The following is a 52,087-nucleotide window of genomic DNA, read 5'->3' on the forward strand; positions in this document are numbered from 1 at the left end:
CCCCACAAAAATTGGTAGCAAGTGCAGGGAATAAATTTTCTACTTGTATCAACTCCTTTTTACACATTCTCATAACTACCCATAACTACCCACCTTTCTCACAGGAATCCTATTTTTACTTTCTAATATGAAAATTACCGTTCCCCTGGGCGTGTTTTTTTCCTAGCTCTTTCAGTTAACTGCCCAATTTCTGGATCTGTCCTTTCTTATATTTTTAAGAATGTTTGGAGATATAAAATTTCCTCGGAGGACTACTGTGGCTACGTCTCAAAATTTTTGGTATGTTGTTTCATTGCTGTCATCATCTTTAATAAAAGTATCTATTGTTTCTCCAGTTTGTGATTTGCCTCAGCCCTTCTTAGGGATGAAATTATTTCTCCAGTCATCTCTGAAGCAGGTGTATGACGGCAAGTAATCACTACTACTACCACCACCACTACCACTACTCCTTCTACTAATGGTTAACATTTACACAGCGCTCACTGTGTGCCAGGCATCGTGGTAAGCTTTAGAATTACTATCTCTTCTGATCCCCTCACCACCCTGGGAGACCGATGCTGTCATTAACCCCAGTTTACAGAGGAAGAAACGGATGTAAACAAAGGTGAAGTGATCTGCCCAGGGTCACTCGGCTGGATTTGAACCCGGGTCTTCCTGACTCCAAGCTCGGCGCTCCATCGGAGCTCGGCTGCACCCGTCGGCTCAGCACCGTCACTCAGGGGCAGCCCCCCAGGTCGCGCCTCGGGGCCCCGGGGAGGGGAGAGGCAGCGAAGAGCAGAGCTTTAGGTGACCCCCGAGGAGGGGGGCTCCTTCCCTCTCCTCCACCCCACCCCCCTTTACAAATGGGGAAACTGAGGCTCGCAGGGATGAGTGTCCTAGGCCGCACAGCTGATCGGCGTCAGAGTTGGGATTTCAACCCAGATCTTCCAGACTCCCAGACCAGCCTCCGTCCCCTCCGCCCAGCAGGGCCACCCCGAGAGCCCGCAGTAGCTACCTAACGGCTGCTTTCTCTTCCAGCTTGAGAGGCAAATGGAGCCCAGCATGGTCCAAGTCCCGACGAGATAGACTAAGGACATCCGCCGGTACCAAATGGAGGGCGACAGCTCCAACATGACGCCACCCCAGCAGGGAAGCCTCCCCGCTGCCGGCTTCGGACGACAACCGAGCGCCCTAGGCCCTAGCCGGCGCGGCAGCCACGACGCAGGCGCGTCAGCGTCACGCCTTCCTAATTGGCGGAACTCCCGGCCAATGAACACCTTCGGAACGCTTGAAATTCCGTTGCATCTTGGGAAATGTAATCAGCTAACAGAAATCTCTAAGACCAAAAGACATTTCCCAACAGGTGAGTGGTCAAATATTATGAATAAACAGTTCTCAAAAGAATTGCAACCTATTAACAGTTTTATGAAAGAATAATCCAAATCACTAATAATATAAGAAGTGCGAGTAGAAGCTGGAGGCTTCACCTAGCAATTGGCCAAGATGACAAAAGAAGGCAATAGTCAATGTTGAAAGGGTGTGGGAATTAGGTAATTAATACATTTCTAAAGCTGTTTTTTTTTTCACCTTATACTGTCAGTGTTTAAATACCCAAAGAATATCTCCATCTTTACCTACTTCCAGGCTATATCTCCCTGATGCCACAACACCATTAAAATTAACAAAATACAATCAATATGGTAAATCTTCCACCAAAATATTTTGTAATGCCTCATGAAGTACAGTGTAATATATGCTTTAGGAGCTTAAGTGTCACTGCTCCCCTCCATTAGCACAGATAATAAATAGTTGACAGTACATGTGTGTCAAGATAAGCTGACAAGTCTAAAGAGAGTCTACATTTCTTTTTTTTTTCCCAAGGCTAATCATTGTGTGTATTCAAAGTCAGTATGACATCTTGCCTTCAATGGAGTCATTGATGTCCCAAAGTACTACTTTTTTTTGGTAAGAATTCTTTTTTTCCTTTTTTTATTAATTTATTTTGATTTATCAACAATCACTTCCATAAGCTTTTGAGTTTTAAATTTTTCTCTCCCTTTCTCCTTCCCTCCCCAAGATGGCTCGACATTTGATATAGGCTATACACATACATTCCTATTAAACATATTTTCACATTAGTGATGTTGTAAAGAAGAATTAGAACCAATAGAAGGAACCATCAGAAAGAGGAAACTAAACAAAACAGAAGAAAAAAATAGCAAATGAAGCTTTTTTTTTTAACATAATCATGTTAGAAAGCAATCTGGAATTATGCAAATAAAGTGGCTTAAACAGCAATATTCTTTGACATCAAGATTCAATTGATTGGCATGTATTCCAAGGAGGTCATTGATATAAAGAAAGGCCTCATATATACAAAATATAACAGCTTTTGTGATAATGGTAAACAATTGGGAACCCGGGGGATACCCATCAGGAGGGAATGGTTGAACATATGAATATGTTGGAATACTACTGTTGTAAGATATGATGGAGATGATTTCAGAAAAACCCAGGAAAGATTTATATGAACTGATGCAGAGTGAAGTAAGCAGAACCAAGAGAATAATTTACACAGTAACAGTAACAATATTGTAAAGATAATCAATTGTGAAAGATTTAATAACTGATTAGTAGTGATACACAATGCCAAAGGACTCATAATGAAAAATGCTATCCACTTCCAGATAGAGAACTGATGGATTTGGAGTGTAGATTGCAGCATTTTTTAATCTTTTTCTTGATTTTTTTTTTCCAGAACATGGTTAATGTGTTATTTTGCATGACTTCATATGTGTAATGGTATTTGTATTTCTTGCCTTCTCAGTAGGTGGAGGAGGAAGTAAAGTGAGTGAGAGAATTTGGAAATGAAAAAAAAATAGAATAAAATAAAAAATAAATAAATTTTTAAAAAATATATGATAGAATGTTCCAAATCACTAATAATGTTAGAAATGCAAATAAAAACAACTCTGAAGTTTTGCCTCATACCTAGCAAATTGGCTGAGATAATGAAAGAAGGCAATAGTCAATGTTGGAAGGGTTATGGAAAGATGGAAAAGCAATTTGGAATTATGCAAAAAAAGTGGCTAAATCATCAATCCTTTGACCTAGAGATTCCATTGATAGGCATGTATCCCAAGGTGGTCATTGATAAAAAGAAAGTCCAATATACACAAAATATTTATAGCAGCAATTTTGTGGTTGCAAAGAATTGAAAACAAAGTAAATATCCATCAATTGGGGAATCAAAATATGGCACATAAATACAGTATAATGGAATATTATTGTGCTGTAGGAAACAATATGATGAATACAGAGAATTATGGACTTACATGAACTATAAAAGTTCAAAGTGAGGTAAATAAGGCCAAGAAAGCAATATACAGAATGACTTTTGTTGTTGTTGTTCAGTCATGCTGACTCTTTGTGACCCCAGTTGGGGTTTTCTTGGCAAAGATACTGGAGTGGTTTGCCATTTCTCCAGCTCATTTTACATATGAAGAACTGAGGCAAAGAGAGTTAAGTGACTTGCCCAGGGTCACACAGCTAGTAAGTGTCTTGAGGACATATTTAAACTCAGGAAGACAAGTCTTCCTGACTCTTGTCCCTGCAGTCTAGCCAGACTTATGGAAAGAAAAGTAGAATGAAATCCAAGAACTGCAGCAAATGAGAGCGCAATGATTTACAAGGTAGGAGAGCAGATTGGGTTTGGGAGATGTTCTGCTCAGCTTCAGAGGAATGGTTTGGTGGTTAAGATAAAATAAACAAACTTAGAAGTGTTGTCCACAGTCAGCCATGGTGCCATCAGTGCCATTTTGACCTGTGGAGTCACCACCTTCCCACAGGAACCCAGGAAGGATTCCTTTAAGGCAGGATCTCTTGTATCCAAATCCTCTCCCTGCAGGGCTCCTTATCCATAGGATTAGCCATGGCTTTGGATAGTTGAGTTACAGTGGTAGGCAGCCACCAATGTCCAGTGGGCTCAGTGAAGCCAGGAGCACTCAGTTGCAGTGTCTGCAAAAGCTCAAGTGTATTTACCACCTTAACACTCCAAAGTTATACTTTATAATGAATACAAACAAGTTGTTCTGGAAAAAGCATTGGTTTGGGAGTAAGAACATCAGTCTTCTGATCCTGTCTTTGTCATTTACTGCCTGTGTCACCTTAGATAAGTCACTTCTGTTTCCTCATTTATAAAAGGTTTGCCTACATAATTCTTAGTATCCCAATTTCCAGCATCAAGGCTGGGGCAATTCAATTATCTCCCCACCTCTTCCCACAGAATATAAGGTCCTTAAGAGCAAAAACTGTTTCATTTAGGACTTTGTATTCCCATCACCTAGCACAGTGCCTGGCAAAGTGTTGATTTTTTTTTCAATCTTTTTTTAAACTAAAATTTTTTTTCAATCAAGAAAATCTATCTTCTCTTGTTCCTACCTCTCTCTCCCTACCATTAGAAGAGAGAACCTGGGGGTGCAGTGGATACAGCTCTGGCCTTGGAGTCAGGAAGCCCTGAATTCAAATATGACCTCAGACATTTACTAGCTGTGTGACCCTGGGCAAGTCATTTAACTCCGATTGCCTTAGCAGAGACAGAGAGAGAGAGAGACAGAGACAGAGAGAGAGAGACAGTGAGAGAGAGAGAACCTGTACAAATATGTATGGTCAAGCAAAACAAATTTCCACATTAACCACATTTAAAAAAAGTCTCAATCTGCACTTGAGTCAATCAACTATCAAGAAGCAGGCAGCATGTTTCATCACGAATCCTCTGGAATTAGGGTTGTTCATTACATTGATCAAAGATCAAGCTGTCTTTACAATATTGTTATTTTATGAATTGTTCTCTTTGAATCAGTTCATATAAATTTCCCCAGTTTTCTCATTGTGATTGGTTGAAACAAACAGATGACATTTATTATGTAATGTTTTCTAGCTTAAAACATACTTTACATCCATTCTCTCATTTGATACTCACAATGACTCTTTGAGATAGGTAGTGCAAATATCTTCAATTGAACAATGATAAAACTGAAGCATAGAGAGGCTGGCAAGTGGCAAAGCTGGAATTCAAACTCATCTTCTGTCTCTAAACCGAGTACAGTTATTCCTTCCAAATCTCAACTTTCCCCATTTCAATATATCTTGGGTTGGCATAAGAAATTAAAGGAGAAATTTTCGGGGAGTTTTGCGGAAGCCAAAGATGACACTATGAACAAATACTTAACCCAAATTTTACGAGGTACTATAAACACTCAACAAAAGAAAAAGAAAAAAATTTAGACTTCTCTGGTACAAAGGGAAGGCCAAAAAATTTTACACAGATTTTCCAGATCATGGGGGTACTGCGTCCCTAACCCCTGAGAAGTGGAAGGGATAACTGTATTCTCAAACAGTTGTGTGAGAGTCAAATAGAAATAGGATCATATGGTTTAAGGATAAGGATCATTGTGGATATTGACTTAGAAAACCACATACTAACATTATCTATGTTCTATGGCATTTTTGTTTCATTAAATATTTTCCAATTACATTTTAATCTAATTCCTGCCAAAATGAGGAGCAAGGTGGACTGCACATATAAAGACAGGAATGCTTAAGCAGGCAGGTTTGCTATTACCTTAACTTTGTCTCTATGCCTTCCCCCTACCCAGTCATCTATAAGGAAAAGTAAAAAGGGTTTTTGGCCCTGGAACTTCAGAACTCTTGGAAGTTATTAAGCAAGCAGGCCCTTCGTGGCTAAATATTTAAGGGTGGGACAAAGAATCTCCTCCTGCCTGGAGAAGACTGATCTTACTGACAACACCCAAAAGAGAACAAGACAGGTCTTCTTTAATGAGAAAAGCCAGGAAGCTGCCCCACCCCACCCCCCAGGCAATTAGGATCAAGTGACTTGCCCAGGGTCACACAACTAGTCTGAGGCCACATTTGAACTCAGGTCTTCCTGACTCCAGGCCTGACCCTCTATCCACTGTGCCACCTAGCTACACCTAGTTTTTTTTGTTTTGTTTTTTAGAGAAAGCTAGTAGTAGTAATGGCATTATTACTACTTAAAAATTGTCTGGTGGTCGATGTCAAAGAATGAAAAACACTTTTATCTGATGGCACATGACCATGACCACCATGCATCGCACTGACATTAGTCTTACCTCCAATAATCCAAAGACACTGTACCTCAGCCAAGATGCTCTATCTCCTGATTCTGGGCACCTTCCATGGCTGTCTCCCAGGCCTGGTCTTCTCTCCCTCCTCCTCTCTGCCTCCTGATTTCTTAAAGTCTCACTTTATGGCAGAAGCCCATCCAATGTCGTCCATTTTAGGGCCAAGGCAGCTACGGGGCACCACAGTGCATAGAGCTCTGGGCCTGGAGTCAGGAAGCCTTGATTAAATCCAGCCTCAGATACTCACTAGCTATGTGACCCTCAGCATGTCATTCAATCTCTGCCTAGATATTTCCTCATCTGTAAAATGGGAATAATAGCACTTCTCTCCCAGGGTTGTTGTTCGGATGAAATGAGACAAGAACTGTAAAGCACTTAGTAGTGCCTGGCACATGGGCCTTAATAAATGTTTCTTCCTTTCTTTCTTCCTTAGTGCCTATCCTCAGGTAAATAAATTAATTTATCCTGTATTTATCGCTGTCTCCTCCATTACACTATGACTCATTGAGAACAGGGACTATGGAGCTTTTTTTGGGGGGGGGGGATGGTTTGCCTTTCTTAGTGCTTAGTACACATAATAATGTGTGCAAATAATATGCCAATAATAGCTATTTTTAAATGCTTGAGGACTTAACTTAGAGATGTGTTCTGACTGCACTGGCCCCTCAAGTCACATTACTCTAATGTGACACAACTGGCATGCTTTCCCTCTGTTATCATTTAGAGCACAAATTAAGATGAAGCTCTGGAAGGATAAAGACAGAGACTGGAACTGTGATTTCACTACATAAGGCAGAGGTTGTCAAACTTGGGCCCTGTAGCATGCTGCCTGCAGGGATCCCGTTCTATCTTAGTGTGACGCCACTGGTGTAGGGAACTCCTCAGTGAAAAAACTGCCTCTCCCAATGCAGGCTGGCACCTTCTCTGCAATTTGTAATATGAGAGAGTTGCTGTCCAGGGCATTAAGTATCTTGGCCAGGGCCACACAAGCCAAAAAGTTTCCCAAGTGGTACTTGACCCCACTTCTTCTAGGTTCTGGGGCCAGCTCTCTATACACAACAATGCATTGTCTCTCCAAGAAGTGTAACATGGGTAAATTCTTTGAACAAAACAACAGGAACTAAGGTTTTCTATAACACCTTTTTAGCTAGTACTCTCCCCATCCAGTTTATTTTCTTCATGGCCATTATTCCTTCATCTGAGGGAGCTTCAAAAAGTTTCCCATAGTTTATACAGACTATTATAATGTTAGGATAAAGAAAGCTGATAAAGATCTATTAATTCCAAAACATCAATGAAGTACATTATAGTTCAAGAAAAAGATAGAACAAAATAAAAAGAGTACAAATAAATTAAAAATCAAAAGAACTATGTAAAAAAACTGCTTTTGAATGTATGGAGTACATGACAACATTTTAAAATCTTACAATGAAGTAAAAGGAAGGTAGTAAATGTTTCAAATAGCTATGAACATAGTCTAGTTATTGTCTTCTTTCTTGAACATTCCTGCTACTTTCTCAATTTAGGAGGCACTTGACACTGCCAACTTTTTCAAATGATCCATGAACACTTGTAGACTAACATCATCTGTTAATATTGGAGCTCCAGATTCCTGAAAACCAAAAAATAAAGATATTTTAGGTTGCTGTTTTGTTGGGGTTTTTTTAAATAAAAGATTATAAATTATGAGGAGATTACAGGGGAAAAAAAAGAAATTACCTTGTCAAACACACAACTCAGTATAAGGTCTAAATGGATTATTTTGCAAAGGCATGAGAATTCCATGTCCAAACCTTTCCCTTTCTCTTCTGGTACCCAACTTTCTACATAAACAGTAGATAAACAGCTTCCTGTTTCCCCAAGAAAATTCAGATTATCCAATTTAATCCAATTCAATTCAACAAGTATTTACTAAGTATCTGTTTGCAGAACACTACGCTAGGCATAACTCAAAGAAAGCTTACACAAGACATGGTTCCCTGCTCTCATAGATCTTACAGTCTGGCAGGGTGACAGAACAGATACATACAAAAGCTATAATATAAAGTATCACATAAGTGAAATACAGAAGCAAAAAACAAAATACTATTATGTGAGAGCCGTAGAAATAAGGTCATTACTATGGATAAATGATCTGAGAAATTAATGTTGAGATGGCATCTGAGCTGGGCTTTAAAAGACATAGGAATTCAGCTGGTAGAGAGGGGAAGGATGATGAGATTAAGCTTCAGAACAGCCTGAGCAAAGACAAAGGAAAGGGTAGGATGTACTTAAATACAGAGTATATAGAGGAGAGCAGTGTGACATAAGGCTATAAAGACACAAGTGGTGCCAGATTCTGAAGGCCTCTGAAGGCCAGGAAAGAGAATGTGAATTTAGACAATAGGGAGTGCCTGGAGATTCAAGATCAGAGACATGATTAATGATATGATAGTCAACACCAGCTACCCTCCCTCCTTCCTCAGAATCACCACCTGTTCTCTCCTTTCACCTTCTGGTTTCAGAAGAGGTCACCCTACTCCTCACAAATGCTAATCCTTCTCTTTACCCTTAATGCCAGTCCTTCCGGCTTTCCTTCTTATAGATTTTCCTCTAGCAATCATGTCACCACCCTACCCCACCTTGTTATAAGAATCTTCCATCCCTCCCTGTCAAATGGCTCCTTCTCATTTACCTACAGAAACACTCGGGTCATTCAAATCATAAAACTATCTTGCCTGGATCCTTGAATCCCATCTCACTCTTTCCTTTCCTGCTAAACTTCCTGAAAAAAGTTGTCTACATCCAATACCTCTGCTTCCTCACAAAGTAATTCTTTTCTCTTTGCAGATGTGGTCAGCGTCAACATTCTACTGACAATGCTCTCTCAAAGGCCAATGGCACCCTCATTTTTTCAGTCTCCATCCTCTTTGACTTATCTGCAACCTGTTACACTAATCACTATTCCCCTCCCCCTATTGTATAACCTCTCCGTTCTGGACTCTCCTCATTCTCTAGATTCTTCATCTTTCCCCACCTCTCACATAGGTGTTTCTTAAGGGTTTAGTCTTAGTTATCTTTATTCTTTCTTCCTGAGCAATTTTACTAATTCCTACAGCTTCAACTGTGCAGATTACTCCCAAATTACTATCTTTGGCACTGATATCTCTTCTAAGCTCCCAGACCTGCTGCCTATACCACCTCTCTAGTTGAATTCATCAGTTTAACAAATGCTCATCAAAAATCCATTGCGTGTAAAGCACTGTACCAGCTGCTAAGGATACAAAAGCAAAGGCCTCTACTCTAAAGGAGTTAACATTCTACTGGGGGAATGTAACATTTACATAAGTAAATACAAAGTCTGCACAAAGATGAATGCCCCATCAGAAGCTTAAACTCAACATATTTCCTAATTCAACTTATCTTTCCCTCTCAACCTGCTCTTTTGTGGGTGGCACCAATGTTCACCCTAACTCCTGTGCTTAAAACCTCAGCATTATCTTTTGATTCTTTCCTTTCCCTTAACTCTCACATTCAACCAGTTACCAAGGCTGCTTATTATTATTCTACCTCTACAATTTCTTATTTCTATCCCTTCTATATCCTCACTCCTGGCTTCTTATTATTGATATTATTATTATTCTACCTCTACAATTTCTCATTTATATTCCCTCTATATCCCCACTCTCTTCCACCTCTTTATAACCGGGTTCTCTTTTTTTTTTTTTTTTTTTTTTTTTAGGCAACTGGGGTTAAGTGACTTGCCCAGGGTCACACAGCTGGTAAGTGTCAAGTGTTTGGTCTGAGACAGATTTGAACTCAGGTTCAATCACTACCTAGTTGCCCTAACAGGGCTTTTATTACCACCTGCCTAGATTACCACCATAATTTCCTAACAGGTCTTCTTGTCTTCTACTCCTATTATCTTCAAATATATCCTTCAACACTGTTGCCCAGGGGGCAGCTAGGTGACACAGTGGATAAAGCACTGGCCCTGGAGTCAGGAAGACCCTGAGTTCAAATCTGGCCCCAGACACATAACTGGGCAAATCACTTAACCCCAACTGCCTCATCAAAAAAAAAAAATTAATTAAAAAAAAAGAAAAAACCACTGCTGCCCAACTATCACTAGGGTCCTCAAAAATCTCCACTGAAGAGCAAAGTTCCAATTCATTTGCTTGGTTATTCAAGGATCCCCTGACATCAGCCTCTCTTCCTATCATATTACTATCCTCCACCCATTTTGGTGCTCTAGCCAAACTGGACTGACTAAATATATCTCCTCACTCTATTCCCCATGCTTAGAATGTCCTTCTCTTTATTTATCTGCTGAATTCCTACTCATCCTTTAAAGTTCAACTCAAATGCTACCTCCTCCACAAAAGTCTTGTTTCACCTAGGATCTCACAAATCACTCTGTACTAAAACTTGAAAACTACAATACACACTATTCCAATGCTATTAACGCTCTCCTCCAGCTTCATAACTGGGGAGACCATATCTTAGCTAAACTTTGCATCTTCTCCAGCACTCTTGGCACACTGCCCTGCAAATAACAGACTCTAAATGTATGACGAATGAAAGAAAATTCATCAGATTAATGCCTACTGATTAGTCAACAGCATTTATTGAACACATTGTGTACAAAAAAAAAAAAACATACTAGATGCTGGAGCCACAAACATTAAGCAGAACATACAGTTCCCAATCTGAGTTCACATTCACTTCCACATTTTTAAGTCTCAAGAAGATAACAATTGCATCTTCATGTGATTCTCTCCCTTTTAGTACTTATCCCCCCAAATACAATTTTGATCATTATCAAAGAAATTTAAAATTAAAAGAGACATCTCTTCCACAGCTGCTTCATTTGCTTCTAACCTGTTTACAGGATAACCTAAATATGACTAAGAAACTTTTCAAAATAATTTACAAAAAATAATTCCAAACCAGATTTTCTTAGATAATTTCAGTGACTTCTGGGCAGATATGAATTTATAAATATCAGCTCTATTAATGTAAACTTATTTTAGAGAAAATAATTATTTTATGATTAAAGAAATTTTGTGCTGAGCCTACATATCTACAGTGAAGGCCCAGTACATCATAATAGAATTGAATTTAGCATAATACTATAGTGTGTGGGTATGTGGGTGTGTGGGTGGGTGTGGGTGTGGGTATGTGTGCGCGCGCGTGTGTTCAGGGAGAGAAGAGAGAGACAGATATTTTCACTTAAAGCAAAATCACTAATCACACTTAATCGTTTTAGTTAAAATAATGTTAAGTGCTATAGTGGAGATGATAACCTGATAATGATATTATTGTGAAAATGTTAGTTTAGCCAATGTTATAACTGGGGGCATGCCTAGACAGTCTCTTGATGAATCCTTAACAATTTAGTAAGGAAAATAGTACAAGTAGGTGATATTACTCCTATTGTACTAATGAGAAAATAGATCCACAGAGGTTAAATGACTTGACCAAAGTAATGCAATATGTTAATGTGCTTGAAATTAATGGGAGAAAATATTCATTGGTGGTGGTGCTGGAGAATGCAAGGAAGGGTGGAAGGAAGGGGTGGAAGGGGTGGTGGTGATGGAATGGGAGAGGGAGGCCTAGTCTTGCCATAATTTTGGAAATCTAGTTCCTTACCTGTCCCCAAGCATACAAATTATTGTGTGTCTGAGATGGATTCACTTTGGACAAGAGGAACCGAGCCTTAAAAATATAAAAGTACATTATTTAATGATTATAAATTCTATTTATATATTAATAACATCTGATATTAAAGTTTACAAAGTACTTTTCTCATTACAACTATGTGACATAACTACAATAAACATTATTACCTTCATTTGACATGAGGAAACTGAGGCCAAGAGTTACTTTTCTGAGGTTGCGAAATTAGTAAGTAGAACTGAAGGTTCTTTAACTCCATAAGCAGTGGTTCCTTAGATTAAGTTAATCATCAAATACCTCATTTTTTTAGCTGTAATTTTCCCTGCTAAAGAAGCTGTTTCCTTAATCAGTAACAGTAATAACCAAAACAAAAACAACAATAACTTACACTTGTATGGTACTTTCTAGTTTAAAAAGTCCTTTCCATACATTACTTCATTGAAGCCGTACAACATCCTTGGGATTTAGTTTATATAACAATTATTCCCAATTTACTTATGAAAAAAGTAAGGCCCATAAAAGGTGAAGTGACTTAACCATGACAACATATTCAGTGTCAAAACTAAGAGACTAAGGGTCTAAGAGATATTTTTACTAAATCCAATTTTCTTCCAAATATTTTATTTTGCAAAATATTTCTCTATTTTTAAATCAACTTTTTTCATTATAGCATTATAGCTATAATTTTTTTAAAGCTATTTGGCAAATTTACGTTAAAGGTCTTCGTTTCATCAGTGTGTATTTTCTCTACTGACATTTACTACAATACTTCTGTATCTTAAGAAATTGTCTTCAAGAGTTGCTGGGACCAAAAACAAATTTCTCAGACTTTTGCTAACCTAGTGATGAGTCTCTTTGAACTTACTTGACTACCTCCATGTTCAGTGTTGATGTATCTTGGCATCGGGAATCGAGTTTGCAGGATATCCTGGGCATCATCCAATGGAGCTTGTAGAAGATGCTTGAAATTTTCATACTCAGGCATGTCTTGATAGCCAGCTTTACGCCACTGGGCTATGGTCTACACCAAAAGAAAAACATTTTATGGTAAAACCTTAATGTCTTTTAAAACTTGATTTTCCATGAAATTTATCTGACATTCCAACAACAACAAAAATGAAATAAGGATTTATTCCAACCAGCAAAACTATAAGATAAGGAAATAAAGCTCTAAGGTGATGATAAAGCAGAAGAGATTAGATCCAAAGCATTCCACATCACGAAGGAGTTGATGATTACTATGTTTAAATCATAGAACAGTTTTTCCCTTGAAGATTCTGACATAATCACATATAACTTTAAAATTCACTAAGGTAAAATTCTAAGCTACAAGTCAGTACAGCACTTTTTAATCCCTGGAATTTCTAACTCCGTACCTTTGTTAACATGCTATAAACAAATATGAAACAAAACTCATTACATAATGTTCCTCCCCTCTCCATCATAATCAATTCCCTCTCCTGACCTTTTTTCCTGTCAAGCGTCTCCCACTTCGTAGAAATAAAGCCTAACATCATCTATGAGTACTCTACCTTCTTTTCCAATGCACTGAATCTGGTCACCAAACCTTGTTCAGAAAATCTATTGTGTCTATCCCTTATTTTCTTTTCCTACTACCACTCAAGCCACCTCGTTTAGTAACATAGTAGAAACATGCAAATAAATGAAGGCTACATGAAAGATACTGATTGGCTCAGTATGGGAAATTTTCAGTGTGGGTACTTCCTGCATAAATACAAAATAAAACCTACTGATGATTTTGTACCTAGAGAGACAGAGAGATTAAATGACTTGACCAAGATCATGTTTCTAATAAATGCCACAGGTGGGATATGAACCCATGTCTTCTTAAGTCCAGCACTCCAGCCATTATACCACATGGTCTCAGAGCAACACAGAAAATACTAGTTTAAAATACAATAATTACAAAGATTTTCACCATTTAAAAATTCACTAAAGATAAATCTAGGAGTTTGCTGAGAGGCAAACTTGACCATACGTACTATTCTGTGTCAACTTCCTTATACAGGTGCCATATATTTAACTTGGACTCCAGAAGTTCCTAGAAACCCATTGTTAGAAATGAGGTGACTGATAGGGCCTCATGACAATCAGACAGCAGCACAGCTCATAGAGCACTGGACTTGGATTCAGGAAGACCAGGGTTCAAATCATGCCTCAGATATATACTTAGCTGTCTGACCATGGACCTATCACCTGATCTCTCATTCTGTTTCTTCAACTACAAACTATAAAATAGAGATAATAATAGCACCTACCTCAAGGGATGTTAAAAGGATAAATGAAATAAGACAAGTAAAAGGCTTTGCAAATCTTAAAGCACTAAATAAGTTTTAACTATTATTAACTAATTGCTTCTACTTTAAATCCATCAGAAATGGCGGCTGAAGCTTCTAAGTTGGTGATAGCATCTTATTCAATCTCTTCCTCCATCTTATATGCTTCTTTGTCATAAGAACTCAGCAGTTGGGCACATCCCCCGCCCCAAACCATGATCCAATCTAAGGGGATACATTTCTTCAGGTCACGAATCAGCTAAAAAACTGAGTTACCCTATCCTGGATAATTGCACAAGCAGCAGTAGGAAAAGGGGCAAGGGAAGATGTAGAAAGAACCAAGGAAAATATAAATCCTGACTTTCTTGTGTCTTATTCATTTTCTAGTGCCCCAGAAAACCAACTATTTCTCTGATTTGGTGGGGATGGAGAGTGGGACTTTGAGGGGGTATCCAAGGCACAGAATGAAAAGAAGGGGAGGGAATAAGCATTTATATAGTTCCTACTATTGTGCCAAACACTGTGCTATGTACTTTACAAATATCACGTCAACTGATAGTCACAACAATCCTGGGAAGCAGATGCTATCATCATCCCCATTTTATAGATGAGGAAACTGAGGCACAGATGAAGTGACTTGCCCAATGTCACGTAGCTAGTAAGTATCTGCGGCTGGACATGAACTCAGGTCTTCCTGACTCCAGGTGCAGCGCTCCAGGCACTACGGTGCCTCAGGCATCCTCCAAAAGAGGAGAATCAATCAGTCACTTCTTTCAATAGGCTTCTAGAAACCTAAGCACGCCAAGAAAACAGCTCGGAGAACTTCAGAGTTGGGACCTCAGACACCATCTAGTCCAACCCATCCTCCAGAGGAATCCCCCACTCTCGAATACCTAGCAAACGGTCAGCTGGCCTCTGCCTAAAAACCTCTGCTGAAGGGCAACACCATCTCTAAAGGCATCGTCTTCCACTTTTGGATGGCTCTAATTGGGTTTTCTTTTTTTACATCAGGCCTAAATTTGCCTCTTTGCAACTTTAAATTACATCTCTGTATTCTGTCTCCAAGATTAGTTAATTTAGTTTGCATAGAAATCATGTTCCTTTAGAATTCTTTCCTTTTGCTTTTCTTCTGCCAAGTTTTCTTACACTTTACTATTTCTGTGTTCCAAATCTGTCACTGTTTTTCAGAGCTTCCAATTCTTTGTAAAGATTCTCCATTATTCATTCAATTTTTCCTATTCTGTTTATTGTAATTCTGCAATGAGACCTCTAATTTCTGAGTTAAATTCATTATTAATTTCTTCTCTTACTAGTTCCCTTTTGAATCATTCCTGGAATTCCTCGTTATTGTTCCATTATCTTAAAGGAGCCTACATGACTCTGTCTTTTATTAACAATACTGGTTCACATTTTTTCATATCGTGTTTTTTCAAATGTACTTAGTTTTTTATGAGATTTTACTTATTCTTCTTCCTAGTTTTAGGTTATTGTCTATTTACTTATCTGTTTGTATGCTAAATTTTTATTCGTGTATTCTATTTCCACTAACCTCCATATCTTCTTGTATTTCAGTCTTTTTATTACAGCTTCCTCACTCACTCCTCTGCCTCACTTCCCCTTTCAGTGGCACACAGACCCCTAAGGCTATGCTGCATGGTACCTTCAAATATGAGAGTCTAAAAGAACTGAGTTTCGGGCTTAAATAACATTGTATGAGAAGAATTGGCCCCAGCTGGGTTTCCAGTCCCTTTTCATCAGGCTAAATATAATGCCTCCTACTTGCCTATGGCTCTGAGCACCTCGCTACAGGGCACATTTTTAGTGTGACCCAATTCCTCCATCCCTTTTCTTCCTTTTCTTCATGTGGATGGGCAGAATCAGTGTCTGCTCTATCTTATGAGGTTCAAAGTAGAGTGTTGGGGCAGAAACACAGTCAGAGGAGATTGTTAATTCAGTACTACCTTATTGGGGGTTTCTATCTTCTTATCTTGTGTAATTAATCTAAATTTGGCACATAATTCCATTCTTTTGAGGTTAAGGAGCTGAAGAGGTTTGCAGAAAGTCATTATTCTGTCATCTGCTAATCAAGTGACTCAAACTGGCCTGCATGCTTTCCCCACATATTAGATTTTGTCTCACATCTCCATGCCTCTGCACAAACTTTTATATGTCTGGAATGTATCCCTTCTCACCTTCCCTTCTTGGAAGCCATACTGCCCTTCAAAGCCACTTCCTTCAGGAGGTCTTTCCTGATTCCTCCCATTGTCAATGTTCCCCATTCCCCTCTCTACAAGTCACTTTCAATTTACTTTGTATATATCTTTTTACTTCTATAAACATGTAACCTTCCAGTAAAATGCAAACTCCTTGAGGGTAAGAACTTTTTCATTTCTGGCTTGTACCCCCAATGCCTAGCACAAATACTTGGCATGTAGTAGGCAATTAATAAATACTCGTAGATTTTCTTCAAAAGACAGAGGCTGGAGCCACGGAAATAACTAGGACGATGAAGGAGATAACCGCTAGGTCACTGCAGGAAGCCTGAACCTCAGGGGAAGAGTCTGTAGATCACAGAAAAAAAGGGTTTTTTTTTTCCCTGAGGAGCTAGGGAATAGGCTATGATTACTGAGAAAGTGATGGAAAGGAAAGAATTGTAAGGTCCTTGTAGGCCTTATGACCAAGGAAGGGCTCATGGAGGGGCAGAGAAGTGACTGTTATAAGCCTAGGACTTTCTATCCAAAACAAATCTCTGAATTGAAACTGCTTTCTCCAAAACCTCGAAGAAACAGTCAACTGCCAAGTCCAATGGCCTGTTTTCAAGCCTCATCCTTCTTGATTTCTTTTTATTATGTGATACTGTTAACTGCCCAATTTTCTTACACCTTTCTGGTTCCTGTCTGGCCACTCCTCAGTCACCGTTGCTGGATCATCACCCTTGTCCCATTTCTTATGTGTCGATGTACTCCTTGGCCTATTATCTGACTTGGGCCCTCTTATATTCTCTTTCTACACTTACCCTTGGTGATCTCAACTTAGATGGGTTCAACTAACTGAACAGATAACTGAAACTAAGTAATACATAAGACAGCTAAAATTTACTAGGCCTCCACATTTACAAAGCTTGTAAATGACATAACATAAAAATGACTATTACTTGAGGCACAAACAACTTAGAGATATGAAAAAATGGTACCCTCTGAAAGTTGATCACATTATAAAGGTAACTGTTTCTATCCAATACTTACCAACATCATCATTATTATTCCAGTACTAACTGAAGTCTCAGAAATGTCCATAAAGAATAAATCAGGAGAATGACTATGTCACCTTACCTCACCAAGATAGATGACAATTTGGAAAAAGGTATCCATCAGTAGAATTCTGTCAGCTAAAATGCTGCTGCTGTCCAAAAGTACTGGCTGAGAAAAAGTGAGAAAAAAATAAAAATGGTGAAATTACTAGAAAACTTTATAAATGAAAATTTGTACTGTTTACTACATAACCACGGCTTTAATCTAGGCTCTGTGGATGATTATAAAACTAGATAACCACATTGATTTACATGACAGATCACTGCACTTTCTCTCAATTTATGTATTATGTTTTCTTCTTTCTGCTTGACAATTTTAAATTTCAACAACATGGATTACTATGCTAAATACGTTAAAAAAAAATAATCCCTGATCATCATGAAGGAAGAACAATAACAAACTGAGAAACCACTCCCAAGAACTCTCTGTTGTCTGCTGAAAACTGCTCTTGCTAGTGCTGTTCCAGCTCCAGCCAGTCTGTCAGTCAATAAACATTAATTACTTGCCTACTCTGTGACAGGCCTTGTAGCTGGGTACAAAGAAAGGATAAAACAAAGTCCCTGCTCTCAAGGAACACAGAGTCTGATGGGGAGAGACAACAAGCAAATAACTATGTACAGATAAACTATGTACAGGATCAGTTAGAGATAATCTATCAAGGAAAGGTATGAGCATTAAGAAAAGGAAAGGCTTCCTGTAGAAGGTGAGATTTTAGCTGAGACTAGAAGCAAGCCAGGGAAGTCAGAAGACAAAGATGAGAAGAAAGAGCATTCCAGGCATGAAGGACAGCCAGTGCCATGCCTGGAGTCAGAAGATGGGAGTATTTTGTTTGAAGAACAGCAAAGAGGCCAGTGTTACTGGATCAAAGAGTACGTGGGAGGAGCAATATGTAAGAAGGCTAAAAAATGGGGGTGTGGGTGGACTTGCAGGGGGACAAATTTTGAAAGGCTTTGAATGCCAAACAGAGGATTTGATATTTTATCCTAGAGGTGATAGGGAGTCATTGGAGTTACTGAATAGGTGGGTGACATGGCGAGACCTTCGGTTTAGGAAGATCCCTTTGATAGGTGAGTGGAGGAGGGACTGGAGTAGAGAGAAACTTGGGGCTGGGAGAAGAACCAGCAAGCTACTGTAAGAAGCCTAGCGTGAGATGATGAGGGCCTGCATCAGAGTGGTGACAATATCAGAGATGAAAAGAGAGTATGCAAGAAATATTATGAAGGTAAAATTAGTGGGCTTTGGAAACATTACTATCCATTACTAAGAACTACACTTCCTTTCATATATAGTTTGTTCACAGTATAAAGAAACCAATAGTAAGTCTCGGTGGAAATAAAATTTAGAAATTTACTGTAGAAAATATTTTTAAGCTGCTGTGAAGATGATGATTTAAAATGCCTTACCATATAATTAAGTTAACTGAAAAATCATCATGTAAGACAACTAAAAATAAATTTCATCAAGTCTTACCTCAGGTGGACCATGGAAAGAATAAGAATAAAGAATAGGCTGGATCATGATGAGAGACTGGGTCAAGTCTTGTCTGGCAAAATGATGCCGGTAATAAGATGATTCATCTGGACTGTTATTAAACACTTGAAGAAATGGAGATCTTCGAAGATGGAACATGAACTGCATATTCAAAGAAATATATCAAAACCTCATTATCCCAAGGCCAGATTTCCCTCAAATATCCAGAACAGAGATAAATTGGGGACAAGCCAAAAAAAATCTGCTGAGATGTAAATCTAGTGGTTGAGCCTATAAGGCTTATGAAAAAAGGCTCTCAAGTTGTTGCCATAACACTACTTAATAGGATATGTTATACGATTTCTCAGACCATAGCAGATTGGAACCTAAGACTGCTACAGATGACAGAGAAATGACAGTACAGAGGAAAGAGGAAGAAAAACTAGTGTATTATAAAAGTTGATAAATGTTTAAAATGATGACTGAGTCATAAAGAAAAGGCTACATTATAGTCAGCATATTCTTTTTGAAAAACCACAAAAGTGCTTTTAGCAAAAATTTTCATCAAGTAAATCTTTTTTATTGTAATTCTTTGGGAAAGGGTCAGCTTCAGTGACCTAGACACTTAGCTTCTGTAGAATTAACTCCCCACAGTATTGGATAAACCACTGAAGCACAATCCATAACTTTTATGAGATATTTATTCCTTACCTGAGGATACAAAGAAAATGAGTCAGACAATCTAAAAGAATTGGGGTCCTCTTTGTTATACTGTCCAAATTTCTGACACTGGTGGAAAAACATAAAAAAATACAAGTTAGTCTGACTGAAATAACAGTGATGACACTGAGATGATAACAGGGCTGCTCCTCCTCTTATTGTGCCCCCTTCTCTTCAATGTCACATGGGTCCTGTGGTATATTCTTGTTTTTCCCTACTTCTTCATGCCCATTTCTTTGTGACTGCCTTGTAACCTGGCTGCTGTCTCACCACTTTAATAAAGCTGTTCTCAATAACATCCTTCTTGATAAACCCTGATGAATTTCTTAATTTTCAAAATTCTTGATCTCCTACAACATGTTTTTTGTTTTTGTTTTTGTTTTTTTTTTTGGTGAGGCAATTGGGGTTAAGTGACTTACCCATGGTCACACAGCTAGTAAGTATTGAGTGTCTGAGGTCAAATTTGAACTCAGGTCCTCCTGACTCCAAGGCCAGAGCTCTATCCACTGCACCACCTAGCAATGTGTTCTTAATTAACCATCTCTATTTCTTGAAAAACTCCTCCATTGATCTCTATGAGCTGGCTCCTTTTGCTTACATTTTATAACTGAGTATTTTTCAAAATTTCATCTTTCTCCTGCTCTTCTTGCTTTGTGCTCTTCCAGCTCAGGAAGCTCTTTCTTATAAGAAAGCTATAATAATAATATAATAAGCTTATATTATAATATATATCATATCTGAATATAATCAATATAATATATATATCTGAATATATAATATATAATATTTTATATCTGAATATAACCAATATAACATATATAATAAGCTACAGCTTATTTGCCTGAAAGACATTTTCATCTAGCTCAATGGATAGAACACTGGGCCTAGAGTCTGAAAGATCTGAGTTCAAATCTAGTCTCAGACTCTTACTAGCTTACTAGCTGGCAAGTCACTTAACCTCTTTTAGTCTCAGTTTCCTCATTTGTAAAATGAGCATAACAACAGTACCTACTCTGCTGGATTGTTGGAAGGATCAAATGATAATATTTGTAAAGTGCTTAGCACAGAGCAGGCACTATATAAATGCTTATTCCCTTCCCCCTGCCTCTTTACTCCCCTTTTCTACCTCAAATTCAACAAGTCACAAACCAAGCTAATTACCTTTCCCCTAAAATTGGCACCCCTTTTCCCATCTCTCTCAATGATACCACTTTATTCGCATTCACCCAGGCTTCATAAACTTTTAAATAATTTCTTACTCTTCTTTTTTTAATCGTATATAATCAGCTACTAAACCATGACTTAAGTTGTTACTGATTGAGACTTACATTCTAACTATTGAAACTTACTGATTGAGACTTACTTATTGAGACCTGTTACTAATGTGACTTACTAACCCTAACCCTATTTTACTATTTTAATAATAAATACATATATATGTGTATATATATATATATACATATATATTTATATAAAATCTCAGAACTGAGATTCTGTGTCATTTCTGAACTTATCCGAACCAAAACTAAATTAAGCTGCAGAAAATAAGGTTGCTTCGCAACAGTTATTAATCCTGATTCTTTCTCTGAAAAATCTCTCAAATTCACCTCTCTCCCCATTTCCCTTATTACTCTAGTACAGGACTTTAGTATCACTGCCCTGGACTACTGCAATACCTTCTAATAGCTCTTACGTTGGCAGTCTCTGTCTCCTTCAAGTACTCCATAAACATAGGCTATTATTGTTATTATTTAATCCATCTTTCCCAGTATCACCAGATTTATCTTTTTATGCATAAACCTAGTCACATCATATCACATCACTCTTCTGTTTGAAACCCTTCAATGGTTTCCTACTGCCCTATCAAATAAAAGTTTGAATTCTTTAGACTAGTATTCATTGCTCTTCAAATCCAATGCCACACTACCTCTTCTAGCCCTAACTCTTACTATTTAAGGTCCTTACATATACTCTATACTTCAATCAAACAGGTATATTCTCTGACCTCATACACACTCCATACTTTCCTGCTCTTATCACTTTGCCCACAATGTTTCCAATACCAGGAATACTCTCCACCCACCTCCTTAAGTATTACATTCTTCCCATATCCTTCAAAGCACAAGTTAACCTGGATCCATAAATATTTTGAGAACTGTATTTCAATACTATTGGTCTTCTTTATACTACTACGTATTTTATGCATTTAAAAATATTTTTTGTGAGAAGTTCCCCATAGGTTTTGCCAGATTACCAAAGAGGTCTATGACACAAAAAAGGTTAAGACCCCTGCTGTAGAGCCCAACTCAAATGCTACCTCCTTCAGAAAGCCTTTTCTAATCACCATCAGGAAGACCATGGCCCCATCTTGGAATTCATCTAACTCGTCTGCAACTCTCTTATGTACTTAAAATGTACTTAAGAGTTATTTGTGCATGTTTTATATCCTCCACTAGACTATAAGCTTAATCAAGGTAGTGACTGCCTCTTCTCTCAACTGTCTATCTTCCCCTAGGATCTGAGAAGAGTACTCTATTCATAGCAGGCACCTAACATCTGTTCATTGAACGGAAGTGGAATATAAATTCCATTTTCATCACTTTTACTCTTCTGTTCAAGATCCTATAATGGTTTCCTTTTGTTTATTACATCAAGGCCTTCCCTGTCATAGGACCTGGGAGCACTCAACATACACTAGACATTCATTCAATACTCACTGAAAAATAATAACTTAGGTCTCTCTACCACTTTACAATTTATAAGACATTTTCTTGAATATTTTCAAGTCTGTTTTGCAGATCAGGAACCTGAGGCTCAGAGAGATTAAATGACTTGCTCAATATCACTAAACTGGTAAGAGCCAAAGACTTAACTATCTCTTGATTTCAAATTCACCAATCTGTTCACATTACCATGAGCCTCCAATAATAGATGAATTCCAATTTTATTTACTTCTAATTCAAAATTAGAAAGAAATAATATTATAGGACGTTTTATGTCTTAGGCATTTTTGGTTAACTCAAAACAAAATGAAGTTAAATTATTAGTATGTCTTTTTGGCACAAACACCAGCAAAATCAAGAAATAATCAAAACATAGCTTATCACACCTACCAGTCTGATTAGTTGTCTGTCTAGCCACCGGAGAACATCAGGTCCCTCTTCTGATTCAGCCCTGAACACTCCAAGCCGGGCCATCAATACTGCAGCAGCTTCTTGGTCAAAGGCAGCTTCTATATGCTGGAGCTGATTCTGTGCATCTGCCCAACTGATAATTCCAGAATTAATTTAATGCTATAGCTTAGACTCAAAATACATGTTGTCTTTTAACATTTTTTTTTCTTAAAAGCTGTCTTTTAGGAACTATGTCATATTATATCTTTGTATCTTCAGGAGCTGTTATAGTGCCTTGCACATAGGAAGCCCTTACTAAATATTGGTTAAATTTGAAATTTTTACCAGATTTATACATTATCAACTAACCATTGAAGATAATAACCATTACTTCTATTTTTCTAAAGGAAATATTATAGAAGTAACTTGTACAATATTCCAAAGAATTAACCTGTGGAAGCAAGATTAAAATACATGTCTCCAAAGTTCTAATGCTGTGTTCTATCCCCTAGACCAATATTACAAAGAAGTTAAAAACACTTAACAGCCCATCAGATTGTTTCAGTGGGTTGATTAAAAACACGCAATAAAATGGACGAGTGTTTTTTACTTCTTAGCCTGACATAAATGAGTACTACGCAAGTGAATGCGGCAGCAAATATGACTGTAGTAGCTACTGTGGCCTGTTTTATCAAAGATGGAGATGTGGGTCAGACCATTTAGTAGATTTTTAACAGTTCATTAATAAATAACAGAACCTTTCTTTACAAGGAGAATTATTCATTAACACAACAGAGTAACAAATGGGAAATCCTCACTTTCTGGCAACTGTGGTCACTCGGATTCGTCTCTGGGTGCTGGAATGCTGATACTGGGTAACAAACTGAATGGCTCCTCTGCCTCCTTGAGGTATTGGTGCATTGTGCTATGAGAAAAATGGTGTTAAATTGCTTTGTTATTTTATGTCACTTCTGCAAACACAAATAATTCACAAGCTGCCCCATTCTTATCACAACCAACACACCACGAATCTTCAACAAGCAGCCTGCAAGTATTATGGTAGAAGATCATAAAAGCAATGCTATCTCAAAGACCCTCAAAGCAATTTGCCAATGTACGGACTTAAGTAACCTGTTTATCATGAAGCAGTCCTAGGAAGCATAAGTAAAATTGTGCCAAACTGGGGTCAAGTATATAATCCTACATTAATAATGATATACAGGGAAAGTATTTTAAAGTATTTACCTCCTATTGGGGAAAGATTATGAAAAATGTTAATTTAATGGATATGACATCACCTAAAATGTAGCTGTGATCATCACTTTCTCTGCTCAAAACCCTCAATATGTCTACATTTTTTTTCTGTCCCCTTCTGTGATCTAGGCCTATGATTTTAATAGAATGGGAAACATCCAGTGTGGTTCCTTCCATTGAAGCAGACTGGCAATTTGTCTATGACTTATGGCTTTGTAGAGTTTCTGGGACAAGGAGCGATTAAGTGATCTGTCCATGGTCACACAGAGCAAATATGTGTTAGGTAAGACCTAATCCCACTGTTCTGATTCCAAGGCTAACCCTCTATTCACTATGCAATACTGTCTCTCAGATCTCCACTGCCTGCAGAATAAAAGTCCCAGATCCCAAAGCAAAGAATTCAGATCCTTTATAATCAGGCCTCAAATTACCCTCCCAGGCTTATTTCCCACTATTTAACCTCAAGCATCCTAGGCTCCAGTTAAAATGAACTACTATACTTTTCCCTTCGTTCATGATGTTCTCTTCCCTTGGAAAGGCCTCCTTTCACCTGTCAAATCTTATCCATCTTCCAAGGACTAACTTAAATGCAGCCTGCTCCACTAAGCCTTTCCTGATTTCCCTACACAATTCTGCTACTTGAAATCCTCTCACCTTCCTCCTTTGGACCAACAAAGCATTCTCTCTGTATCACTTTTACAGCACTTATATGCTATCTTGTATCAGAGTTGTCTGCTCAAGCTTCGTACTTTCCCTAGGCTCTCAAAGATGAGGATCAAATTTCTTAAGCTCTGTAATTCTCATACAATTTCTTGCATACATGGGAAAGAACCAGACTGACCTGATTAACTACTTCAAAGTAGATGGCAAGAGTTGATGTGGGATCCAGACTACAGATTTTCCATTGACTAGTACCACTAATGCCATATTCCTAAAAGAGGAGAAAAAAAAATCAAAGGCAGTTAATTGCTAATGAAAAAAGTTTACTGAGTATTACTTTCAGAACTTTTTTTCTAGATAAAAATTTCAATGCAACAGATTGTAAATTGCTTAAAAAGATATAAGATTATAAGTTTTAGTTTGTGCTATTTTAAAATTAATATATTTCAAATGAAACTTGGGTCAACTCTCATCATATCACTTGAAAAGATACAAGTGACAAACATATTGAGAAGAACATAAAGGAGTCAAATCGCGTACTAAGTACAATGAATAAGGATTATCTTCTGAGTTCCCATTATGAGATCTATTTAATTGTTTTCTAGATTTACTTTCTTGATATATTTAAGAAAAAGTTATGAACTCTAAATTAAATTTTTCCATAGAAAGATTCATATGTAATTTTTCTTTAAAAAAAATAATTAATTTATTTACATTTTCAACATTTACTTCCACAAGATTTTGAGGTCCAAATTTTCTCCCCATCCCGCCCATTTCCCCCACCCCAAGATGACGGGCATTCTGACTCTCCCTTCCCCCGATCTGCTCTCCCTTCTACCAATCCAACCCCCACTTCTACTAACTCCTTCTATTTTCCTGTAGGCAGGATAGATTTCTATACCCCAGTGCCTGTATATCTTATTTCCCAGTTGCATGTAAAAACAAATTTTTAACATTTGTTTTTAAAACCTTCCTCCCTCCCCACCCACCCTCACTGAGAAGGTAAGCAACTCCATATAGATTACACTTGTGCGGTGATGTAAAATAGTTCCATAATAGTCATGTTGTGGAAAACTAACTATATTTCCCTTCATCCTATCCTGCCCTCCATTTATTCTATTCTCTCCTTTGACCCTGTCCCTCCTTAAAAGTGTTTGCTTCTAATTACCTCCTCCCCCGATCAGTCCTCCCTTCTATTATCCCTCCCTGTCTTATCCCGTTCTCCCCTATTTTCCTGTAGGGTAAGATAGATTTCCATACCCAATTGAGTGTGTATGTTATTCCCTCCTTAAGCCAAATCTGATTAGAGTAAGATTCACTTATTCCCTCTTACTCCCCCTTCTTCACTTCCACTGTAAAAGCTTCTTCTTGTCCATTTTATGTGAGATAATTTACCCCATTCTACCTCTCCCTTTCTTCTTCTTCCAGTATAATCCTCTCTCAACCCTTAATTTTATTTTTTAGATATCATCCCTTCATATTCAACTCACCGTTTGTGTGTGTGTGTGTGTGTATTCCCTCCAACTACCCTAATACTGAGAAAGGTTTCATGAGTTACAAATATCTTTCCATATGGGAATGTAAACAGTTCAACTTTAAAAGTCCCTTATGAATTCTCTTTCCTGTTTAGTTTTTTATGCTTCTCTTGAGTCTTGTATTGAAAGTCAAATTTTCTATTCAGTTCTGGTGTTGTCATCAAGAATGCTTAAAAGTCCTCTACTTCATTGAATATCCATTTTTCCCCCTGAAGGATCATATTCAGTTTTGCTGAGTAGATGATTCTTGGGTTAAATCTTAGCTCCTTTGACTTCCAGAGTATCATATTCCAAGCCCTCAGATCCCTTAATGTAGAAGCTGCTAAATCTTGTGTTATCCTGATTGTTTCCACAATACTTAAATTGTTTCTTTCTGGTTGCTTGCAATACATTCTCCTTGACCTGGTTACTCTGGAACTTGGACATAATATTCCCAGGAGTTTTTCTTCTGGGATCTCTTTCAGGAGGTGATTAGTCGAGTCTTTCAATTTCTATTTTACCCTCTGGCTGGAGAATATCAGGGCAATTTTCCTTGATAATTTCTTGAAAGATGATATCTATGCTCTTTTTTTGATCATGGCTTTCAGTAATTTTTAAGTTATCTCTCCTGGACCTATTTTCCAGGTCAGTTATTTTTCCAATAAGATACTTCACGTTGTCTTTTATTTTTTCATTCTTTAGGTTTTGTTTTATAATTTCTTGATTTCTCATAGACTCATTAGCTTTCATTTGCTCCATTCTAATTTTTAAGGAATTATTTTCCTCAGTGAGCTTTTGGACCTCCTTTTCCATTTGGCCAATTCTGCTTTTTAAGGCATTCTTCTCTTCATTGGCTTTTTGGACCTCTTTTGCCATCTGGGTTAGTCTATTTTTTAAGGTACTATTTTCTCTTCATTATTTTTGGGTCTCCTTTAGCAAGCTATTGACTTGTTTTTCATGATCTTGTTGTATCACTCATTTCTCTTCACAATTCTTTCTCTACTTCTCTTACTTCCTTCTCAAAATCCTTTTTGAGCTCTTCCAAGGCCTGGGAACAATTTATATTTTTCTTGAAGGCTTTGGATGTAGGAGCTTTGACTTTGTTGTCTTCTGGTTGTATATTTCGATCTTCTTTGTCACCAAAGTAAGAGTCCATAGTATGAGTTTTTTTGTGCTGTTTGTTCATGATCCCAGCCAATTACATGACTTTTAAACTCTTTGTTAAGGTAGGGCTCTGCTTCCAGGGCAGGGGGTGTACAGTCCCAAGCTTCAGGGGTTTTGTGCAGCCATTTTCAGAGATATTTCCAGGGACCTGTAAATTTTCAGTTTTTCCAAGGTGGTATGATCAAAGGAGAGGTGTTTACTCCTTTCCTGGCCTGGGTTCTGGTGTATGAGTAACCACAAGCACTCTTCTCTGCCTGTCCACTGCCACCACAAGCTCCACCACACTGGCGCTCCTCCTCACCCCAGGACCACCACCCAGAACTGCGACCCAGATCCAAGCATGGGCAAAGCAAGAGAATCCTGCCTCAGTGCCAGCAAAGAGATCCTTGCAATCCCAAGGATCTGTTCTGTTCAGCTGCTCGATCCCCCCACCATCTGTGGGCTGAGAGGTCCCAGAAGCACCCCAGACTGGGACCAGACTGAGCTCCTCTCTCACCGCTGTCAGGCTGACCTTTTCTAACCACCTTCTAAGGTCTTTGGTGTTTGTGGGTTGAGAAGTCTGGCAACTGCCACAGCTTCCTGTGATTCAGTCCCCTTAGGTCTGCTCCAGGTTCACTGAGGCCTGGTCTTTGTCTGCGTGGCCCACTCTGAACTGCGCTCCTCTCCCAGCCCAGTGCAACAGACCTTTCCCATCAACCATCCAGGTTGTCTTGGGCTGGAAATTTGTTTCACTCTGTCTTTTTGTGGGTTCTGCCCTCTAGAATTTGTGTAGAGTCATTTTTTACAGGTATTTGGAGGGGTTCGGGGGAGAGCTCAAGCAAGTCACTGCTTTTGCTCTGCCTCCCAGAATCATCAGAATGTAATTTTTCAATAGCATATGATTTCTTTGGACTTTTTTGGTAACAGATGCAAAAATGCCTATTTACAGTCCAGTGCTTTCACAGTGGTAGGTTCAGAGAACATAAGATTGGAATTTGAACTCTTTAGAAAGAGTGAAATATTTATTTGATGAAAGGATAAAAAATACTACATTTAATATATTATGGCAAAGTATTTCTAGTATCTAAAGGCAACCCAATCCAAACCAACATTGAGTGTTGTTCTTATTAACTCAAAATGTTGAATATGACTCTTTAGAGATCAGAAACAGGAAAGTAAGCTGAAGCAAGTGAGGGGACATAAATTAGGTATGACCACCAACCACCAAAATCTCAACTGCTCACATTGCCTACTGTGACAGCTAAAACTGACCCATAATTTCCTAGTTTCCTCAGGTTCCTTCACCTAGCAACTCTTTGCCTCACATAAGGGAGAGAGGAAAGTTTTCAGATGACATTAAGCAGGAGGTGAGGGGAAGAGATAATATATGATTTCCTCCATAAACGGCAAGATGGAGATTGCGGAAGCCACGTCCTTATCTCATCCTACTTCCCTAGTCTTCCTAACTTTTTAGGTGTTATCTGACAAGGAAAAAAGCATTTCACATCTATTCTCTGGGAGAAGTTAAGCAGAGCCAACCTTGTTAGCAAAATTGCTAAGTTGGTAAAATTTGATCTTGGGGGTCTCTTTCTTATAATTGTACCCCTATTTTTTGTCACTACAGAGGCTTATAGGCTTCCTGTTTTCCTTTGATTATATAATGTTCTATGACATAATTTTGCCCTCCCCAACAAGTATACCATGCCATACCCACCTCATAGGGTTATCATGAGGAAAGCCTTTTGTAAATCCTTAAAGTTTTAGGTCTCTTCTTTGGACTCTAGACATACCTTGAGTTTTCCCTCTTGGAAAATAAGGAAGAACTGAAGGAGCTGGGCTATCAGTATCTGACTCCTCCCACTAAGTTAATTAATCTCTAAGTCTGTTTTTTATCTGCTCAGTCTTGATAGTCTGCTGTTCCCAAAATATAGCAAGTCTTCTTAGGCAGCACGGAGTTCTGCTCACAACTTTAGACACAACAGTACTCAGGTATTACTTAAATCAATCCTTCAAGGAAGCTAAATAATAAGCCACCTACACTAAAAAGAAAATAAGCATTTTAAAGCTTAGTTCTCTCTCTCCCAAGCATCTTTAACTTCGTAATGAGTGAGGGAAAAAAATGCACTCCAAGGGCATTGCCCAAATGCAACTTCATTACCCATAAGAATAGCAAAAGTTCTATTATGGACAAATCCTTTCTACCTAAAGAAATATAAACCAATAATTGAATGCACTGTCATTACAGCTAATAATTTTCCAACTTCTTTGGAATGAGGAAAAAATTTTTACTCACATTTTCTGACACACAAGGCCCTTTCACATTTAGAGATATACATGGACCAATTGCTCCTGAAATCTTCAGTTCTCTAGAAGTCTAAAACACAGTTATAGAAGAGTATGAAATATAAAATTGAGAACCACACCTATCGCACACACCCAATAGTTTGTTAGAAAAAATTCAACAGGACATTCTCTACAGAGAAAAAAATTATATACATTTAAATAATGTATATAATATAAAACTGTTTTCTTGCAGATCTCCACAGGATCACTGTTAATTGATTAAAATAATAACAATTCCCTCCTTCATGAACTGTATATAAATTATGTTCAAAAAACTTACACATCCAAAGTAAAGACTGCTATCAGCATCCATGAAATTTAAATCAGCTTTCTTAAGGCAGCAAGATGGCACAGTGGACAGTGTTGGACTTGAGTCAGGAAGATCTGAATTGATTCTGCTTCAAATACTTACTAGCTATATGACCCTAGGCAAGTAGCTTAATCTCTGCCTGCCTCAGTTACTTCATCTATAAAGTGAGGATAATAATAGCACCTACCTCCAAAAGTGGTTGTGAGAATCAAATGAGATATTTGTAAAGTGCTTTGTAAACGATACAACATTATATAAATGTGAACTATTGTTGTATATAAGTTTATCACCATTATCGGAATAATTAATAACTACTTTTTCAATTCATATTTCAGAAAAATCCAGATAGCAAAAATTTTAAGAATATAGTTACCAAATTTAACATTAGGATCTAGCCTATTTAGAATAGGCAGCAGAAATAGTACTAGACTATGCAAAATTTGCCTGAGATACTTATTAGTCAGCTAATTACAGATAATTTAATTTACCTTCCACATAGCCTCAGCTTTTTCATCTAAAAAGTAGGCATGACAATAACTACTACCTACTCCTTAAGGTTGTCTTGAGGAATGTTCTTTGTAAACTTTAAAACATTATAAAAAAATGTGAAATATTTAGTTATATATAAATCTCAGCTGTTACCTGCAATACCCAATTCTCTTTTGCAACATTCCCTTTTTTAACTTTTTCTTGATGAATCATGGTCAGACTTATGACCATCAATGAGCTGTAACATGTAGTGCTCTGATGGCTATTAGATTAAGTAGACCTGCTCGCCACTACAATAAATTGTTCCAAATTATTGTACTTCTCTAGACTACTTTCGCTGATCTTCGTATACTTGGACACTGGACACCAAAATGTGTTCTCATCTACTAGTATGGGTGAATATACCTTCTCCTTATGCCTCTTCTTCTGCTGCCCCATACCTGTGGTCTGAAGGCATGGTAGGGCAGAACTGAGGTGGCCTGCTCTGTGTCTAAGAAATGAATGGATAAAATAAAATAAGGTTTCATAGGGTTACTTTTCAAGCTCTTTATGGCTTTTTTTCCATTTATCAGAAGATTGATGTACATAATCAAACTACCAGAAATATGACAACTGGGTAAATAGAACATTACTATATTTACATTCCTTAATTTTTCATGGTACAAGTACCACAATGCTTTCCTGTGCAGTTATGTAACCTAATGGTATAAGAAGTGCCCATTCATAACACTAAAAAAAAATTGGGGTGGGAGGAGAAAAGATTTTTCATATCTTACCTTAACATCCAAAGTAGCACCAAATGCCATTCGAAAATCTCCATTAAAGTCTCTACTAAAAACCCTTTGGAATGTCTGCTTGAAGAGAGATGTGTTGAAGGAATCTCCCATCACCATATGACCACTAGGAATTAGAAAAGGAAGAGGAAAGGTCAAGGGTCAAAAAAAAAAACCTCACCACAGCTCACAGATTCCTCAACATTTAAGAAATGTAATCCAATCCAAAAAAGGACAACAATATGCACACAACTAACACTATTCAAGATGATATACACTAAGTTGAACTTAAAATGCATTTAACAAATGAAATCTTCCTATAAAATCATACGCTGATGTCTCTTTATGCATGGAAGTGACCGTAAATTCTAGAAGAGCACACCAACAAAGCATACATGCTGGCAAGTCCTGCCAAGCTGAAAAAGTTTCAGGTATAGTCACAGGCCTAGGGTAGGTCAAGTGTCAAGTGAAGACCAGGGATGGAGCCAAGACAAAGGCAGGGACTCTCCTGAGCTCTCCCCGCAAACGCCTCCAAATACCTTTATATAATGACTCCAAACAAATTCTAGAGCAGCAGAACCAACAAAAAGAGAGAGTTTAACCATTTTCCAGCCCAAAACAACTTAGAAGGTCGGTAGGAAAGGTCTGTTGCACCAGCATGAGAGGGCAGTGCAGTTCAGCACAGGCTGCACCAGCTCAGACTGGGCCCCAGCACACCAGGAGCAAGCCTCGGGGGACTGAATCAGTGGCAGCCGTGGTGGTTTCCAGATCTCTTAGCCCACAGATGGCAATGGGATTGGACAATGGGTCAAAAGGAGGTTTACAGGGCTCCCTTTGCTGGCACCAGGGGCAGGACTCTGCTGTGTTACCTACAGTTGGATCTGGGCCACAGTCTTGGGTCTTAGCCTTAGTGCCAGCAGGAGCACTAACACAGCAGAGCTTGCAGCCTCAGGGAAGCAGGGACCCTGGTCACAGATCCAGGGTTGAAAAGAGTGTTTGCGGTCGCTCACAAAGCAATGCACAGTACAGGAGAGTAGTAAACACACTTCTTTCTAGATCATACCACCTTGGAAAAGCCAAAAACTTACAGGTCCCCAGAACTACCTCTGAAAACAGTCACACAAAAAACCTTAAGCTTGAGATAGTGCCCCCTCCACTTGGGAAGCAGAGCCCCACTTTAGCATAGAGTTAAAAGTCAAGAAATAGGCTGGAAAATGAGCAAACAACAGAAAAAAGATCCTGAGTATAGAAAGTTAGTATGGTAAGAAGGAAGATCAAAACACACACTCAGGGACAGCTAGGTGACACAGAGGATAGAGCACCAGCTCTGAAGTCAGGAAGACCTGAGTTCAATTCCGGCCTCAGACATCTAACACTCACTAGCTGTGTGACTCTGGGCAAATCACTTAACCCCAATTGCCTCACACACACACACAAAAAAAAAAAAACCACTCAGAAGAAGACAACAAAGTCAAAATTCCTATGTCCAAAGCCTCAAAGAAAAATATGAATTGGTCTCAGGCTATGGAAGAGCTCAAAAAGGATTTTAAAAATCAAGTAAGAGAGGTAGAGGAAAAACCGGGAAGAGAAATGAGATTGATGTAAGAAAATAACGAAAAAAGGGTCAATAGTTTGGTAAAGAAATCACAAAAAAAATGAAGAAAATAACACCTTAAAAACCAGAATACGTCAAATGGTAAAAGAGGCACAAAAATCCAATGAAGAGAAAAATGCCTTGAAAGGCAGAATTGGCCAAATGGAAAAAGATATACAAAAATTCACTGAAGAGAAGAACTCCTTAAAAAGTAAAATTGGCCAAATGGAAAAGGAAGTAGAAAAACTCATTGAGGAAAGAATTGCTTAAAAGTTAGAATTGGGCAAGTGGCAGCTAAATGACTTTATGAGGGAGTAAGGAACAATCAAACAAAATCAAAATAATGAAAAAATAGAAGACCATGTAAAATATCTCACTGGAAAAACATCTGACCTGGCAAATAGATCCAGGAAAGAGAATTTAAGAACTATTGAACTACCTGAAAGTCTTGATCAAAAAAACAGCCTAGACATGATTTTCATGAAATCATCAAGGAAAACTGCCCTGATATTCTTGAACCAGAGGGTATAATAGAAATTTTAAAAATCCACCAATCACCTCCTGAAAGAGAAATCAAAATGAAAACTCCCAGGAATATTGTAACCAAATTCCAGACCTCCTAGATAAAGAAGCAAATACTGAAAGCAGTTAAAAAGAAACAATTCAAATATTGTGGAGCTACAGTCAGGATAACACAAGATTTAGCAGCTTCTACATTAAAAGATCAGAGGCTTAGAATATGATGCTCCAGAGGGCAAAAGAGCTAGGATTACAACCAAGAATCATCTACTGAGCAAAACTGAGTATAATCCTTCAGGGGGGAAAAAAATGGACATTCAATGAAATAAAGGACTTTCACTCATTCCTGATGAAAAGACCAAGGCTAAATGGAAAATCAGACTTTCAAATACACGATGCAAAAGAAACATAAAAAGGTAAACTGAAAAGAGAAATCATAAGGGATTCAATAAGGTTAAACTTTATATTCCGTGGGAAAATGTTATTTACATCTCCCAAAAACTTTCTCATCATTAGGGGAGTTAGAAGGAATATATATAGAAAGCAGAGGTGTGAGTTGAATGTGATGGTATGATTATCTAAAAAAAAAAAATTTAAAGGATGAGAAAAAAGACTGCACTGAGAGAAGGTGAAAGGGATAGGGAGAATGGGATAAATTATCTGACACAAAAGAGGCCTGAAAGAGGTTTTACCGTGAGGGAGGGGAAAATGGGGGAAGAAGGGAGGGGAGAACCTTACCCTCATCAGAATTGGCTCAAAGAGGGAATAATATATAGATGGAATAACTCAGGTGCAGAAATCTTTCTTACCATACAGGAAAGTAGGAAGAGAAGAGGGAAAGGAGGAGGGGGAACTAATAGAAGGGAGGGCAGTTTGGGGGAGGGAAAAGTCAGAAGCAAAACACTTTTGAGAATGGACAGGGTAAAAGGAGACAGAGAAGGGAAAACGGGGAAAACAGGATGGAGGGAAATACACAGCTGGTAATCACTACTGTGAAAAAAAATTTTTACAGTGACTTCCTCTGATAAAGACTTCATTTCTCAAATATATAGAAAACTGAGTCAAATTTATAGAAATAAAAGCCATTTCTCAGCTGATAAACGGTCAAATCTTATGAACAGCAGTTTTCAGACAAAGTAATCAGTTATCTATAGTCACATGAAAAAAATGCTCTAAATCACTACTGATGAAAAAATGCAAATTAAAACAACTCTGAGCTACTACTTCACACCTGTCAGATTGACTGATATGACAGAAAAGCAAAATGACAAATGTTGGAGGGGATGTGGGAAAATTAAAACACTAATGTACTACTGGTGAAGTTGTATACTGATTCAACCATTCTGGAGAGCAATTTGGAACTATGTCCAAAGGGCCATAAAACCATGCATACGTACCAAGCTACAACTACAACTACATCAATATCCCAAAAAGATAAAAAACAAAAAGGAAAGGAGCTGTGTGTACAAAAATATTTATAGCAGCTCTTTTAGTGGTGGCAATGAATTGGAAATTGAGGAGATGTTCATCAATTGGGGAATTGCTAAACAAGTTGTTGTACACGATTGTGATGGAATATTATTGTGCTTTAAGAAATGGTGAGCAGGATGCTCTCAGAAAAATCTGAAAAGCCTCAAATCAACTGATGCAAAGTGAAATGAGCAGAACCAGAAGAACACTGTACACAGTAACACCAATATTATGTGATGATCTACTATGAAGAACTTAGCTATTCTCAGAAATACAATGATCTAAGACAATTCTGTAGGACTTAAGATGAAAGATTCTGTTCATCTCCAGAGAAAGAACTAATAGAGCCTGAATGCAAATCAAAGATACTTTTTCTTTACTTTTTTTATTTTTCTTGGGGATTTTTTTTTGCCTGTGTCTTCTTTCACAGAATGACTTACATGGAAATATGTTTTGCATGACTACACATGTATAACCTATGTAAAATTGCTTGCCTTTTCAATGAAGGGGAGAGGAGGGAGAGCATATGGAAATCAAAATTTGAAAAAAAAAAGACATTAAAATTGTTTTACATGATTTTAGGGGAAAAAATAAAATATTAAATAAGATTAAAAAAAAAAAGATCAACTTAAGTCTGATGTGCCTCATCACAAGGTTAAAGGTAAGGAGCCACAGGGTGATGAATGCTTTGGTCGTGTCATCAGTTGCAATGTGCATAGTAAAAAGAGTATCAACATAATGAAATCAGATTTACTAAAGTATTAAAGTTATGTCTACTAAATTGAATGATGCCAAATTCAAGTCATAACACAGCTCCCCCTATTTAACAAAGTATAATAGTTAAGCAAAATCAAGCAACAAAGCAACAATTTCTCATGTTACATGCAACATTACACAGGAATAGTCCCTTACCTCTCGTTGACAGGTAAAAAAGTATGTTTCCACTCATTTTCTAAAATCTTTTATCTAGCAGCTAATAAAGTAATTAATTGACTGGCCATCTTCAGAATTTCTACCAAGGAGTCAATATAAATTAAACTGCCCAGGATAGATTTTTAGAAGCTTGAGTCTAGGATTAACATGAATTTAATTTTCTTCTGACAATGAATCAAGATATACCTATAACCCACCCCCACACACATATACATACATGCACACACATATACATACATGTATATGTATGTATATGTGTGTAGTTGTACACATATAATTAACTCAAAACTTTTTTATTGTCGATATCCTTTTTTATGTCATGTAATTTAGCAAATCAGAGTAATCTGCTGAATAACAGTATGGTGGGTTCAATAGTCTAAGTAAAGACCTACTGAACAGAACAACTTTCAAAGAAAACAATACAAAAGGAAAATATTCCCTGAGGCACTGTTTTCAAATTCAAAATAATACTGTAATAACAATAACCAATGTTTATATAGCACTATGTGTCAGACATTATGCTGAGTGCTTTACATTTATTATCTCATTTGATCCTTGCAAAAATATTATCCCAATTTTACAAATAAGGAAATGAAACCTACAGAGGTTAAGTAACTTGCCCAGGGTCAAAAAATACTAGATACCATGTATCTAGGATTTTAAGTCCATCCTTAATCTAATGGTTCTAGCTGCTATTTCTCTTCCCTTAAAACAAAACTTTTCTTCTCCCATAGTACGTTCACTGTCAACATACCCAGTAAGATTTGCACAACACTTCATCTCCAGAAGACCAGTTTGATCAAGGGCACAGGCGTAAATATCGATGCAGTGACCATTTGTAGCGGTACGATTAGCAAGCATCTCATAGTGCTGCAACAAGAGAAAAATTGCTTTAAATAATATTGCCAACATAATAACATTCTTTACATGTTTTTATATATTTTTTGATTCTCCTAAAGGGAATAATATTCAAATTTGTAAATAATTATGAAAAAGATATTCATTTTATACTTAAAACATATCACTGAAATATAATAAACATTAATTCATCTGAAAAACAACTTAAAAATCCTATATTTAATGACTTCTACATTAACTAGAATTCAATAATTCAGAAAGTTAATTAAATCTGGCCAAAATCAATAAAATCACCAATCATCAGCATTGTCAGCCAAGTTACAAATATTCATGGGATTGTGGGAATTGAAGGGTATCCTTGGTATGCTTGTAGACTAAGTGCAAGATATTACTAAAAGTTAAAAACCTCCACCACAGATCTCTGAATTGCATCTTCTAAGTACCTAGGGACAATACACATTGATCCTTCTGAAATGACATCGACCAAGTTCAGTAGTTTCTAGGATGCCTAGGTATAGTATGGATTTGTTAATGGGCAAACTACCACTGTTTTCTTTATTTGCAAGTACTTACTTTGGTTGCCTTTTTCATAAAACGTGCATTGTCTTTCTCTATGTCATGCCAGGAACGAATGGGAACCTTTAATTCATCTCCAACTACCATGCCTGGTCCTTGAGTGGGTGGGCCTCCAGTAAACAACATAATTCTGGCTCCCGTATTTGGAAAAGTGCCCTAAGGATATTAATTACATTGCTTTAGAAACACACTAATTAGGAAAATGTGGTTTACCCGTTTTTCTTTCTTTTTTTTCTTTTTTTAACTTTTAAAAAATTTTTAAATTCATTTATTTATTTTTAGTTTTCAACATTCACTTCTATAAGCTTTTGAGTTTTAAATTTTCTCTGCTTCCCTTCCCTACCCCCTCCTCCAAATGACATGCAATCTGATATAGGCTCTACAGATACATTCTTATTAAACATATTTTCACATTAGTCATGTTATAAAGAAGAATGAGAATGAATGGGAGGAACCACAAGAAAGAAGAAACAAACAAAAAAAAACCACAGAGAGAACAAATAGTGTGCTTCAATCTGCATTAAGACTCCATAGTTCTTTCTCTGGATATGGATAGCATTTTCTATCATGAGTCTTTTGGAGAAGAGCTAAGTCTATTAAAGTCAGTCATCACACAATGTGGCTGTTACTGTGTACAACATTCTCCTGGTTCTGCTCACTTCACTCAGCATCAGTTCATATAAGCCTTTCTAGGTTTTTCTGAAGTCTGCCTGCTCATCATTTCTTATAGCACAATAGTATTCCATCACACTCATATATCACAACGTGTTCAGTCATTCTCCAATTGATGGGCATCCCCTCAATTTCCAATTCTTTGCCACCACAGAAAGAGCTGCTATAAATATTTTTGTACAAGTGGGTCCTTTTCCCATTTGTATGATCTCTTTGGGATACAGCCCTAGAAATGCTATTGCTGAGTCAAAGGGCATGAATAGTTTTATAGCCCTTTGGGCATAGTTCCAAATTGCTCTCCAGAATGACTCAATCAGTTCACAACTCCACCAACAATGCATCAGTGTTCCAATTTTCCCACATCTTCTCCACCATTTATCATTTTCCTGTTTTGTCATGTTAGCCAATCTGATAGGTATGATATGGTACCTAAGAGCTGTTTTGATTTGCATTTCTCTAATCACTAATAATTTAGAGCATACCAGTTTTTCTAAGGAAAGAAAATCTGAATGAATTTTCCTTCACATTTATAAAGGTTAAGAATATTTTCCATTCAGCAAGACATCTTCCTCCAATTCAAGCCTTTCACCAACTTACTGTCAGTATTTCCTATGATCCACTTCTCCCACCTCCCCTCTATGTTTCTCACCTAAGTAATGGTACACTCAAATGTGTGAGATAATAATGAACTACATTTCCATATATACTAAAATAAATAGTTAATAAATTGCAGATACTACCAACAACCAACAAAAACCACCAACTTTTCTTAATCTCTCTGTTTCATTTAAGAAGACAGAAAAATCTAAATTACCTTCAATAGGAGCAGGTAGGTGGCCCAGTGGATAGAGCACCGACCCTGGAGTTGGGAGGACCTGAGTTCAAATCCGGCCTGAGACACATAACATTACTAGCTGTGTGACTCTGGGCAAGTCACTTAACCCTGATTGCCTCATCAAAAAAAAAAAAAATTACCTCCAATAAGCCAACAGCAATGGACAAAGCGACACCTGTGGATCGCAAGGGTCTTTTTCCTTGAGTTACTGGCCATGGGTCCCTTTGTAATTCCCCAAGAAGATCTGTCAGGTTCATGTCAATCTTATGAACAGGCTGCAGAAACCTACAAGATTTCAAATGAGCCCATCAGTATCAGTTTAAAAAAGCACTCTGGTCTTTATGCATGAGCAGTCTATCAGATTAACAAACCTTTTGCTTCAATCTTAAGTAGTGAACAATTTCTAATATGACTCGCCAAGGAATTCAGTCAGTATGATTTATTTATTATATATACTTCCAAAGACGTATCATTCACAAATCTTATTCTTGATATTAAAATTAAACACTCTTTTCAAAACTAAAAACTATCCTAAGGTTCCATTGCTAGGCATATACCTCAAGGAGGTCAAAGAAAAATATGCCAAATATTTATATTTGTATTAGATTAGATTTATATGCTAAAACTATTCAGAAGCATTTTCGGGGTAGCAAAGAATATAGGCAGCATGCCTATTGGGGAATGGCTAAACAAGTTCTGAAACCTAAATATAATGGAATAAATGATGAATATGATGGTTACAGAGCAGCATGGTTAGACATATAAACCGATATAAAGTAAAGTAAGTAGAATCAGGAAAACAATATACACAATGACAAAATTAATGGAAATGGAAAGAACAACAAAACAGCTGAAACTTGATGTTATGAAATTATAATGCCCAAGCTTAGCTCCAAAGAAGAGATATGAAAAGGAACATTCCTCTTTTCTTTGCAGAGGTAGAGGTGCTACGAATGTGGAATACTGAAGATAATGTCAGATTTTTCTTATGTTAATTTTTCCAAATTAGGGGGTTTTTTTGTATAATTTATTGTAAGGGATGACTCTCTGGGAGGGGAGAAGGAAATTGCTAAGTTGGGACAAAATAGATCAATAAAAATATATTTTTTCAAAATCCAAACCTTATCTACATTGGGAAGACATTAAATTAAAATCTAAAAGTAATGAATTAAAAACCAGTTTAAATTTTTTTATAAGCTTAAAGTATAAGAAAAAAAGTTTTCGGTGCCTTTATAAAAATATCAAAAATTTGTCCATGGGAACTTAAACCACAAGTTCAAACGCTTATTTTTCATTAAAGGAAAAAGAAGACAGTTGGGAACACTGTGAATTCCCTCATACTATGGGTCAAATAACAATCTGACCTTACCTGCTTGATATAAAAGGTTGTCCTTGTGGTTGAACAGATCTTGCTTGCTGAGCAGACATAGCTGGCTTGGTAAGGCCTAACATATCCTAACAAAAGAGAAGAAATAACTCAGTTTCCAAAATGTTTAAAATCTTTTAAAGAATTCTTAAAGAAAAGTTTCTAGTGTTTTGTGTATTTATATCCAAGAAACAAACCTGTATTTGCTTTGCAGTCAAATCCTTGGTCCCTCGAAAGACATAGCTTTTTGAGATTCCTTCACAGCTCAACTCATGAACCTGCACCATTCTACCAAAGGTGATTAGACCCACCAGAGCATCTGGAGGAAGAAGACTTAGGGACATCTGCAGAGACTCTTTTAGAGCTTGAAGGTCTTCTTCTTCCAGACATGTATCAACAACATAGAGAAAAATCAAGGGTGTCTGAGGCCCTCGCTTAAGAAAAAAGAAACAAGGCATAAGAAATGTCACATAAATAATATCTACCCCCCCCATAAAAAGAAAAAGTTCTTGAAAGCTATTTCTAACTGCAATTAAAACAATTTCTTAATCTAATATTTTAATTTTATATATATTTAGTATTAACCTCAACAAACAAAGAAAAATTGAAAAGAGGTCTAGCAGGGGGAAGTGAGCAATATGTTCTCTTCTTAGTGTGCCTGGGCAAAAAGGAATAAGCCCAGCACCATATGTAAGAAATTGCTGTAGCAGAAAGTCTAGCATTCTCCTTAACATCAGATCCTTTCCTCAAAGCAGGGTGGACATGAGGAATAGCCAGCAGCCGAAATAAATATGAATATTCAGAAGTCTGGCAAGAAGGACTTAGCAACAGAAAACGAGGGTAGGAATCATAATGATTTGTCCCAAACTACTAATGCTAAAAGTCAACTGCAAGCAGTAACGATAACTTAATCTTGGTATTCACTGAATGTAAACTCCCCTCATACCTAATGATGACAAGAGATGATGTGAACATATTGGAATTATTAAATCAGTTAAGACTGTAACATCAAACACTTGACACTTACCAGCTGTGTGACTTTGGGCAAGTCACTTAACTCTGACTGCCTCACCCAAAAAAAAAAAAAAAGACTATAACATCCATCAAGCTGCCTATTATGACTAGATAAAAGCATTCAGAGTTGGAAGGGACTTTCGAAATCACCTAGTCCTAGGATTCTTAATCTGGGGTCCTTGTTTTTTTTAGAAAATACTTTGATAACTGTATTTTATCATAATTGGTTTCAAAACCTCTGTGATCCTATATATTTTATTTTATGCATTTATACACATGCATAAATACATATGTTATTCTATGAAGAAGTCAATAGGCTTTACCAGCTTGGAAAAGGGGTCAATGACACAAAAAGGCTAGGAATCCCTAATCTAGTACAGTCTCTTTTCTTTATAGCTGAGAAAAGTGAAGCTCAGAGAGGCAGAAGTGATTTGTTCAAAGTCACACAGGGAGTAAGTCGAAGAGGGGACTGAACCCAGGTCCTCTGACTCCAGATCCACACCACATTGGAGGCTGACTACATCAGAAAGGGAAGTAGAAGGGGGCTAGAAATTTACTCAGCACTCACAATTTCTTTCTAATAAGATGAATATACCTGATGTTTAACCTGCTTGGAAACTTGAGCATCAGAAAAACCTCACTGCTTTCTTTTTGAGTTCCATGTTTCTTATTCTATGTTACCGAAGACATGCATTCAATTACTAGAAATGTTCACTATCATCATTCAATCTAAAGAGGCTGAGCTTTACTACATATACCTCACATCTTTTTTTTTAAGTTTAGTGACAAACTTTATTAAAAAGCCAGATTCAAAGTTAATTTATTTTTGTATTTTAAAAATTCAAAGGAGAATGTCAATCTATAAAAATGGAACATCGTCATATTTATTCTTGAGAGGAAAGATAGCTACATAAACCACATATTTACCAGGTTAAACATCAAAGCTAGAATTTAGAAAACTCATAGAATTTCAGTCCACATGGAAACCATACTTATTCCATGGCCTAAAGTAGGGATCAACAAATTGCTAACACTATTTCTCCCAAGACTTAAAAATCTACAATACTATTGCTGTCACTAAAAACCTACTAATACAACTGCCTTTCCTCTATAATTCTGACTAGTAAGAAAAACAAAAGACTCAAAGTATACATACAGAAAGAGATTCTGTAGAACATTGTTAAATTAATACTAACAAATTACCTGCACTATGTACTCAATTGTAGAAAACTGGGGCATCAATTCTGCAGGTTGATTCACCTCAGATATGCCTGCATATGCTGGAGGAAACTAAAAAGAAAAGGAAATCATTTTAAGGTATTCATAAAGCAAAAAAAACCTTAAAAGATTATAAAGCTGCTAAGTAATACAATGAACTAAACTTCAAACATTAAGACCTTGTATTGGTACATATACTTGAAATTACTTATACTAAAAAGATTCAAATCATAAATAACTATAAACACATATTTAAGCTGGTTCCCAATCTCCATTCATTTTCACATGTACTTTTATATTTTTCCATTGATAAAGATGTCCATGCAAATATTGAACTTCTAGTTCCTAATCTTTCTATTATTTCATATCTGTCCAAAATTATTTCCTCATATTTTCCCTCCTTAATTATATTATCACATTATATTAATATAACAATCTGTTAAGTCACTCTGCAACTGGACCTCCCAGGTTTTCAGGTTATAAAACTCTAGTATGCACTCCCAGATTTGCTCTTTAAAAATATTACCACACTTTTCAGTACTATCAACAATAAAGGCATGAACTTATTTTCTATACTCCCACCAGCACTGAGCTTAGTGATTATTGTTTATTCTTTCCAATTGTGTAGGCACAAATTGTTTTTAAAACAATCTTTGTTGTTTCTAAAAATTTAGAAGTAGTATATATTTCAAGGTGACCATTTACAATATATGTATCTTCTTTTCTTTGGAAAAAGAAAATGCATCAAGTACCTCAGTTCTAGAGTGGTAAACTGCCGTGGTCAGATGTGTTCTCTACGTGCGTGCCTTACTACCACTGTAATTTTGTGCCCTCTCATCCCCCTCCTTATCTAGGAGGATTGTTTGTAGGAGACTATGCCCCCGGTGTTGAGCGAAATGCTTTGTAACTATTGTCCTTGCTATGCCATTTGAGTAAATGCCTTTGCTAAAGAACTGAAACTACTGTCTAATTAAAGGTAAGCACACCAAAGAAGAGCTCAAGAGCTAGCCCCTAGGACAGGCCTGCACAAACCGCAGCTCCCCAAAGGAATTCGAGGGATCTGCGAAAAATATAGAGGATGTTTTCCTCCACTCTAGGATGACGGACACTCACAGGGTCACTCTAAAATCCTGGAAGTAGTAACAGTCAACCCTCTGAAGAACCAACAAGACAATGGCAGTGTGAGTTGGGAGAGTGAGCCTTGAAAGGGATGTCAGATAAGGTTTCTATTATTCCATCCATTAAGTGTCACAGCGTCATAAACGAAAAGGATACATATAAAAAGCATCTTTTTAGTTGCTTCATTTTAAACATAATTCACCTACCTGATTTCTCTGAAAACAGAAATTACAGGCCCAAAGCTTAGCTCGATAATCAACCTGACTGTGAAAAAAGAAAATAAAATATTTAAATATATAGTTATTAATTTTAAGGATGAAATACTTACATGCAAATTTACAATAAACATATCTATACTCTTATAAGTTACTGAAATGGATTTTTAAAAAATTTTGCACAGGATTTCCTGATCAGATATACCAGTTAATCATTTAAACATGTCCTTGTCACATCTGTGGAAACCACACTTTACTACAGGTAAAAGGTCTATCAGACTAACATTCAACTATCAAGGTACTATGCTTCTTAAAACTCTTAGGGGTTACAAAATTATTTTAGTAATGAATTTTTAAATGAAAAATGGCCTCCTTGCCGTTCCTCATATATAATACTTTATCTCCCAACTCTGTGCATTTGCACTACCTGTCCCCCAGGCCTGGAATATTTTCCCTCAATTCTAATTCCAAACTTTCTTGAAAATTCAGCTCAAATCCCACCTTCTGCAGGTTTTTCTTTCCCTCCCACCACAAGGATGTTCTCCCTACACTGCTAGTCCTTTCCCTCTAAAACTACATTCCATGTACATCATATGTATTTTGTATATATATCCATTAAAATATGAGCTCTTTGAAAGCAGAGACCATGTTTCGCCTTTCTTTGTTTCTCCAGTGCCTAATACATAATAAATGCTAATGAATATCTGCTGACTGACTGAAGTTCTGATAAACTACATTATTCTAAACAGACCACCTTTTGGTCTATACCACAAAAACACTGTACATATTTCATTCTAATTATCATTATATCAATATTTTAAAAATTCATACCAAAGTGGATTGAGAACTGCTTTACAAGTTGGCCTGCTACAAAGTACAGGTTCATATTGTACTGGAGGTAAATCTGGACGTTCTTTTAAGGGAGTAAGTAGACATGCCAGAGGGACAACCATTCTTGTGGCCTCAAGGCGACTAGATGGCCACACATTCCAACTGAAACGAACACCATCTTGCTCCTCATTTTGCTGGATAAACTCCAGATAGGTTGCCATGGTCTGAAAAGGAACTGACATTAAAATTTTAATATAAATATATTTATCACCAGTAGTAAACTAATCTAAATAATATTTATCAATCAGATGCAAGCATCTCAATGGCCTTTCCCCAGAGTGGCCCCCATCTTCTGATTCAGGACTAGAACTGCACCTTTCACCAAGACCTATCCAAGAGCACAAAGAGATGTTACCAGTATTAGGAAAGATCTGAGCTATTAAATTCAGATATATAAGTACTCTTTTGCTATTGATCAATTATTGTAAAAATCAGTGCAAAATCTCCCTAAATAAAAACATTATAAGTAAACAGAAAAGGAAAGATAGCTCTTGTCAGTCTGAACAGATAAACTTGCCAGCTAATGTTAATTTAACCAGTATACCCCAAAAATATGGGAGAGGAGGTTGTAAAAATTATAATATTTGACATACATGGAATTCCTTTTTTTTCATCAAATATACACAGGACACTGTTTAGAAAATATATACCTTAAATAGTTGACAATTATATGGGGTTTGCGATTATATTAAGGTTTGCAAAGTGTTTTATATGTACTATCTCATCTAATTCTATGGAATCCATCCCAGCTAACTACTACATCATGTAGCCCCAAGGGGTTTGACACAGAGACCATATAAAAGTGGTTATATGAGGTATATTCTGTAAGGTTGATGTGTATAATTTAAGCTAGATAGCTCTAGATATTTCTGATATTCCGTTGAGCTCTGTTACTTTCTGGCCATGTAAAAGTTCACTTAAGATCTCTGAGGTCAGCATCAAAAGACCTAGGATCAGCACTTGATTCTGATGCTAGCTATATCAGCTAAGACTATATAAATGTGTTATTAGCAGTACCCTCCCTCTCTGCACTGTAATATTTGGGTTCAATCAGTATGTGACAAATGTGTTCCTTTGTGAACTGTACTTTCTTATTCCATTTCCCCTATGCTGCTAACTTTGAAGAAGTACACACAGAATCTTCTCAGTTCTTAATGGTTATGCCATAGTAGTCTTTGGCCAAAGCTCACAAGCACCAAAAGTATGTTTTCTTCTATGCTGTATGTGATTATGTATTCTCTGTTTATTATGTTCATACTTCTAAACTCAATCTGTCATGTTAAAGTATTCAGTCTAAATCTTCCAAACCTGGGTAAACCCCAGTTCCACTGTGTGTCTACACATTCTCTTCCTAACCGCTCTAAGGTAAAAGCCTAAGACAATAAAGAATTTGGCTACTAAGAGCCAAATGGATAAACTTCCTGGAGAAAAGAAATAAAGCACCCAGTTAACACTTTCATGTAATGAAAAATAAGGCCTTGATAGATATGAGAAAAGAAAAGTATCTCAATTTGCTAAACACCATACTGTAACTATATGGAACTGAAATAACTGGGAAGTAGTAAAGGAATAGTGGAAAGATTCCTGGCTAGGAAGTCAAAGGCCCTGGATTCAAATCTCAAATGTGACTTCTGGCAAGTCATTAAGCTTCCCCAAGCCTCATTTCATAGATGTGGAAACTGAGGTCTCTAAGGCCCCTTCTAGCTCAATTCCATGATTCTAGGATAAATATTCAAGGACTGACATTCCTTGAGCAAAACAGTACCTACACTGTATTACAATGCAAGTATACAACTCAAACATGACTTCTGAATAGAGTCTAAGCTCCTGTTCATCACTTTTGTAATCAATGAAATGCTTTCACCCTGATATAGCACTCCAAACTGCATCTCCAACCTTCAAGTAAAAAAGGTATAAGTAACACAAACAGTAAGACTGTCCTACACACAACATGCATTTAATAAATTTTGGTTGATAATGATGAGAAAAGAGTCTAGCTTTACTCTCCTGATCCACAGCAGGATTTTAGCAGACATGAAATTCAGCAATCATTAGATAACAGATTTAAAGTTAGAAGAGGTTTTATAGTGATTTACTCCAAAGTCCCCATTTTACAGAAGAGGAAACTGAGGCTGAAAGAAGTTAAATGACTTTTTCAAGATCACAGGTATTAAGGGGTAGATCTGGAATTTGAAGACAGGCTTTCATAACCTCTCATCTGGTACTCTTTCCACCCGCACCACAATACAAGTTATGACTGAAACGCCAAAAGGGGAAAATTCAAGTAGGAACGAAACTACGAGGTACACTGCCCGAGCCTGTGGACTTCTGTGACAACTTGACCAAAAGTTGTACTTCAGCCAAAAGGCCCCGGCTCTCCCAAACATGACGCCCCTTTCCCAGAGGTGACCAAATCTCCCCTGCCCCCCAAGAACGGCGCGTAGAGCTTCTAAATCTCGGGTGGGGTGGGGATGGGGGGGTCCGTCTCCTCTCCCTCCCATCCTCACTGGCTCCTCGTCCTCTGACCGGAACAACTGGAGACTCAGGGGAAAGCTCTGGGAAGGCCCTAGGGTCATCCTCCGGACAGTCCGGCTCTCCAGACCAAGCCAGGACCGGCCAGAACTAGCCCGCCGGGGCACAGTACGAGCACCGTGAGCCCCGGGGGAAGGAAAGCGAAAGGCTGCGGGACGAATCCGGGGTCCCCGCGGCCCTCCATCCCCCCCTTCCTCCCCAGGCCGGCAGGGATACCAGGGCCCCAGCCCCCCGGCCCCGGGCCACGCGCGTTCCTCCCCCCTGCCTCCCTCTCTCCTTGCCTGCCCCGGGCGCGGTGGACCATCTGTTCCCAGAGCCTCAAGTCCGCTCACCTAAGCCAGGCCGTGAACACCCAGAGACGGAAGCGACCGGCAGCCGCCCGGGCCCAGCGCCAAGTCCAGCTCAGCGGGACGCCGGTTGGCCGGGCAGCCGGCGTGCGTCGGCGCCACGTCGCCCTCCCATCGACCAATCAGAGAGGAGCACCTCCCCCCTTCCGAGAAGGAAAGAGGCAGGAGGTCGGGCGAAGCCGGGGTCGCCACGTTGGGTCCGGGTAAGCGGCGGACCCAGGAAGCCCGAGTCTCCGCCCCCGAGTTCTTCAGGAATCGCCTGCGGCCAGAGACCGAGCCTGCGCGTCACCTAGTGACCGAGCGAGCCGGATGCATGACGTCAGAGACCCGGAGCTGGGCGGGGCGGATCAGAAGACACTTCGGGGAGCTCGGGAGGGCGCCACCGAGGGAGGAGCCCCAGCTGACCTCCGAGCGTGCTGGAAACTTGGGGTGCGAGGAGGCAAACGAGCTCCGAGGGTGACTGGGCCAGCAGTTCTCAGGACCCCTGCAGGCGCTTAAAAAGTGAGAATTCCTCATTGCTGGAAACTCCGAAGAGCTTTTGTTTATGTGGATATAGCTACTGAATTTACGTTAAATTACGTTAAATTTTAAAATATTAATTCATTTTAAAATAATAATAAACCTATTACATGTTCTGATGAATAACATTTTTATGACAAATATATATTTTTAAAAAGTGTGGTAATGTTTTACATCTTTTTGCAACTCTGTCTTTTTTTATTGTTTATTTAGTATTTTGTTTTCCCCTAGTTATATGTAAAAGCAGTTTTCAACATCTGTTTTTTAAAACTTTGAGTTCCAAATTATCACCCTTCCTCCCTCCCCCCTTCCCGCCCATTGAGAAGACAAGCAACTTGATATAGGTTATACTTGTGTAGTCGTGCAAAACATATCCATAATAGTCATGTTGTGAAAGAAAACAGACAAAAAAAGCCTCAAGAAAAAGAAAGTTAAAAAAGCATGCTTCAATTTATATTCAGACACCATCAGTTTTTTCTCTGAGGATGGATAGCATCTTTCATCATAAGTCCTTTAGAGTTGTCTTGGATCTTTGTATTGCTGAGAATAGCTAATCATTCACAGCTGATCATCTTACAATATTGCTGTTACTTTGTACATGGTACATTTCACTTTGCATCAGCCCATGCAAGTCTTTCCAGGTTTTTCTGAGAGCATCCTGCTAGTCATTTCTTATAGTACAATAATCACAATCACATACCACAACTTGTTCAGCTGTTCCCCCGTTGATGGACATCCCCTCAATTTCTAATTCTTTGCCCCCAGAAAAGAACTGCTGTTAATTTAAGTCTGGCTTAATAGAAGACAGATGGATTCTCATCATCTGCTTCTGCATTCAATCTGATATGATTTTTTTTTAAAAATCTAGCCTTACACAAATATGTGGTTGAAAAGTAGGATTATTTTTAATAGCAAAGTCTTTGTATTATTATGAAAATGTGTCCCCTGAAATAGTCTTGGGACTCACTTTGAAAACTGCTGTTTCAGGCCAAAGTTCTCATTTCACAGATTAGAAGACTGAGGCTCTGAGAGGTACCTGGAAAATACTGTTATCTCCAGATTCTGGGCATTTTCACTGCTTGTCCCTTAAGCCTGGAATGCTTCACCTCTGCCTCCAGGATTCCTTGCTTCAAGTCAACCCCCAAACCACCTAATACAAGAAGGCTCTCCCAGTACCTCTTAATTCCAGTGCCTTTGCTCTGTTACTCCAGTTTATGCGTTCTATAACTTGTTTATGGAGGCAGCTAGGTGGTACACTGGATAGAGAACTAGGCCTGGAGTCAGGAAGATCTGAATTCAAATGCAGCCTCAGACACTTACTAGCTGTGTGATCTTGGGCAAGTCACTTAACCCCTATTTGTCTTAATTCCTCTTCTGTAAAATGGGGACACACTGGAGAAGGAAATGGCAAACTACTCTAGTATCTTTGCCAAGAAAACCCCATGGACAATGTCCATGAGATCACATAGAGTTAGACATGACTGAACAACAGTAACTTGTTTATATGTAGTTGTTTGCATACTGTCTCCCTTATTAGAATGAAAGTTTCTTGAGGGCAGGAACTTTTTGCCCTTTTTTTTTGTATCCCTGGCACAGTGCTTGCCCCATAGGAAGTACTTAATAATAAATACTGTCAGTTTTCCTAATAGGCAGATAGATATGGCAGTTTGTATTTGAACTCAGGTCCCCTCAGTTCTAAATTCAACCCTTTTACTCCTTTCACCAAGAGCAAAATCTTGGTTTGGGAAAGGGAAGGAAAAAAGGCTTGAGTGAAAGGAAACCTGTTGTGGAACCATGCTGTGTATTTGTCACATGCCTACTTCACATGCCTAGTGCCACCACGAACACCCCCCCACCCCCACCACCACCCCCATGTACATACACCCACCCACATCAGAGGTAGGACAAGCCATATCAGGGGGGAAAATTGTCAGCAGGGAAACTCACAATATTTAAAAGAACCATTCAGGTGATGGATGTCTCTAGAAGAACTATAAAAACTAAGTTCCACAGCAGCCTGGGAAAGGACAGCCCAGGGCTCTGAACCCAAGAGCCTTAGCAATGCTTCTCATCCAGTGCCCACAGGCATCATCCTAGGATGTGAAGATACAGCCTGGTAGCTTACTACTCCTAGAAGATTCACAGCTACTGAAGACCCAGAAAAGAAGCTTCTTTTCATCATAGTCCTTGGCACTGTCAAATGGTTCAACATCAGAAATTGATATGATTTCATCAGTATAAATGACCTTATAAAAGCAGCATTACATGACCATCTGTTTTGCTCTTGTACCCTAAGGGCCATGGTAACTTTCTATCTAACTAGCAGCCAAAATCTAACTGTTCTTCCGTTTGAACACAAGCTCCTTGAAAGCCAGGACTATCTTAACTTTCTATATGTATTCCCAGCATTTTGCATATAGTAAGTGCTTTACTCATTACCTCAACAACATATGCATTCAGTTGCCAAGTCTTGTTATTGCTACCTCCAGATCTGGGATCTGTTTCCTTCTTGAGACTAACATGGTTAGAACCTAGGTTCAGCCTCTTCTCACCTTTAAAATAACCTCTGTCAACGTGCCAGAGTTTGTTCGAAGAAAGACAGATTTAGGCTGTATGTACAAGTTTATTTCTCTAAAAGTGGCAGACATGCATGGGTCCATGCACTTGGGAGTTCATTTGAAAATGAGCTAAAAGAACAGTTAGTTGATGAAGATTATATACCCATAGAGTAAGTGAGTAAGATTCAGGATGCCTGTGTCAGCCAAAATTATAGTTTCCATAGAACAAGAGAGTGTCCCTAGGGTGCCTGGTTTCTGTCAGCCATAAACAAGGGGGTGTCATAAATATGAGAGTGTCAAGACAGAATAGTGTCCATGAAACAACAAAATAAGAGAAAGGCCATTAATCAAGATAGTGTCCAGTTCAAGGCACTTGATCCTTATCAGTCATAAACAGAAGAATGCTCCCAGTCAGTTTAGTTCTGAAGTTCACTCAGCATTTCAAAGGGACTCAAGTGGGATTCTACACCTCCTAAAAACTGAAAAGATTTGCATGAACTGGTTCAAAGTGAAGTGAGCAGAACCAGGAGACCATTGTACACAGTAATAGCAATATTATATGTTGAAGAATTGTTAATGATATAGAGAATCTCAGCAATACAATGATCCAAGACAATCCCAAAAGACTCATGATGAAGCATACTATCTGCCTCCAGAGAAAGAATTGATACTGTCTGAATACAGACTGCAGCAGGCTATTTTGCACTTTCATTCTTCCTTCTTTCCTTCCTCCCTCCCTCCCTCCCTCCCTTACATCTGTCCTTCCTTTCTTTCTTCCTTTGTGTTTTCTTCCTTTTTTTCTTTCTTTTTTAAATTTGAGTCTTCTTGTGCAAAATTATTCATATGGAAATGTTTTACATGATTGCACATGTATAAACTATATTGGATTGCTTACCATCTCAGGCAGGAGGGAGGGGAGAATGGAAGGGAGGGATAGAATTTGGAACTCAAAACCTTTTTAAAAATGTTTAGGGGGTAGCTAGGTGGCGCAGTGGATAGAGCACTGGCCCTGAGGACCTGAGCTCAAATTTGACCTCAGACACATAACACTTACTAGCTGTGTGACTCTGGGCAAGTCACTTAACCCCAATTGCCTTGCCAAAAATAAATGTTTAAACATTATTTTAACATGTAATGGGAGGGGGGAATAAAACATTATAAATTTTTTTAAAAAAAGACAAAGAACCTCCTAATTAGCCTCACTGACTCATCTCTTTCCTCTTTGATCCACCCTCCCATTTAACTGCCAACATGATATATATCTATCTATCCCAATAGATCTCTATAAGCACTTATATAGACCTATGGAGATAGATATCTTCCTACAAAGCTGATCCGTGTCATTCCCCAGCTCAAGTTCCTGTAGCTCTCTGACTCCTGTAGGTTCAAATACAAATTCTTGTTTGGCATTTAAAATCCTTCACAACCTGGCTCTTCCCTACCTTTCCAGGTTTATTATACTACTAGCATTTACACACACACTCTACAATCCAGACAAACTGGTCTTATTGTTCCTTATCTTATCTTATCTTTCTTCACACATTAAATTCAATCCTCCCATCCATGTGCCTTTGTACAGGCTGTTGTTGCCTGGAACATAGTACCCCCTCACCTTTGCCTCTTGCAATTCCTAATTTCCTTCAAAGATCAACA

The 52,087-nt window shown here is 38.0% G+C and overlaps 1 protein-coding gene across 4 annotated transcripts; it reads right to left on the bottom strand.

Annotated features, from left to right (window-relative positions):
• Positions 1-7,495: 7,495 nt before the first annotated feature.
• Positions 7,496-47,428, bottom strand: SEC23B (Sec23 homolog B, coat complex II component). 4 transcript variants are annotated; one of them, XM_027840392.1, is made up of 20 exons: positions 47,343-47,428; positions 44,419-44,653; positions 43,579-43,636; positions 42,239-42,325; positions 40,219-40,455; positions 40,025-40,110; positions 38,796-38,940; positions 37,146-37,304; positions 36,469-36,584; positions 31,202-31,325; positions 29,577-29,657; positions 24,808-24,897; positions 23,531-23,637; positions 22,713-22,866; positions 19,591-19,668; positions 18,880-19,041; positions 17,431-17,517; positions 12,667-12,822; positions 11,775-11,840; positions 7,496-7,755 (listed from the first exon to the last, which is right to left on the bottom strand). In XM_027840392.1, the coding sequence occupies exons 2-20, from the start codon at positions 44,637-44,639 to the stop codon at positions 7,666-7,668; spliced, it is 2,304 nt and encodes a 767-aa protein (XP_027696193.1). In that variant the 5' UTR covers positions 44,640-44,653; positions 47,343-47,428; the 3' UTR covers positions 7,496-7,665. The 4 variants fall into 4 exon arrangements, with proteins under 4 accessions (XP_027696193.1, XP_027696195.1, XP_027696194.1 ...); XM_027840394.1 differs by having other exon boundaries at positions 44,419-44,642; positions 47,343-47,427; XM_027840393.1 differs by having other exon boundaries at positions 47,292-47,375.
• Positions 47,429-52,087: the final 4,659 nt, after the last annotated feature.

The sequence above is a fragment of the Vombatus ursinus genome, unplaced genomic scaffold (genome assembly GCF_900497805.2).
Source record: "Vombatus ursinus unplaced genomic scaffold, bare-nosed wombat genome assembly UNPS02014841.1, whole genome shotgun sequence".
NCBI classification, from domain to species: domain Eukaryota; kingdom Metazoa; phylum Chordata; class Mammalia; order Diprotodontia; family Vombatidae; genus Vombatus; species Vombatus ursinus.

Coding starts and splice junctions, on each gene's coding strand:
- SEC23B (XM_027840392.1), bottom strand. CDS start 44,639: ATGGCAACCTATCTGGAGTTTATCCAGCAAAATGAGGAGCAAGATGGT. Junction 38,941..40,024: donor CAACCTTTTATATCAAGCAG/GTAAGGTCAGAT, acceptor GAAATCTTGTAG/GTTTCTGCAGCCTGTTCATA. Junction 37,305..38,795: donor TTGCTGTTGGCTTATTGGAG/GTAATTTTTTTT, acceptor TAATATCCTTAG/GGCACTTTTCCAAATACGGG.